The 71,137-nt window shown below is 47.4% G+C and overlaps 1 protein-coding gene and 1 long non-coding RNA gene across 8 annotated transcripts; one reads left to right on the forward strand and one right to left on the reverse strand.

The window, feature by feature from the left end:
- Positions 1-2,585: 2,585 nt before the first annotated feature.
- Positions 2,586-4,118, reverse strand: LOC129668360 (uncharacterized). Its single transcript, XR_008718903.1, has 3 exons — positions 4,021-4,118; positions 3,168-3,238; positions 2,586-2,889 (listed from the first exon to the last, which is right to left on the reverse strand). It is a non-coding gene; the product is annotated as an uncharacterized LOC129668360 (long non-coding RNA).
- A 2,324-nt stretch (positions 4,119-6,442) lies between these two features.
- St3gal5 (ST3 beta-galactoside alpha-2,3-sialyltransferase 5) lies at positions 6,443-55,796 on the forward strand. 7 transcript variants are annotated; one of them, XM_055596332.1, is made up of 7 exons: positions 6,450-6,592; positions 33,598-33,721; positions 36,086-36,197; positions 43,868-44,211; positions 48,105-48,291; positions 49,907-50,065; positions 54,633-55,796. In XM_055596332.1, the coding sequence occupies exons 1-7, from the start codon at positions 6,514-6,516 to the stop codon at positions 54,879-54,881; spliced, it is 1,254 nt and encodes a 417-aa protein (XP_055452307.1). In that variant the 5' UTR covers positions 6,450-6,513; the 3' UTR covers positions 54,882-55,796. The 7 variants fall into 7 exon arrangements, with proteins under 7 accessions (XP_055452311.1, XP_055452307.1, XP_055452306.1 ...); XM_055596331.1 differs by lacking the exon at positions 6,450-6,592 and adding an exon at positions 6,760-6,782; XM_055596334.1 differs by lacking the exon at positions 6,450-6,592 and adding an exon at positions 6,789-6,969.
- Positions 55,797-71,137: the final 15,341 nt, after the last annotated feature.

Consider the following 71,137-nt stretch of genomic DNA (forward strand, 5'->3'; position numbering starts at 1 on the left):
AGAGAAAGGGAGTTTGTTTTCTGGGCCATCTGCATCACAGAGAAGCTCTTCTTTCTTTTCTGCTAACTATGTGGAGAGTCCACTTGTCCTGTCCTGAGCCCAAGCTGCCCTCAGTCTGGGGCTTTTGAAAAAGTGGTACTATATATTTGATTTGTTCCTCTGAGTCAAAGCAATTTTGATTTTATGTAAAAAAAATTTTTAAAAAAATACAGAAAAGCCAAAGAAAAATGTTAAAATGTTATATGCTGGTTATGGTGGTGCAGACCCTGTAATCCTAGCACCCAGGGTGCTTGAGGCAGGAGTATTGCCAAGAGTTTGAGGAACCTTCTGTCCCTTCTTTCCCTCTCCCTGGGCTCCACAGTGAGTTCCAGTCAGGGTTACATACAGAGACAGCGTTGCCGTCAGACTTATTTGCCACCGTGTCCACCCCATTTCTTTTTCAGGTCTCTTTCCTCCCACATTCTGCCCCTCACCTTCCCAGTTCATTCCAGAGCTGACTTGTATCACATAAATGATGGTAGAATGAAGGAATTCTAGGAGAATGAGTTGAGGTCCTGGGCACTTGTTTAGTTAAAAATATGCACAAACAAATACACACAGACTATCCCTTGGGGAACTTGAGGGTAGATAGTTCAATCCACAGAGGAACCCATAGCCTCATATAACTAGAATGTAGGGAGGCAGGGAGGGTTCCAGGACTGGCTTAATCTAATAAGTCAAAAATGCCAAAAAGGAAATGTTTTCTTTCTAATCTTTGTACTCTGTGTTCTACAGCATTATTTTCTTCTTCAGGTCTACTTTTCTTATAGTCCAGATGGCTATTTTTTTCTACTTCCTCTGAGGCTACTCCCTGCTAGCAGGAAATGGAAGCATTTCTGTAGATTTCCCTTAGGTCATTCTGGTCCTGTGGCCTGTGGTAGGACTCCTTTCTATTTCTAGAAATTACGGAGACTACCAAAAAATTTCTAAATATAGACTTTACCTCATGTTTGTTGCCCAATTAGAAATTAAAAGTGGCCTGGAGGTGGTGGACATGCCTTTTGTCTTAGCACTTGGGAGGCAGAGGCAGATGGATCTCTGAGTTCCAGGCCAGCCTGGTTTGCTGAGCATAATCCACAACAGCCAGGGCTATAGAAACCCCGTCTCAAAAACCAAAACAAACAAAAACAAAAACTCAAAAAGTGAAAAACAAAGAAAGAAAAAGAAATTAAAACTGAAGGTATTTTAAAATATTTATGACATCAGGTGTGATTAAATACAACTTTAAGTTAGCCTTCAGGATGCAGAGACACGCAGAGCTCTGTGAGTTTAAGGCTACCCTGGTTTACATGGATGTTCTAGGCCAGCCAGGATGAGACCCTGTTTAAACACAAATCTAAAACAACAACACCTTCCTTCCAAAACCAAAATAATGTTCAATACTTTGTTTAAAATAATAAACATAGGCCTGGGGTATTGCTCAGTGGCAAGTGCTTGTCTAATCAGATAGGGTCCTGGATTTCCAGCATGGGAAAAATAGTTAAAACTAGATTAAATAGGGACTGAGGACGTGGCTCAGTGGAAAAGAGTACTTGCTGAGTAACTATAAAGACCTGAGTTCAAACCCCCAACGCCCACATGAAAGCTGTGCAATGCCACCACTGTTGTGGTGGGAGAAGGGCTGACCCCAGGAGCTTACTGGACAGCCTGGCTACAGATTCACTGAGAAATGCTATCTCGGGGCAATAAAGTGGAGAGCGACAGAAACACCCTGTGTCCCATTCTGACCTTTATATATACGCAGAGAATTGCATGTGCTGAAGAATGTATACATACAAGATTCCAACACACACACAGAACACATACACACACAGAAAGAGAGGGAGAGAAAACACATACACAAACACAGAAAACACTCGCACACACATGCCCTCAGAGAACACATACATGCAGAGATTAAATAAAAGAAGGCCATCGTGTGATAACAGTTATAAAATATACTAACAACAAAACACTTCTTTTTTTTCTTTTCTTTCCTTCTTTTTGACCCAGCATTCATTTCTTTTTAAAACAATACTATTATTAATTTTTTGAGCCATGGTGGTATGCGCCTTTAATCCCAGCACTTGGGAGGCAGGACAGGCAGATTTCTCTGAGTTCAAGGCCAGCCTGGTTTACAGCGTGAGTACCAGAACAGCCAATGCTACACAGTGAAACCCTGTTTCAAAAAACCAAAAATAATTTTTTTGAGAATGTTATACAATGGATCATATTCATCCTCCCTGTTCTTCCAGATCTACCTCCACAGTACTACTCACTTTTTTTTGTTTTGTTTTGTTTTCTGTAAAACATTTTTTGCAAATCTAATTTTAGGTGTTCCTTAGTCAAATACACCTGCTCCTATCTTTAATGTCTTGCATATTGTTGATCTTCATAAAAAAATTGAACCTCATGCTGATGTGTAACTAGAGCATTTTAGTACCATTTTAAGATAGTTAATGAATATTCTCTGATACATATCTAAAAAATGCATACACTACAATACTGCATGAAATATTTGCTTTAAAAAAAGATTTATTGTGTGTAGTGCGTGCTACTCTGTGCAAGCCTGTGCAGGTGCCCCGAGACTGGTGGAGCAGGTCAGATCCCCTGGAGCTGAAGGAGTTACCGGGTAGGAGCTGTAAGCTGTCCAGCTGGAGTTCTGGGAACCCTAAAGTTCCTCAGCAAGAACAGGGCATCCTCTTAACGTCGGAGCCATCTCGCCAGGCCACGAGGTAGTTTCTTATGGATGTGTTGCAAGATGGAATCCGAAACCATGAGCTTGTCATATTGTTCAGCCCATTGTCTTCGTGACGCACTGAGCAAACACAGGTCTTTGAAGGTTGAAGGTCATGATACATCACCCAGTTGCTGTGTTCATTAATAGTACTGTTAAGCTCAGCAGAAAAAAAAAAGAATCCTTACATGCTAAAACAACAACAACAAAACCCCATTACACTCATAGGGATTCACTTTTTATTGACAACACATGGTTAATGATTTTCCTTAAAGATATAGCATTACTTAGCTTATTTTCAAGAAAGTAACTTTCAATTACTTTAGCCAGAGTGCCGTTGTCAGCTGCCTTTCTCAGGAATGAGTGGTGCTCAGGGGAGGTAGGGGGTGGCTCAGGCAGGAAGAGTACTTACTGTGAAGTTCACTAGTAATTGCTGGGCACCTGACGGGGAGACTGCTGGGATTTGGTGGCCGGAGGATTTACCTGACAAACAGCAAAATTCCAATTTGTTTAGGAGATCCTGCCTAAAACAGGTAAGATGGGAGTGAGAGCTTCTGTGGGCACACTTGTGGGTCTGTATACATGCCCACAACAAACACACTATTAAAGGAATTTTTAAAAATGTTTTTTTCTGGCTGGAGACATAGCTCAGCAAACAGCTGGCCAGGCTGGCCTCGAACTCACAGAGATCTGCTTGCCTCTGCCTCCTGAGTGCTGGGCTTAAAGGCGTGTGCCACCACACCCAGCTTATACTCAAGGATCTTTAAAACAAAAAGGATTTTATTTTGTTTGTCTGAGTGTTTTGTCTGAATGTGTGTCTGAGTACCACATGCATATAGTGCCCAAGAGGCCAGAAGAGGGTTCTGGATCCCTAGACCTGGAGTCACATGGCCACAGCCCCACAAGCCCCTCTTGATAATTTGGTGCTGTGATTTGTTTTGTTGTAGCAGGGTCTTATGTCCTCACACTGGTTGTGTAGCTGAAGATGACCTTGAACTTCTGATCCTTTTGCCTCTACTTCAGAATGCTGGGGTTCCATTCATGTACCATCCCCCTCAACTGGCTATGTTATCTTGATTAGTGATGGGCAGTTTTGTTTACCTTTTGTATCATGAGGTTATTACATGATAGTTTTGATTCTCTAGACACTCAGGAGGCCACAGACCAACTATCTCTCTCTCTCTCTTATTCTCTCTCTCTATATGAATATATATGAATAAATAAAAGATAACTCACTTATAGAACCAACAGTGAGACAAACTTACCTAAACTGGATATTGCCACACACAAGGGGAGAGCGGGAGGCTGTCATAACACCCATAATTCCTCTCCTCAGATTAACTAAAGTAGTAAGCATATGGTAAAAGTGAGTTTAGGAGGCTGTGGCAGCTGTCTTTGATTTGTTAATAGTCCTCCTGTGCGCTGTCCGAAGTCTGGAAGGGTCGGTCTCTGATGCCAGCCAGTAACCCTTTGAGATCTAGTTAGTGGCTGATTCTACTGTGTTATCTGCGGACTTTGGGAGACTTTGTTATCTTCCTTCACTAAGCGTGAACCAGGTGAGTGAGCTCATGAATGCTTAACCAGATGTCCAGTGAGGCTAAGAGGCAGAGTCCAATCTTATCTTTTGTTGCACCCAATTTATACCTATCTTTGCAGGTCAAGGTTTGCCCAGCTCCCAGGGCAGTCGTTATTGCTAGGAGGGTGGGGCTCCATGCAGGGAGATGTGAGAGAGACCAAAGATGTCAGGAGCATCTGATCACACAGGCAGGCCCCAGAAGGGGGTGCAGTGCTCCACATTCTCTTTGCAGCTGTTGCCACTCCTTGCCAGCTGCTCTGTCTGACCAGCCTCGGCCAATCCACTGGCTTTTAGGCTGCCATATGTCAAGCTTTCTTCCATTTTTCTTCCCTTTCTAGAATATTCCCAGTGTCCTCACTTTAAAATCATCCAGATTTACTTTTTTGGATAGCCATGAAAGTAGAATCCACCTGCCCTATTCTTGCCTATGTTTTTACTCCTGGCATTGACTACACAGAAGGCACCCCTCATACCCCCAGGCTTCCTTCCCTACTCTCCACCCTGGGGAAAGAACAAAGATGTGTCAGTTGCTCTGAGCCGAGCTATTGAAAAAAAAAAAAAAAAAGCCTCCAGTCTAGGATGTTCCTCTCAAAAATGAGAGGGTGTTTTTTGTTTGTTTGTTTGTTTGTTTGTTTTTGTGAAAGATATACACCATGCTCAGTGGATCCGGGAGAAAGGAGTTCTAACCCCTTCCTGCTTGTGCAGCCTGACCAGCTGTGGTAAAACCCTGGCCCAACTCTCCCTGTAAAGCTTCAATTTTCTCAGCTGACACAAAGGCGTAAGATCTATCATGGGACCCTGAGCAGCCTCAAAAAGGAGTTTGATATGCAGTAACCAAGAAAGTCAGAGCTGTATCTTGGAAACGCCTCCTGACTTCAGACGCCCCTTTGTGGTTAAATGTTCTTGAGGCTGAAGGCGAGCGGTTCCAGTACAGCAGAGACTAAGGCACCAGGGCATTTCCCAACACACATGTGCACTTACCAAGGGTCCCCATCCTCAGAACTTGGCTTCATTATAATGCCATTTACTTTGTGGTTTGGATTCCCTTCTTGTCGGCTTTTTTAGAGGATCATGGGAAGAAATACCCTAAAAGGGAGATCCAGTCCAGTTTTTGGCATCTTTAACGGCCCCAATTTGAGATTTACTGTTTTTTTTTTTGTTTTTTGTTTTTTTTAATTGCATGACGTTTCCTTTTCAGAATAAGGTGGGGGAGGCGAGGGGGTCAGTAGTTTTCAGACAAATGGATTTGAGTGCTCCAAGCCCAGGTTCTGATCCAGCTTCTGCCCCCGAATGCCCCCAATTGACTTAAAAGCTGTTCACCCCCACCCCATCCCAGACTTCATTTCCCCCTTCTGTTAAAAGAAGTTGGTTGGCTTGAGTAACTAGCACTGTGACATCCATCTAGCCCAGTGGTCCTCAACCTTCCTAACGCTGTGACCCTTTAATACAGTTCCTCATGTTGTGCTGACTCCCAACCATAAGAATATTTTCATTGCTACTTTATAACTGTAATTTTGCTACATTTCATAATGTAAATATCTGTGTCTTCCAGTGGTCTTAGACTACTGTGAAAGGGTAGTTTCACCCCAGGTTGAGAACCGCTGGTCTAGCCTGTTCTTGGGTTTGCCTCGTGGGACTCAGGAACCCAGGACCAGTAACTGAAGACCAGTGAGCTGCTGGTGAATAAAGCACGTGAATAAAGCTGGTGAATAAAGCACGTCAAGCCCCTTCATTCCCTGGCTGTGCGATTCCTAACTGGATGCTCATTCAAAAGCCCCCAACCGGTCCAGAGCTTCTTTGCTTCCCCGGAGCGCCTTCCACCACCTAATCAGGCGCGAGCTTGGAGAGAGCTGGGGAGGGCCCGAGGCGCGGGGCACCCACGTCCCAGGCCGCCTCGCGCCCGCGCCGCTTACCGGCTGGAGACGCCCCGCTCCCCATCGCACTAGTGGACGGAGGGGGCTGCCCGCTCGGAGGCGGGGCCTCTGTGCGGCTCCGCGCGTCCTGATTGGCCTCCCGCGTCCTCGTGACGCGCGACCCCGCCTCCGCCCCCACCCCGCCCCCTCCTCCGCAGTGGCGCGGGGGAGCGGACAGTCCCGGGGCTGAATGGGCGCGATCGCTGCGCGGGGGGAGGGCTGGGGCGCGGGGCCCGGGGCTGGCGGCTGGCCAGCGCTCGTTCCCTAGCATGCGCACGGAGGCTGCGGGCGGCGCGGAGCGGAGGCCGCAGAAGCCGCGAAGGCAAGCAGCGGCACCTGCCTGCCGAGGTACGTGGCGCAGCCCCTGTCGGCGTAGCGGACCCCGGGGAACCCAGGCACTGGCCTTTGCCCACGCACATGCCAGGCCGAGCGGCTCTTCCCCAGCGTGCGACGCCAGGCGCGCCCGCGAGGGGACGCGGGCGGATGGTCGCGGCCCGGGGCCCCCTGCGGCCGGCGCAGGTGTGGACGCGCGTGGCTGGTGAGGACGAGTGGCAGGTCCAGCCGGGGTAGCCTTCTTCCATGCCTCTCAGTTCTGGGTTTTTAATTCATTGCTGGAACCTTCTGAGCCGACAGAGCTGAACTGACTCCGTGTCGCCCGTGACTGTCTTGGGAACCTTCTGCAGGGTCACTGGAGGCTTGCGAACCCTCCCGGTGCATCCATGTAGGTAGGCGTGCGGTGTGAGAGTGGGTAGATTTCTGCCGCTAGAAATTTGCTGCTGACCTTCCCCGCCCCCTCTCTGCGGCCAGTCCTGCGGAGGAGACTCGTTGGGGGGACTGTTTTGGTTCCTTGGAAATTTTCAGCTGTGGCCTGATGAGGGGTTGCGTTCTTTGTGCACTTGTTTGTTTTTCTTTTTGTTTTGCGGGGGTGGGGGTTAGAGAACATTTGGTAGAACCCCAGTGAATCGAAGCGAGCTCCAGTCACCACCCGACACCAGTTGGATGACCTTGGCAGACACTGATCCTCCTGTGGTGGGCTCGCTCTCCTGGTCTGTAGTGGAAAGCTTAATCTGCTGATGGCTGAGGTCTCTTTCAGGCCAACGGGTTTGCGGTTGTAACTAACCATATAAAAGAGAAATCTGCAAAATCACTAGCTGACTTTGAAATGAAAATTTTATACCTCTGTCTTAATTCAATCTTAGTTCATATATATGGCCTTTGCAAAATTAAAAGGAGGAAAAAGCAGGTGTGTGTATTGTGCTTTTTATGGTACTGATGGGCTGCAGGTTCCTTCAGCCAGGGGCTGTGCTGGCTTTTAGACTCACAAAGGAAGGAGACTCACACTCATCTCTGCCCTCTGGTGTCTAGCCAAGCCTTCCCTTGGTTTATGACTGTAAATACTCTTCTATCTGCAGGCAGACAGGCATGCTGGAGCTGGGAAGAGCGATCTTTGTTGAATGAAAGGACCGGAAAGGACAGATTTTGGTTTCATTTGTGTAATTCCACATCCTGGCAGCTCAGAGCTGTGTCTTTCTAGCTGCAGAGCTGGGAATCATCTGACTTCCGAGTGTGTGGACAAGAGAGTTAATAGGACCTTACAGAGCACTGTAACCAGACCGGCGGGTGTCTTGACCTCATGTCTGCTGTGTGGTTGATGCCATTTCTGTACGTGGCAGGTGGAAATTCTTAGGGTTTGATAGTGTTTTCCTTGAGACTTGAAAAGAAATGAAGGCGATGATTGGCAGTATTGATGCCTTTTTTTTTTTTTTTTTTTTTTTTTTTTTGCTTGTTGGTTGATTGGTTTGGTTTGAGTTTTGACATGGGATATCACGTAACTCAAGCTGGCCTTGTATTCACTGTGTGGCTGAAGCTGGCTTTGAACACTGATCCACTGGAACAGTGATCCACTGATCCACTGGAACAGTGCCAACATGCCTGTCTTAACAGAGTAGGATGAGAAGGCGTGATGAGGCTTCTGGAAGATGGGGTGCTGGGGGCGGGCAGGAAATTCTAAAAGCACATGTTTATGATGACTCTGAAAGGTCATTCAGTTTGACGTACCCTGATAATTGCCCCACGTCATTAAGGGGTTAAGTGTTGAACGGGTGGGGACTACCTACGAACACCTGTGAACACCTGTGCTTGATTGCCACCTCCGCTTCTGCTTCCACATGGGGCCACCACAGCATCGGTGAATTGACAGCTACCCCTTGAGTCATTAATGCTGTGCTGGGTAGTTTTTAATGTCAACTTGATACAAGTTGGAGTCATTTGGGAAAAGAGAACATCAATTTAAAGATGAACGCTTCTACCAGATCGCCCTGCAGGCAAGCTTTTGAGACATTTTCTTAATCAGTGACCGATGGGGGGAGGGCCCTGCTCATTGTAGGTTGTATAAGAAAGCAGGCTGAAGCTGGGAGTGGGGGTGCAGGCCTTTAATCCCAGCTCTGGGGAGGCAGAAGCAGGTGGATCTCTGTGTTCGAGGCTGCCTGGTCTACAAAGTGTGCCTAGGACAGCCAGGGCAGAGAAACCCCATCTTGAAAAGCAGGGTGAGCAAGCTATGGAGACCAGCCGGCTAGCAGTGGTCCACCTCGGCCTCTGTGTCAGCTCCTGCCTTCAGGTTACTGCTGTGTTTCGGTTCCTGCCCTGATTTCCCCCAGTGATGGACATGGGTGTGAAACTGTAAGCTGAAATCAAACTCTCTCTTCCCAGCTGCTTTTTGGTCATGGTATTACAGCAATAGAAACACTAACCAAGAGATGTGGGAAGTAGAAAGATGGTCCCCGTCCACACCCATCCAGCTCCAGAGGAAGGTTTTATTCTGCGCTGTCTGTGCAGCCAGGAGGATGGTCGCCCCCTCTAACAACGTGCTCCATGGTGCTGGTCTAGCGGGGAAGGTTTGGCAGAGAAACAACTCTGAATACAAACCATAACTGCTGAGGATGCTCCAAGGATCGGTGTGGGCAGTGTGAGTTAGCAGAGGCCTCCCCTGGAGGGGTGGAGATTCACAGCCCCCTGTGGAGGAAGCCAAAAAACCTCCACATTTAGAAATGTGTGTACATTCAGGGAAAATTGAGGTACCTAAAGCGTATTACCAAACAGATTTCCTATTACACATGTGCCACACTCAGGTCAAGGAACAGAACACACCAGAACCTTTGTCTCCAGTCACTGCCTTTGCACTAACCCTGGCCTGACTCGCTTCTCCTACACTGTGCATAAATGGAAACCCACGCTGTGTGTCTTCTTTTGTAAGCACTAAGTGATAGAGGCCTCCCCAGGCCCCTGTAGTTGGAGCATGGTCACTGTTGTTGCCAATGGTGGTCGTCGGGTGTGGTTAGTGCAGCTTATCTGTGGTCAGCTGTGGACTGAACGATGAGGCAGCTTCCAGTGTTTGTCTGCCCCAGACAGTGCTGCTGTAACTGCCCTAGTGCCTAGTTTTGGTAAAGTGTGCATGCATTTCTGGGATTTTGTACTGAGCAGTAGGCTTACTGGGTTATGGGCTTATTATGGGTTTGTTATTCACTTTGGGGAGCCCTAGGCAAGGCTGTTTTATTCTAGTCTTAGAATTAACTAATGAGGACGACAGTTTCCAGATGATGGTGCTTGCGTTGCTTTTACAGTAGTGTAAGTGTTTGCCTGCCCCCTGCTCTGTATGGCCTCAGGATGAGCGGGCCTGCAGGCTCTAGGCTGCCCTTGGGTCTGAGCACAAGGCAGACTGAGCTAAGTCAAGCTCTGAGCTTCAAGATCCTCTTGAAGTTAAGAGTGCCTCTAGTCAAACTGCTCAGTTTGATCTTAGTCTCCACCCATCTTACTGCAAACAAACCTCCACCTAGCCATGATGCTTCTATTTGACTTACCTGTATGAAAGGCCTTTTCCTTACCTGAGTCTTTGAGCCAAACAAAGCATTTTTACACTTCATTTACAGCAGGGAAAATACCCAGGAGTAAATTTTTGGATCATGAACCAACTCCTAAACCTGTGCATTCTCTTTTTCTTCTTCTGACTTAATAACACCTGGGATTGTGATAGTTTAGTATCGTATGATTGGGTTTGGTAGGCTCAACAAACAGCACTGAAAAGGTCTTCTTTAGGAAGAGCACTTTTTTAAAACATTGAAGCCACTTTTAAAATTATTTATGTATTTACTTATGTTTTTAGTTTAGTTTTTGTTTGTTTGTTTTCAGGTAAGGGCTCATAAAATCCAGTCTGACCTTGAATTTTGGCTCCTGCCTTCCCTGTTAAGTGCTCAGATTACAGCCATGTGCTACCAAACTTGGTTAGATTGTTGTAAGACTGTCATTTTCATAATGGCAGGCAAGTGTGTGTGTGTGTGTGTGTGTGTGTGTGTGTGTGTGTACAAATACATACATACATACACATTTATGTGTATAAAACCAAGCAGAGACAGAGTTTCTGTTGGACACAGAGAATGTCTCCTTCCTGGCTGTCTTTTCTCCACTTCAACCTCTGCTATTTCGTCCTCTTCTATCTTGTTATTCACCCCTTTTGTGTTTCCCCTCTCTTTATCTAGACTGGCAGGCAGCAGTTGGAGAGGACAGAGTGGCCTCTGGTCTTCCCTCTCTGTTAGCCACTTTCTGTAATCGTGATCTGCATCAGCTGGGGTGTATCTGCTGCACGGCTGCCACTTTACCTTCCTCCTGTCTCCTGCTCTCCACTGGAGCTAACCTGAGCCATAAATGTCATTTAAAATTTCTAGCAGCCTACCTGTAAAGGTGAAAAGAAACTGGCAGGAACTAGAGAGACGGCCTAGTAGAATGAGAGCTTGCTGCTCTTACAGAGAACTGGTCTTCTATTTCCAGCACCCACGTCAGGCAGCCCAGCCCTGCCTGTAGCTCCAGCTGCGGGTGATGAAGTGCCCACTTCCTGTCCCTATGGACACATGCGCTCACATGCCCATGCCCACATGTGCTCACATGCCCATGCCCACGCCCACATACGATGTGAAGAGTAAAAATAAGGGGCTGGCGAGTGGCCCAGTGGGTGGAGGCCTTTGCTGCCAAGGCTGAGTTTGAGCCTCAGGACCCACATGCTGGAAGAAGAGAACTCACAAAAAGCTCTCCACGTGTGTGACCTCTGCTTGCACACCATGGCACATGCGCCCCACACATATATTCATCCACACACAGAGACACACACTCACAATAAAAATAAAATAAAAACAACAACAATAATAATAACAATAATCTTTTAAAAGTTAAAAATAAACAGGTGGATTCAAGTTTTCATTTCTTCCATCAAGTTTAGAAGGTACAGACTTCAGAACTCCCATGCACCTAGTGCCACAGTGGCCAACCAGAAGTGATACAGTTATGAATACTTGATAGTCTGTTAGTCATACTGAGTCTTCAAAGCCTGCTCCCCAGTCCCTGTACTGTGAAACATGAGAAATGGCTTTCTCATTCTGTTCTCACTCATTGTAGAACTGTTGTGTAGATCAGATTACTTGATTTCGCCGTAGCCCCCCGAGTTCGGTACGGTTATCCCTGCCATTTTGTAAAGGAGGTTATTGAACTGAAAAAAGACTTAAGACGTTCCAGAGGGCAGGGCTAGGATTCAGACCCAGGCTTGGAGGTGGTAGATGAGGCCATTGTTTCCATGTCTTTGCAGCCAATAATGTATTCCCATACGGTCAGAACTGCTGCCATTGCTCTGAGGTGGCCGAGGTGGTTCTGTCTAGTTTAGGCCCCTTCCCCGGGCTGCGTCATTGTTTCCCTGGGGCTCAGTGGCCTTCTCTCTCGGCTTGCCTCATGAGGGGATGTCTCTATCTCTAGTCCAGGCTTAAGAGAGGTTTCTGCAACGTCCACTTCCACCTAGAAAATCCCACGTATTCCTCTGGGATAATTTCAGCACCCATGGTAGGGGCAGGTCATTTCTCTGTCAGCCTCGGAGCACTGTCCCTCTGGGCTGGACCCTTCAGACACAGTGCCCTCAGACGTCCCCCACCAGTGGTGACATCTGCCACCCCACCTCGCTGCAGCTCATATTCAGACAGCGACAGAGAAGCATTCCTTCTTGAGGGGAGCATTTTTAAAGGGTCTGTGCCCCACCCCACCCCCGGAAAAAACAAACTTTTGTCACACTTCCCCCTAGTGTCCAGCACACAGTGCAGGAGCGAAGACCTGGAGATAGCTGCACTGGTGGCAGATGTGCTGGTCTGTGTCTGTGCTTTCATTCGTTCGTTCGTTCATTCATTCATTCATTCATTCATTCATTTTTAAGGTGGGCTTGTAAGACCTTTGAAGGAAAGGCTGGGTTGTGCTGCTTCTTGCCGTATGTCCATATATGTGCTCAGTGTATGACTGAAACCTGTTATGTCTTTTTGGGAGTCTGCCCAAATGCTGGCTTAAAATCTTTTGCCAAACAAGATTGGGCCCCTTACCATTTCATAATTCCTTCCCTGAGGGACTATGGGTAATTAAAGGCTGCTGGAGAAGGGGTGTCATTTTCCTCAGTGGCATAGCTACTGGTAAGCTGACTTTGTTGGGGCAAGAAACACTGATCACACCTAGTGGACCACACACAGAACAGGACATGCAGGCTCGAGGGACATTCATCAAGAAGGGCTTCAGTGGGAGGGGGAGGAAAACAGGCATTAAAATGACTAAAACTCCTTACATAAATGTATGAAACTGTCAACATTAAGTGTCTGAGTTGGGATTTCTATTGCTGTAAAGACACTATTATAAACTCTTAAAAAGGAAAACATTTACCTGGGGCTGGCTCACAGTTTCAGAGGTCTAGTCCATTATTGCCACGGTGGGAAGCATGGCAGCATGCAGGCAGGCATGGTGGTGTGTAGCCAAACACGGTGCCAGAGAAGGAGCCAAGAGCACTACATCTGGATTGGCAGGCAGCAGGGCCTGGCATGAGCATCTGACACCTCAAAGCTCACTCCAGGGATATACAACTTCCAACAAGGCCACACCTACTTCAGCAAGGCCACACCTACTTCAACAAGGCCACACCCACTCCAACAAGGCCACACCTCCAATAATGCCACTCCCTATGAGTCTGTGGGGGGCATTTTCATTCAAGTCACCACAATAGGAAAGTTTTGTACAAAACAAAACAAACAAACAAAAACATGAAAGAAAAAGAAACAAAAAAAGAAAATTCTGTAAAAAAAAAAAAAAAAGTAATTTTTTTGTTGAAGTTAAAAGGATTCTTGCCATGCATGGTGGTACATGCCTTTAATCCCAGTACTCTGGAGACAGAAGCAAGCAGATCTCTGTGAGTTTGAGACCAGCCTGGTCTATGTAGTGATTTTCAGAATAGCCATTGCTATGTACAGAGACATGCCTCAAAAAACAAAAGATAAAATATGTAAATGAAAAAAGGGTGCATTATTGGGTGTGAATTGATGTGCATTGCTCATTCCTCTCACAGACTTCAACATGTGTTGCTGGCTTCAGAAGAAGGAGCATGCTTGGCTTGTTCTGAGTTGAGCAGGCCTGAGTGGATTCCTCCTTTTGTCAGAAATTTAGGACCTAATATCCAAAGGCAGCCTATGTAATACATTCACTTCTCTCCTTTGCTTCTGGAATGGTTCTAGTTGTTGGCCATCTTTGGAACAATTGATGAAATCCCAGTCCTTTGTTACGGGCCTTCATCCTCAGTGGAATTTAGATAAAAAAAAAAAAAAAAGCTAATGGAGACAGCTTAACCTTGTTCAGAGGCTGACGAAATATAAATAAGAGCGTTAGCATGGGCACCATGGGCTGTAGGAAAGGGTCTTTCCAATCTTATTTCCACTGTCAAACATTCTCTGAAGTTTCTAACTTTGTAAAAATAGGAGTTCAAGGCTGGGGAGATGGCTCAGTGGGGAAGAGAGCTTGCTGTGCAACTGTAGGGCCTGAGTTCAGAAACTGAGCACACATAAAAACTGCAGACTAGCTGCAGTCTGGTTACCTCAGTGTTGTGGTTGGGTCCTGGCAGGAGGCTGGCTAACAAACTGGAAAGCATAAGACAGACAACATTAGAATAATAGAGCAATAGACACCTCTGTCTTCCTCTGGCCTCTTGAGAGCCTGTATGTGTGTGCCTGCACGCGTGTGCAGAACAGGACAATAGTACTTTTTCAAGAACGAAAACTATTTCCTGGGTAAAGCAAATTAGAATCCTAACCACCATCATGCCAGAGGAGGAGACAGAATCACAGTTGAACCCCTCAGCGTTGCTCATTAAAACAAACAAACAAACCAACAAACCAACAAAGAGAAAACAAACACATGCATTGGTGTGACTGGATGTCAGCAATCTGGATCCCTCGTCTCTTCTTGCTTCTGGGTTTCTCAGGAAGTCTCTAATAGACACGGATCAACTAGTACAGTCTCGGGGCCTAGCTAGGGGCCTATAGTTTTCTTTCTTTTATAGATTTTTAAATTCTGTATTTTGTGTACGAGTGTTTGACTGCATGTATGTATGTGTACCATGGGCATGCCTGGTCCTCACGGAAGCCAGAAGAGGACCTCAGATCTTCAGTTACCGATTGTCATGGTTTGCCGTGTGGGTGCGACCAGAGTCCTCTAAGAGAGCAACAAGCGCTGTTAACCACTGAGTCGTCTTTCCAGTTTCTATCTAGTTTCCTTACTAGACAAGAGTGAGCCTGAATTGAGGCTTCTTGAAGTAAACCTGGAGGAGCCCAGGTGCTAATTCACCTTCGCCAGCCCTGGTCTGACAAGTCTTATTTCTGAGGTGTGAGTGCAGCCTCACCTGACAGACAATTTATCCTTTTCTCTACCAGTGGCTAGAAACAAGCAGATTTGTTGAAAAAACGGGTCATTTCTAGATGTGGTGGTGCTGAGAATTGTCTCCACACGCTCATATATTTGGATGATTTCTTAGTTCCCAGAGGGTAGAACTGTTTAGGAAGGACTGGGAGACATGGCGTTGCTAGAGGGGGTGAATCACCAGGGGTAGGCCCATGCCAGGCCCAGTTTCTCTCTCTGCTTTCAACTTGAGGATCAGGATGTAAGCTCCCAGCTACTGCTCCAGCACTGGGCCTGCCTGCTGGCTGCCATGCTTCCTGTGTGATAGTCATGGTCTCACCTTCTGAAACTGTAAGCAGGTAAATGCTTTTTAACATTAAGGTGTCGTGCTCTATTGCCTCTTCACAGCAATAGAAAAGTAACCAAGGAACTAGGTATCTCCCATCAAGCCGCCAGTTAATTCACAAAGAGAAGAGAGCGGCTGACTTATACCACCTTGACATAACCAACTTCACATGCGATGTCACCAGTGCCAGGCCAGGCCAGCACCAAGTGCCTCCTGACACTGCTGAGCAGAAAATACAGCCTCCCGCCGTGCAGCTTTGGCCCCAGTGCAGGACTGCAGACTGATTGTGAAGAAGCATCAGTCTCAACTGGCCAGAATTCTGCAAAACGCGTGGCCTGTACTTTAAAAAGTCAAGGTCAGTAGAGATACCAGAACTCCTTCAGATTAAAGAAAGCCAAAGATACATGACATTGGGCCTCACGTGTGACCCTGGACTGTGTCCTGGCAACGGGAAAAAACATTTTTTGTTGTTGTTGCTGTTTTTGTTCAAAAGTCATCACCTGGACCTACTGGAGGAATCCTCTTGAGGCCTTATATTAGATTCTAGTTTTGAATCAGTGTTCATGCCCTCACATTGATCATTATACTGTGCTTGTGTAAGAAATGACTTTGTTTCTAGGAAAACAATATTCAGGGTGTCACAGTGCCTCCACCTTGCTCCCAGGTGTTTAACTAAATTTTGCAAGTCATACACTAACAGAATGGCAACACATACGTTAACCATGGGGTGGGATATCTGGGTGAAGGGTAGATGAGAGTTCTTTTATTGTCCTTGCAGCCTCTCTCTAAGAACAAAACTGTTTCAGAAAGCAACATGGACATCTCCACAGCCTCCAAGTCGCAGTGCTGTGACCTGGTGACAGCAGAGGCTGCGACATGGCTGCATCTTCTGTGGGCATTCCTGCTCATTTCCTGTATTGTTGAATGTTCCTCAGCAACTGTCCCTCCTGACCTCTGCAAAGGCCAGAATCAAGACCTAGTCTCTGCTGGCTTCAGAGTTCTTCCTGCTCTGCCCAACATTGCTGCTGTTGTAAGAGGCTTCCTGGCTTGTGGCTGTCCTCAGGAGCATGTGCTCAACCAGCCCTGAGTACCCCTCTTCCCATGTCCGGATTTAAACTAGACCTACCACAGTACTGCCAGAGACGTTTCCCATGCAAACCTTGAAGTGTAGTTAAACCCAAATACACATCTGTACACTGTAAAATGCTGTGGTCCAGCCCTCAATAGCAGATCAGCTACAAGCCCTAGCATCTGCCTATTAAAGATGGATATGCTCGCTTTGTGGCATACACTTGTAATCCCAGAACTCAGGAGCCTGAGCAGGAGAATCCCAAATTTGAGGTCAGTCTAGACTACTAGGGAAGATTACTGTCTCAAAACAAGACCTACAAAGCAAAAAAGTAGCCACCCTCAAATGCCTTGAGAGAACCCTTGAGTTGTACATCATACTAGAAATCACACACTTCTGAAAGTAGAATTTTTTATTAATTTTTGAGAACTTCATAATGCATACAGTGTACTTTGATAATGCCCCCAATTCCTCCCCCTGTTGGGGGTTGGCCTGGTGCTATGTATTCTGATGGTAGTTACTGGCCCCCAAGATCTGGTCTTGCCAAGAAGAGCACATTCTCATGTACACCTGTCCCTGTTGTGTAAACCTTGCCCCACCTAATTTAAAAGTTCGTTGGCTAATAAAAATTTGGCTAATAGAAACTTGGGATTTGGCAGAAGAGAGGGAAGCAGAGTTTGAGGTTCTGAGCCCTGAGGTCAAGGGGAAGAGGAGAGAGAGGTGCAGGAGGGAAGAATGGAAGGGTTCCAGACAACATAATAACACAAATACTTGGGACCTTGGATAGGAAGAAGATAGATTGATAGTGGGAAAATAGATTAGTTATGTTTACTTCTGTGCTTAGCTTTGAATGTATTGGAGTCACAATGTGTGGTTATATGGGGAAATTATTTATTAATAGATAAATAAGGATTTACTAAGTATATGACTGAATATTAATTATTAATACTCATCAACATCCCCAAAGCTTCTCCCATCCTTCCCCCTCCAGACTGATTTCAGTTTATGTTGTCCCCACCCCCAACCTTTTAAAATCCACTTTAAGGAACCTTGTGTATTTCCAGCTGGGTTCCTCTGTGGGAAGGTAGTGGTGGGGCCCAGATCTTGGATTCAAAGGAGAATCTCCATGTTGCGGCTTGTAACAATTTGTGGGTGGGTTGGCGCATGCCTCTCTCTGTAGTGTTCCTCTCAAACTGCAGAGCGCCAGTGGGCAGGGGAAGGAAGACTGTGATTGGCATTTTTGTTCCTCTTTTCTACCTTTCCTTCCCAGGGTTCACTTGCCAGAACCTTTCCCTTCCCTACCTTCAGGGCTGTCTGCCCTCAAGCCCAGCCCATAGTAAACATTGGTGCGATACCTCTCTCTCTCTCTCTCTCTCTCTCTCTCTCTGTGTGTGTTTGAACTTTAAAAAATCTCCCCAACTCTTTCCTTTTTGGGGGTCTTTAATCTAATTTCTGTTTATTCTTGTTTTCTTTCTTTCCCTCCAGATGCCAACATTTTAGCTCCTATCCAGCCAGCCAAGCTGTCTGCTGTTCTTTGGAAAGTTAGATGAGTGAGGATTCCAATGGCTCAGGAAGTTAGAAAATCATAGAAAATTTTTGCCGAACCCTGTTTTTGGCAGATTAGTAAACTGAACTTCAGCCGTAACTTGGCCCACATCAAACTGACAAATAGTTGAGCACTTTAACTCTTCCCTGTTTTCTTAGGAAGGTGGTGGCATCAACAGATACGGTTGCTTTTTGTCCCAGGCATACCCCCACTGGCATGTGGGATAGTCACTGATCTGTTTGCCTACCCCACCGGCAACTGACATTTAAGGGGTTTTATTTGTACAGTCTGGACACTTAAACATCCAGTGAGCTGAGAGTAATAGCACACGCCCTTACTCCCAGCACTTGGGAGGCAGAGGCACTAGATCTCTAAATTGAGAGGCTAGCCTGGTCTACATTGTGAGTTCCAGGACAGCCAAGGCTACACAGAGAAACCCTGTCTTGAAAAACAAAAAAATGCCTACTGGGTGGTGGTGGCACATACTTTTAATCCCAGCATTTGGGAGGCAGAGGCTAGCAGATCTTTGAGTTGCGGCCAGACTGGTCTACGGCACAAGTTCCAGCGCTACACAGACAAATCCTGTCTCAAAAAAACAAAAACAAGACCAAAAAAACCCAAAATAGCAAAAATAAATAACAAATAGGAAAGAGACATTCAGTGGTGGTTTTATTTGGACGATTACAGGTGACTTTGGGTGCACTTTCAGTGTGATCCAGTTGCAAGCTGGTGGTCAGTGCATTCAGTCAGTCCCTTCAACCAACCAATGCTTGGTAAGTGCCTTTCTCACACTGGCGGGCTTAGGATCCTGAGTTAAAACAGTGAACAAACTGGACAGAACCCTCACTCAGGAATTTCCTATGTTAGTGTGGGGAGTAGGCAAATAGACTGATGTTTCTCAGTGGCAGTCTCTCCACTGCAGGGAAGCCAAGCAGTAGAGCAGATGAGCAGGTTGTGGGCTGAAAAGCTGTTTATCAAGGGCCTTTGGTAAACATGAGAAGGCAGGAAAGCCAGGCCCCGAGGGAGTAACTGCTCCTAGGCAAAATCCTGGAGAGGCACTGTCTGTGCTGTTAGTTCCCTTTTTGTTTTGGAGAATAAATGTTTTTAGAGACTATTTCAAGCATTCAGAATTCATAATATTTTAAAGTTGTAAAGAGCAAGGAGTTGAGTGATGGTCATGATGACACCCTGACCTCAGGGGAATCTCTACTGGTGTGGATTTAAAGACTTCCCCCAGGATCAGGAAGGGTTAATCAGCCTGAACAAGTAGGGCACTGATTTCCAGAACAATGGTTTTGTTCTTCATTGAAGACAGACCGTTACATCTTGGCTCAGTTTGTAGAATCTTGGCAGCCTTCAGGCTGAAACCTGTTCCCCCCATGAGTTTATTTCTGCTGAAAAGCTTGCTGAAAAGGAGGATTTCTTTTTAAAGAGCTGTACCCATACTATATGAGGGAACTTGCTTGAAAATGGGCAACCTTATCTAATCCTGCCAGGTGGTAGGTTCTGGGCATGAAGTGTAGGAATTTTTGTGCTTTATTGCCTCATGGTTCTTGTTTAAGGTCAGGTTGCAAAGCCCTGGCTGAGATAAAAGGGAGGGGAGGCTATGTGTACAGATTCAGCTCAGAAATTGTTAGGTGAAACCTCAGCCACACTTCCTGTGGTTTTGGTACCATGGGGGAAACTTTGTACTTGTGTAGGTCAGATGAGGACCTGCCCACCCTGTGGGGAAAGGTGTGTGGAGTGAGATAGGTGAAGAGCCCAATGTAAGTCATTTGGATCTGGGGGGCGTGCTTCCCCCTCAGCCATACACTGCTGTTGGCCTGTTTGTTTAGCCTACCTCTGTGCACACTGACTGCCATGTTGATAAACCAAGACCTCTTGAAATTGTGCTGCTTTCTGGTCTCAACACAGATTAGATGCTGAAATGCAGGTGTTGTTAGTTTCAGTTCTTGGTTTCAGCCTTGCATTTAAGTCTAATTACCCTTCATGACTTTCAAATGAGGCAGTTAATATGTGTGATAACTATCCCAACAATGCCAGGGGGCTTCTATCTCCAGGGACATATGGCATCATCTAGGGACACTTAGAGATTATTATTTTTTTTATTTATTGAAACAGTGTGTTGTAGGTGACGATTAATATTTTCTATTGTTTATCTTTTATTAATACTGCTATTAGTTCTAAACCGCTGTATAACCAAATCACCACACAGAGACTAGGATTTATTTAATTAACCTAGAACACAATGCTGGGCAATAGTTACTCCATCCTAAACCTCCAAGCGCTCATAGTCTCCTAACATTTAGATTTCTCACATATATATATACTTGCTTTGAGTGATATATTAGGTCCAGTCCATTTCTCCACATCGTTCTAAGATCTCTCTCCTGCCTCTGTTCTCCCAGCCTCTTCCCCTTTCTATCCTCCGCCTTCCATCTTCCTGTCCTCTGGCTCCTCCCTCTCTTCCTGCTTCCTTTTCCTTGCTCAACATTGTGGCTAGCTGTTTTATTTTGGCATGTTTACACAAAGTTGAGGCAGGTGATGCTTAGAATAAATATCACAATGCAATGTCTGGATTGAAACCAGAGAGTTGGGGAGAGAAATCAGCATTTGAATGAACAAGAGTAAGGTGTATACATTCCACAAGAACATTATACCAACAACAGTGTGTTTATGTGTGCACATGAATGCCATGGCAGGAGTTTGGAGGTCAAAGGACAACTTTCGGGGAGCCTGTTCTTTCACCATGTGGGCCTGGGGATCGAACACAGGACTTCAAGCTTAGAAGTAAGTGTCTTTACCTAATGAACCTTCCTGCTGGCCCAAGAGATATTTTAAAATAAGATTAGTTATTGATTATTTATTTTATGTGTATGTGTGTTTGCCCATGTGAGTTTGTGTGTGTCATGTTTGTGCAGGTGCCCATGGAGGCCTGAGCACATTGGATCACCTGGAACTGGAATTACAGGTGGTTGTGAGTTGCCTCCTATGTGTGCTGGGAACCAAACCCAGGTCCTCTGAAAGAGTGGTAAGACTCTTATCAGTGGAGACTTCTCTCTAGTCCCACAGAGGCATTTTTGATTGACACAGAAGGAGCAGAAGGAGGGATGGTTTGGAGATCTGGCTGAACGTCCAATGGTAAATGAAGCCTGCGAAAGACCAATTGAATACCTTGTCTCTGTCTTCACAGGCGAGACTTCTGAGTAAGCTGTGTGTGTTACACTGCTAAAGCTAGCCTGTGGTTAGCTGTCTAGATTGTGCTGGGGATGGAATTCACTTGGGCAAGGAAGGGTAGATCAGCGTCTGGAATGAGAAGAAAGTTATGGGTAAGGCACAGGGCTGCTGTGCCCAAGTGAGGCTCCGTGAGGTTTACCACATGTTTTACCACACGTAAACAGAGGAAAGTCACTCAGTAAAACTAAGTAATGGACCTGTCATCTCACGGTTACTTTTCTGTGATTAGAGCAGCTGAAGGACACTTCTAACAAGAGTCCCTCATTCATTTTTATCTACTTTTAAAAACTGTTCGTTTTGATTTGGGTTTTTGAGACAGATTCAGGCTGGCCTTGGGCGCAGTGTAGTATAGCCTAGGCCGGCAGCATCATACTTGCAGCAATCCTTCTGTCCCAGCCTCCCCAGTGCTGGGGTTACAGGCGTGTGCCGCCACATGCAGCTAGTGTTACTAACTAGCGTTCTGTCCCACATGGCACATTAGATAGCTGTGTTTGTTCATTCTTTGTCCTTTCATCTGCGTTGTTTCTTTTCCCTGACCTAGCCCATAGTAATTGCTGTTGAATTCTCTGTGTCTGTATTTTTTAGTGTGTGTGTGTGTGTGTGTGTGTGTGTGTGTGTGTGTGTTTTAGTTGTACATGTAAGTAAGCTCATGTAGGACTTGGGTTTCTTTGTCCAGTTTATTTCACTCAGCATGGTGTTCCCCTTGGGCCTCCATGTTGAAGCAGACAGGAAGCATCTTTGTCCATCATTGCCTCAAGCTGCCTCTCTCTTTGGGGTGAGGATACAAGAGTTTAATTTGGAACTTACTGTCACCTGTTGCAGCCCGGCCCCTGCTTGCTAAAGGAGTGCTGCCGATCGTCCTGCCTGGCCACGGACAGCCTTAGACTGCTCTGCTCAGTGCAGACACCACTGCCGGACGGCCAGCTGTCCAGACGGCCTGACAGCTGTCCTTGAGATAATGTTACTCTCTTGGCCAGTTGGTTTCCAGAGTAGGGAGTCAGCACTGTTTTGTCTCTGTGTCCTTGCCTTGTGTGTTGGCAGGACCAGTGAAACTGACAAATTACCCTTTCATGTAGAGACATCAGGGGTGCTATGGTGGCCCTTCCTCCTGGGTTAAGCAATGCAAAGAACATTTTGTCCAGAACTAGTATTCAGCTTAGATGATGAGAGTTCCAGAGTTATCTAAACCTGACAAAGCTACAGATTTTCTCTTTCACTTTCTTTTGTTTGTGACAGATTCTCACATTGTACCCCAAGTAGGTAACTCATGGTAATTCTCCTGCCTCTGCCTCCTGATTGCTGGGATTGCAAGTATGAGCTACCACACCTTGCATAGATTTTTTTTCTTTCTTAATATCTCCCCCCCCACACACACACACAACTTCCTCAAGGTAGGTTTTTTCCCAAGTAAAGTCTAAGCATTGCTCTTCCACACTGGGATTTTATCAGTGTAGGATCTTTTATCTCCCTCATCCAAATAGCCTTAGATCCTTATCTCTTCTAGACTTCCCTGTTTCCTTCCTTACTGCAGAAACCCAAGCCAGCAGCATATGAAAAGCCCCAGCCAGCTCTGCTAGGGAGGCCCTAGCAGCTCTGTCGTTAGGGTCACTATTGCTGTGATGAAACACCATGACCATGCTTCCTGTCTGCTTCAACATGGAGGCCCAAGGGGAACACCATGCTGAGTGAAATAAACTGGACAAAGAAACCCAAGTCCTACATGAGCTTACTTACATGTACAACTAAAACACACACACACACACACACACACACACACACACACACACACACTAAAAAATACAGACACAGAGAATTTATTTCACTAACATTTTCACATCACCGTTCATCATTGTATTAGTCAAGGTTCTCTAGAGTAACAGAATTTACAGACTAAATTCCTCCCTTCTATGCATAAATATGTACATACATATAGGGGATTTATTAGACTGACTTACAGGTTGCGGTCCAGCTAGTCGACAGTGGCTGTCTATGAACAGAAGGTCCAGAAATCCAGTAGTTGTTCAGTCAGTGAGGCTGAATGTCTCGGCTGGTCTTCAGTATACAGAAATAGGCCCTAATGCTGGTGAAGAAATGGACTTGCTAGCAAGATGTGACCAAGCAGGCAAAGAGCAAAACCTTCCTTCTTCCATGTCCTTATATAGGCCTCCTGCAGATGGCCTCACCAGATTAGAGGCTGGTCTTCCTACCTCAAAAGATCAAAAGTGGATCTTCCCACTTCAAGTTAAGCAAAAATTCCTCACTGGTGTGCCCCATCTGGGAGTTTTAGTTAATTCCAGATATAGTTAAGTTGATAACCAAGATTATCATCACAGTCATCAAAGCAAGTCAGGAGAGGAATTCACCAGGCAGGAGTCTGGAGGCAGGAGCTGAGGCTGAGGTCAGGGAGGAGTGCTGCTTAATGACTTGCTCCCCATGGGCTGCTCAGCCTGCTTTATTATAGAACCCAGGACCACCAGCCCAGGGATGGCGCCACCCACAATGAGCTGGGCCCTTCCCCATCAATCACTAATTAAGAAAATGTCCTACAGGCTTGCCTACAGTCCAGTCTTATGTAGGCATTTCTCAGTGAGGCTCCCTCCTCTCAGATGACTAGCTTTTGTCAAGTTACATGAAACTAGCCAGCACAGACCCCCAATGTAATGAGCCTGTGAGACAGCAGAACTGTCAGGAGCAAAATTAAGAGACATTTTTGGTGATAGTGACTGGGCAACGCCCTTAAGGCATCGAGAGCTTGTAAGACAGCAGAGCTGTCAGGGTCAGATTAGAAGATATTCTTAGTGACAGTAACTAAGTAGCACCCTTAAGGCATTAAGGAGTGAAATTAAATAATATCAGCTGATGAGCAGCTGGTGTGTGTGTGAAAGAGTAGAAGGCTAAATGATGTTTTAGAATAAAGTATAGAAATTAAAGTAACGCCCTTAAGGCACTAACTAATGAAATTAGGTAATGCCAGCCAATTAGCAGCTGGTGCGTGTGAACGAGTGATAAGCCAAAGCTATGCCCTAAGACATGTATAAAAACTGGAGCCTGTGCCCACTCGGGCACAGCAGGTCAGACTCTGGTGAGTACGCCGAGAGACAGCCAATACTCAGCCTATTCCCAAACGGCTGTTTGAAAAGCCCAGACCACCTTAACACACCGGCCCTGAAAGGACCACCTTATCAGACCAGCCCTGGAAGGCGGCTCCAGAGCAACCGCAGCTTCCTCTGCATCTGAGGCCTGGCTGGAGCAGAGAAGCTCCGAGGCCTATCAAGTCATCAGAAGATGCATCTGAGGTCCGGCTGGAATTTCGAAGTTCCGGGACCTAGAAGACAGCCGAAGCCAGAGGCAAAAGTGTCCAAGCCCGTACCTGTGGCCAGGTTGTATTCCCCATAAGATGTGTAATGTGCCATGCAATTCTTAGGTATCTGTGTGATTGGTGTGATTAAAGCAGCTTTCAAAAATCATTCTGGCGTTGGCTTTTATCAATACCTTGCCACCCTTTGTGGCCTCGGTTAAAGTCCTCCGGCATAATCAAGCGCTCCTGACCCCCAAACTACCTTCTTCCTGCCTGCACTGCATGCACTCCAGCACCATTCTTTGCTGGCTGTTCTGCAGCGTTTGCTCTTACCTCCACAGTAGCGAGGGCTCTGGGCTGAGCTCATTAGCTTCATGTGCCCGGTTCACAGGCCAACCCCGCCCCCTCACTGCCGCTGGAACTGTGCGTTTGCACAGTTGTCCCTAGGAACTTTAAGGTGCACACTCAGGGCTGGTTTTTTCTCTGCGGGAAGCAGGTAAAGCAGCATGGCCCACTTGTCACTATGACTGGTGACAAGCTTGATTTCCAGAACCCACATGGAAGGAGAGAACTGAGTCCTTCCTTCAAGCTGTCCCATGATGTAATTTTTTAAAACATATAAAGTTTTAGTACATGATTTATAAATATATTTTATAAGTGATTATATATATATATGTATACACACACACACACACACACATCTCGTGGCCACATACCTTTAATCCTAGCACTTAGGCGGATGAAGCAGGTAGGTAGATCTCTCTGAGTACAAGACTGCCTGGTTTTTAGTGAGTTTCAGAACTACATTTTAGTGAGTTTCAGGGCTACCTTGAAAGACCTTGTCTCAAAAAATGCAAAACAAACTATATGTACATAATTGGAATTACATAGCGTGTGATATTTAGGTTTCCTGTAACCTGAATGATAAAATAAGATATAAATAGTAATAAATTATAGCAATGTGGTATTAGTATCAGTAGTAATTTTCTTGTACGTCATTGGTTCAGAAAGCTTCACTGTTAGTCATTCGTTTTCCATCCTGTAGAAATAGAGCCCCTGCTCCCTCTTGTCTCCAACTGCCTTTTGTGATATATGTATATACATATAACATAGTTGGCCTGGTAAAGATTGGCTAAATTAAAAAAAAAAAAGATTTACTTACTTCTTCAATGTATGTGGGTACTTTGTCTTCTTATACATCTGCACACCAGAAGATGGCATCAGACAGTTGTGAGCTGCCATGTGAGTGTTGGGAATTGGACTCAGGACCTTCAGAAGAGCAGTGCTCTTAATCACTGAGCCATCTCTCCAGCCCGGCCAAATTTTCTTTAAGGTAAAATATTCTACATAGGGACTAGGAGTGCCCCCCTTCTTTAAAGAGTAATTTTTACCCCCCACTTCTTTTTTCCTCCCCCACAGGCGTGCGCATGTGCATGTGTGTCTGCATGACTGCATGCAGTTACCTGAGGAGGTCAGGAGACAGTGTCAGAGCCCCTGGAGCTGAAGATGCAGGCAGTTGGGAGCCCTCTGACTTAGGTGGTGGGGACCGAACTGGGGTCCTGTAAGAGCAACAGTGTTCTTTGTTATCTTCCTTCACCAGAGCTTTAACAAGGGTTTTCTTATTAAACATATAGGCTCTAAAAAAATCCATTACACTTGTGTACAAACTGAAAAATGCCTTCAAAGATCAGCCTTTTCTAAGTGAAGTGCTTAGTGAAACTATAAAGTAGAGGCTGTGGCCCCATAGCCTGAGGAAGGATAGGGTTAAATTGATATGCCCTGGGGAGCCAAGTACTTAGGAGAAAGAGTAGGAAACCAGGAGGGAGCCTAGCCTAGAGACTAGCCTAGGAACAATAGGCTAGTCCTGAGGAAACTGTGTTCAAGTGAGGGACACAGACAAATTATATTTTTTAAAAAAAGTCTGACTAGCATGTCCCACAGAGCAGAAGGACAGTGTCTGTATGGGCAGGTGCATAGAGGCAGTTCCTGCCGGCAGGTGGGAGCGTAACTCTAGTGCCTGTAATTCTAGCTCAAGTATTTCCACATTATATATGCTAATTGAACGGACTGCTAGCCGTTGAATTGTTCATGTCATAATTATGTTTCTGTTACTGTGATAAAATGCTCTTGATAAAAGCAACTAAGGGGAAAATTTATTGTATTGTATTACACTTACTCCTCCAGGGGTGGGGCCTGCATGCCATGGCCCACGTTAGAAGTTGCCGGTGGGCAACTTTGGGGAGTCAGCATTCTCCTTCTACCATGTGAGTCCTTGGGATTGGACCCAGGTCATCGTGCTTGACCTCAAGAGCCGTTACCCGCCATCTCATCAGCCCAGAAGGGGTTCATTAGTGCCCACAGTTCCAGGCTACAGCCTGTCCTTGCAGGGAAGTCACAGTGACTGGGGCTGGGGACCCTAGACCGCAGTGTATCCATAGGCAGGCAGAGAAGCACACAAGTCCATGCATGCTTGTGCTCAGCTGCATTCTGCTCTCCTGGTGATCCAGGGACCCTGGCCTAGCGAACGGTGCCATCACCACGGCGTCTTTCCACGTCAGTTACCATAATCCAGTTAATCCCCGCAGACATGCCCACATGCCAGCATGATCTAATCTCATCAGTGTGACTTGAAGACACTTCGCTTTTAAGGTACCCTTACCCACAAAGTCTCATGTTAATATAGCAAACTTGCCAGCTTGAACGATCCCTGTGTCTTTAAAAATTCCAGCATTTTAAGAAATATAAAGTCTCTTCATTGTGACTTCTATAAAGAAAAAAAAAAATCAAGCTATATGTTGCTACAAAACAAACATTTTCATTTCAAAATGGAAGGATGGCACAAAACAGTCCCACCAAAACAAAATTGAAATCCACCAGGAAAAACACCAAACCTTGCAGGAACATGTCGGTCATCTAGAGCTCCTGGTGAAATCTGCCAAGCTCCAGTGGGCTTGGAGATGCCTGCCACTCCAGCTCTACTACCTCAGCACATGGGTTCTTCCTGAGGCTGGCTAATTCCATGTCTGTAGCTCTCCTCGACTAACGTTCCACGGTCCTGACAGCCTCAGTGTCCTTAGGGCTCTGAAACTAAGGCTTCACAGCCTCACGCGATGATGTTTCTGACGTGTCCTGGCCTCACTGGAGGAACGCCTCAGGCCCGCCCTAGAGTGCCTAGCCTCAGTTGCTTTCCATGTCTCCCTCAGTCTTGGATCCTTTTATCCTTTCAACCCCGGTACCATGTGGAGGATGGTTTGACATTGCCAAGTTTTGATATCAGCTTGAGGTGTGTGGGCAGGCCCCCGTTGGACCTCAGATGTACCAGATGTGTTGACCCTGAGAAACACTTCAATATGGTCTCAACCTCTGCAGTAGTGCTGATCTGTCGGCGACAGCCAGAACAGTTGGGTGCCAATTATCACAGGACTGCCTGCACTGGCAGCTGCCCAGGTCTTGACACAGACTTTTACTAATACAGGAAAGCTTGGCCACCTTGTTCTCAATGGCTCCTATAACTTAAATTAGCCCCTTCATACTAATCTATGTTCTGCCGCGTGGCTCCTCAGTACCAGAACATGTTTCTACCTCCTTGTCTGGTGCCTGATTCTGGGTCCCACCAGAGACCTTCTCTTTCCGGAGTCCCACCTGTTCTCTCCTGCTTAAATATTGGCTGTCAGTTCTTTACTGAACCAATCCGAAGGTGTTGGAGGGAGTGTTACAAAATACAATGCAGCTGTAAGAATAACAATACCAGGGGCTGGAGAGATGGCTCAGTGGTTAAGAACACTGCCTGCTCTTCCAAAGGACCTGGGTTCAATTCCCAGCACCCACATGGCAGCTCACAACTGTCTGTAATTCCAAGGGATCTGACACCTTCACACTAATGCACATAAAATAAAGTTAAATAAATAAAAATGTTAAAAAAAATACCAATACCAAATACCAATACCAAAGTCTGGCCTGTACTCAGCTTTCTGCTGGCACAGAGCTCAGCTTTTGAATAATACCAGGATAGGTTTACACAGTGCACAAGAGCTTATCTCAACACAGAAGACCACCTTTCTGCCTTGAAAGTTCTGCCAAAAACTTAGACTGTTATCTTTAAATTTAACTTCTCTCGAAGATTCTCAGGCCATGGGATAAGTAAAGCCAGATTCTTGGGTGAAATGTCACACCTATGGCCCCTGCCTCTGTCCCTTCCATAAGCTCCTGAGCCAGGCCTTCACTGTCTTCGTATTTATTGGTGCCTGTGTCAGCCAAACTCCACTGGAATAGCTCCTAAGCTGCTGCCAGCCTTTGTTGCCCGCCTCTGCTCACCGGCTGAACATACTGTAGTGTTTGAAACTTGCCAGGGTCTCTGCTGTAACATCTCCTTTAAGGCTTCAGCATTAGCTTCAGCAAAGTTTCCTAATAAGGTCTTTGGCACTGTTTTTTGAATGTACATGGTAGAATGATACACTGAGGTATTAAATATTCTAAGTCTAGAATTGGTATCTCTCCGGTTATAACCCTCCAGTTGAAAGACTGGATTATCTACAGTAGCGGGGAAATGAAAAAGAAAAATTGAAATAACCCGAGGGTCAGTTTACTTATGTTTGAGACAGGGTGTTACTGTGTAGGTCAGGCTGGCCTTGGTCTCACAGTCCTACTCCCTCAGATTCCTGAGTGCTGGGATTAACATTCGAGGTCAGTTTAAGATAAAAAGGTTTTCAGCAAATGTCCTTGTTGTGTACTTGAGCCTCTTTTGGGTATATGCCTAGGAGTGGTATGGCTGGATCTTGAGGAAGTGCTATTCCTAATTGTCTGAGAAAGCGCCAGATTGCTTTCCAGAGTGGTTGTACAAGTTTACATTTCCACCAGCAGTGGAGGAGGGTTCCCCTTTCTCCACAACCTCTCCAGCATGTGTTGGCTCTTGAGTTTTTTATTTTAGCCATTCTGATGTCTGTAAGATGAAATCTCAGGGTTGTTTTGATTTGCATTTCCCTTATGACTAAGGACGTTGAACATTTCTTTAAGTGTTTCTCTGCCATTCAATATTCCTCTATTGAGAATTCTCTGTTTAGCTCTATACTCCATTTTTTAATTGGATTACTCGATTTGTTGCTGTTTAACTTCTTGAGTTCTTTATATATACTGGATATTAGTCCTCTGTCAGATATAGGGTTGGTGAGAATTCTTTCCCAATCTGTAGGCAGTCGTTTTGTTCTGACAACAGTGTCCTTTGCTTTACAGAAGCTTTTTAGTTTCATGAGGTCCCATTTATTGATTGTTGCTCTTAGAGCCTGTACTGTTGGTGTTCTGTTCAGAAAGTTGTGTCCTGTGCCAATGAGTTCAAGGCTCTTCCTCACTTTTCCTTCTAAGCGGTTTATTGTGTCTGGTTTTATATTGAGGTCTTTGATCCACTTGGACTTTAGTTTTGTGCAGGGTGATAAGTATGGATCTAGTTGCATTATTCTACATGTAGACATCCAGTTAGACCAGCACCATTTGTTGAAGATTCTGTCTCTTTTTTCCATTGAATGGTTTGGCATCTTTGTCAAAAATCAGGTGTCCCTAAGTGTGTGGATATATGTCAGGATCTTCTATTTGATTCCATTGATCCACCAGTCTGTTTCTATGCCAGTACGATGCAGTTTTTAGTATTGTTGCTCTATAGTACAGCTTTTGCTCAACCATGTTTGTAGCAGCCTTATTTGTAATAGCCAGAAGCTGGAAACAACCCAGATGCCCCTCAACTGAAGAATGGATACAGAAATTGTGGTACATCTACACAATGGAATATTACTCAGCAATAAAAAACAAGGAAATCATGAAATTTGCAGGTAAATGGTGGTATCTGGAAAAGATCATCCTGAGCGAGCTATCCCAGAAGCAGAAAGATGCACACGGTATATACTCACTCATATAGACATATAGTATAGGCTAAACCTACTAAATTCTGTACATTTAAAGAAACTAATCAAGGGGAGGACTCTTGCTAAAATGCTCAACCCCTATCCAGAAAGGCAAAGAGGATGGACATCAGAAGAAGGAGAAAAGAGGGAACAAGTCAGGAGCCTGACACAGAGGACCTCTGAAAATCTCTGCCCTGCACTATCAACACAGATGCTGAGACTTAAGGGCAACCTTTGGGCAGAGTGCAGGGAATCTTAGGAAAGAAGTGGGAAATAGTAAGGTCCAGAGAGGACAGGAACTCCACAAGGAGAGCAACAGAACCAAAAAATCTGAGCATAGGGGTCTTTCCTGAGACATACTCCAACCAAGGACTATTCATGGAGATAACCTAAGACCCCTGCACAGATGTAGCCCATGGCAGTTCAGTATCCAAGTGGGTTCCATTGTAATAGGAACAGAGACTGTCTCTGACATGAACTGATTGGCCTGCTCTTTAATTACCTCCCCCTGAGGGGGAAGCAGCATTACCAGGCCACAGAAGAAGACAATGCAGCCATTCCTGATGAGACCTAATTGACTAGGATCAGAAGGAAGGAAAAGAAGACCTCCCCTATCAGTGGACTTGGGGAGGGGCATGCAGGCAGAGGGTGGAAGAAGGGAGGGATTGGGACGGGAGGAGGGAGGGAACCACAAGGGGGATACAAAGTGAATAAAGTGTAATTAATAAATAATTTTAAAAATTAAAAATAAATAAATAATAAAAGGTCTTTCAGCTGGGCTCAGCAGTGGCAGCGAACGCCTGTAGTTCTAGCACTCAGGGAGGCAGAGGCAGGCAGATACCTGTGAGTTCGAGGCCAGCCTATTCTAAAGTGAGTCTAGGATAGTCAAGGCCACAAAGAGAAACTGTGTCTCAAAAAAACCAAAACAAACCAGGAAAAAAAAAATAGAAAGGTTTTTTCCTCAAAGAAAACAACAAAAGTCTAGTCAGGTGTGGTGGTGCAGCCTTCAGTCCCAGTGTTAGGGAGGGTGAGGCCATAGGGCTACCAGTTCAAGGTGGGCCTGAGCTTCCCAGTGAGATCCTGTCTGCAAAGGGAAGTAAACCAAGTCATAAGATACAACTTGAGGGCTAGGATGTGTGTAGCTCAGTAGACATGCACGTGAAGCCCTGGGTTCAGTCCCCAGGGAGATGGGTGTTGGGGTGGGGTGGGAGACAGAATGGACAGACTGAGTATATTTAGCCTTTCAGTCAGAAACACTAAATATGGTAAACATATTACTAAATATGTAAATTTATCATAATAGCAACTGGTGCCCATACAAGATAGGCTATTGCTTTATTGGTACCTAACATTCTGACCTTGTTCTGATTTTACTGTTACTGTAATAAGCACCATGACCAAGAGCATCTTAGGGAGGAAAGGTCTGCTTAGTCTTGCTGCCCATCACAATTGGAAGCCAGGACAGGAGATCAAGGCAGGAACCAGGCAGCAGGAACTGAGGCAGAGGCCACAGAAGAATGCTGCTTACCGGCTTGCTCCCTGTGGCTTTCTCAGCAGCCTAGGGATCGCACAATCACAGTGGCAGGGCCTCTTACATCAGTTGAGAATTAAGAAAATGTTTCTCAGACATGTCCAGTCCCTGAGGGGCAGTTCTTCAGTTAATGTTTCTCTTCCCAGATGACTAAGTTTGTGTCCTGTTGACAGCTGAAAGTAATTGTGACACACCCCAAAGAGAATGCGGAACAGCCAGTCATTGCTCAGGAAGCATGGAAACAGTTATGTGGATTTTTTATAGACACAGAACAAACGATGCTCATGAGTTAAGGGATTTACCAACCGCTGGTAGGTGGGGGCATCTCTCCTGCAGGTTCAGGTGCTGTCTGATGACAGTATTAGCTTTTTGTGAGTTCATATGTTCCAGGGTTTTGCCTGGTAGTTGAAAGTTGATCTGCATCTGACATGCTACATCAGGCGTGGAACATGGGCACTGAGTGGCTACGGAGGCTGATTAAGATAGCCCAAGATTATTTGGATTCTAGACCAGCAGCATTACAGCTCTCCTAGGTTTTAAAGTTCAAACCCCACAACTGGTTTAGAGTCTTCAATGCAGCTGTGTGACCTTTTCCTTGGGAACTTCAGGATATAGCACTGAACTAACAGTTGTCTGAATAGCTGTCTTCTTTCTTTTTCAACCTGAAGCCCAGGAGGGATAGCAGGAACTCCAACATGTGAGGTGTATAATCCCACTGGTCGAGAAGATGACCACTCCCAGAAATTTTTGAGCCAAATTTGAAGCAAGCTTTAATTAAATACTGGCTGAGATGATGGACTCTGGCCCGGACCGTTCTGGGGTTCACAGAAAATGGCTGCGAGTCACATTTTGTAGTAGCTTATATAGGCAGAACCCATAAGGCCACATATTTTCCAGCAGACCCAGTCAAGGGAAGGGATAGATCCTGAAGTACTTCCTGACTACATCTTTTTCGCCTCCACTGTGTGATCAGGCGTATCAGGCGGCGCAGTGGAATCAACCAAGCTTGTTTAGGGAAGTGAAAACCCCGGGGCTTTTTATTCTGTATGAACAACAGCCTCGAACACTTCAGAAAGTGTCCAGGCACTTCAAAACCAGGTCATCAGAATTGCTGGCAATTACATACTTCACCATCTTGCCAGCCCCCACCCCATATTAAGTTTTAAATTTTGGAGTAGTTTTAGATTCATGTGTGACAATCTGTAGATTCTCTACACCTTTCCCCCACCATGGCATCATGCAAAACTACAGAGCTGTGTCTCAACAGTCAGGGCAGCAGGAAATGTCAAGATCCAGAACATTTCTGTCACTTCAGGGTCCCCCACGGTGCCATACCCCGAGACAGCGTATGTAGCTCTTGCACTCACCATCCTCCTGCCTCAGCCTCTCCAGAGCTGGGATTATAGGTGTGTCCCAGCACACCTTCTCCTCCCAGTAATTCCTTTCATCTATTGCTGTGCTCTCTGCTTCTGTGGTTTTGTTGTCTGAAGAGTGTTAGGTCTCATACAGCGTGTGACCCTTTAACATTCATCTCAACATCACTCCCTCTAGTTTGGCTAGTTTGGCGCAAGTTGTTGTATCAGTGGTTGTAGCCATAGCTTCTATTACCAAGTAGTACTCCAAGCACGGCAGTATCAATTTAAAGTCTCTTAAAGTATCATGCACCTAACACTTCTCCCTTCCCCCATTTCCTCTCTCTTCCCAGCAATGCCAAGTGAGTTCACCTCTGTAAAGCTGAGAAGTGATTGCTCAAGGAACTCCCTGCAATGGTACACCCGAACCCAGCACAAGATGAGAAGACCCAGCTCGTTACTAAAACACATCCGAAAGTAAGCACAAGCCCCAGGCCCTAAGAATACCTCCAGGTCAACAGCATAAGGTTAGAAGTGTTCAGTGAGGTTCGCACCTGAAGTTAGAGGCGAACGCTGGGTCCAAGGAGCAGGTAAAGCGAAGACTCAGTACATAGACGAATGAGTTTATGCACCGCTTGTATTTGATAGATGGGTTTGATGGGAGCACCATTGCCAGTCTCTGAGCTTGGGTGCCTGAGAGTAACTTAGTGTACCATTGCCTAACAAAAGGTGTGCTTAGCTATTGTGCGATTATGTAAACTGACAAATTAACGTCTCCAGAAGACTCCTGAATGCCACTAAATATTGAACACTGGAGACGACAGGTGTTTAAGCCAGGGGACTCTTACGTCCCAGCACTTAGGAAAATTAGCAAAGGAAGAACTTGGGCAGGCTTCTTTGGTACCAACTTGAAACTTTTTCCTTCCTTCCTTCCTTCCTTCCTTCCTTCCTTCCTTCCTTCCTTCCTTCCTTCCTTCTCTTTCTTCCTTCTTTTCTTTTCTTTCTTCCTTCCTTTTCTTCCTTCTTTTTTCTCATTCTTTTTAAATTAAATTACATACTGTGGGGGTTATTCACCTGCATTGAGATTGCAAGCACAAAGAAAGAAAAAAAGGAAATACATTATTTTTCTCAAAAGATGACTCTTTACCTTTGTTTTCAGAAGAGCATATTGGAGCGCTTCCTGCAGTGCCTGGGTTTGATTTTGATCGTGTGTGTGGTGGTTCATAACCACCTGTAACTCCAATTCCAGGGGATCTCACACCTTCATGTAACCTCCTTGGGGACTGAGCACACATGTGGTGAATGTACACACATGCAGGCAAATATTCACACACTAAAATACAAGTAAACAGGTCTTAAGGATGTTATTTAAAGCAGTGGCTCTTAAATTGTGGCTTAGACCCTTCGACATTTCCTTTATCAGTGTTGCTGGAGACTTACTGAAAAGAAGTCTTGGCAGGGCCTTGTGGTGTACAGTTTTAATCCCAGTGCATGCAAAGCAGAGGCAGGAGGATCTTTGTGAGCTAGAGATCAGCCTGGTCTGCCTAGATAAGAAGCCACAAGACAGCCAGAACTAATTAGGAAGGCCCTGTCTCATAAAAACAAAACCAAACAAACAAAACTAAACACTCGAGCCAAAACTAAACACTCTCTTTCCTCCAGGGACTGCGTGTCTGTCCATCTGTCTGTGTGCATGGTATGATGCTAAGCAAGTGTGAATTATGAGAGCTGTAGAGACAGTCTTCGATGTGCTTGGGGTAACTGCTGGTGTTCTCTAATCACGCATTCCTTGGTAGGATTCTCTAGAAATACAAGTAGGTTAGTAGGTTTTTTCTTTTAATGTTTTGTCTGCAAGAATGGCTGCACCACGTGTGTCAGTGCCAGAGGCCAGAGAGGATCCCCTAGGCCTGGAGTTACAGATGGTGCTTAGCCCCGTGGGAGATTGTTTCTTTAAAATCCGTGAGAACCTTGTGCATTAGAACTGTATCTAGTCTACTGTAATTAAATATAAAAAAGAAAAAGAAAAAAAAAAGCAATTTCGCTGGAGTGGCATATGGTGATTCCAAACATGCAAAAGGAAATCAGATTCTTAACTAGAGAACTGTGTGTTAAGAGCTTTCATCATCTTTTTTGTTTGTACAGTTGCAGTGTTCTTTCTAACAAGACAAATGGAATAATTTTTCTCCTAAAGAATAAAATCAGCTGTCAATTTAATTAAAAAAAAAAAAAACTGCATCTAGGTTTTCCACCTCCCCCTTCACCTGGACTGTTTCTTTGTTAAAAGCCTGACAGTATTTAAAGATGCAGAAAAAGATTCTGTAGTTCTACTGCTACTACAGTTCCATCATCGACATTGTGATTTAGATTTTACTATCTGGATTTTCTGCCCTTGCAAAAAGAGGCATTGGGCATGGTGATTCTATATTTACTTATAAAAAAGAGACTCATAAGTGACTAATTTATCTCATCAGGAAATGATACCTTCCTTTTACTGTACGGTAACCAGAGATCGATGGTTCTCAACCCTCCTAATGCTGCATCTCTTTAATACAGTTCTTCAGGTTACATGTGGTGACTCCCAACCATAAAATTATTTCGCTGCTATTTCATAGCTGTAATTTTGTGACAGTTATGAGTTGTGATGTAATGTCTGCACTGCAGAATTTCTGATCTGTGATCCCTGTGAAAGGGCTGAACAGCTCTCCAAAAGAGTCGTGAGCCACCGGTTGAGAGCCGCTGCCTTAGATCTACTTTTATTTCATTTGACTTAGGACTGCCTTAGTTTATGTTTCTCTCTGGGTGTCGCAGACTGCGTTACTCCACCTGATTCCGCCCATCCAGGTGTGCATTGCTTGGGTTTGGATTGTGGCTCCTGTACATCCTCAAGGTAAACTACACTGTCGAAGAATGTGACATGAAAGGAATGTACGAGGTGAAGCCTGACCACAAAGAGGTGAGCTGCTGCATGTGGTTTAAGGTCACATGTGTCCACACACACACCTTGGCTGCAAGCCCATCTCTGCTGTATGACAGAGAAATACCAGTGAAAACCTCAAGAAGCATTCTACTTTCATAGCTGTGGTCTGTGACAAAGTGCTCTCGCCAAAAGCACCCTAGGGGAGGGAGGCTTTCTTTCAGTTCAAGTAACTGCAGTCCATCATTGAGGGAAGTCAAGGCCGAATGCTAAGGTATGCCATTCCATTCAGATTTACCCTGTAACCAGAGAACTCGCTCACACCCAAGGCAGTGTGTCAGAAAGCATGCAGGAGCACTGCCTGCTGGCTGGCACAGGCTAGTACTCAGCTAACTTCCTATGTAGCCCAGGACCACCTGCGCAGGGAATGGAACTGTTCACGGTGGACAGGCCCCTAAACCGCCAGTAACAGTCAAGACATGCTCATGGGCCAGTCTGACCTGGGCAGTCCCTCAGGTGAGACTCCCTTCTCAGGTGACCCTAGGCTGAGTCCTGTTGACAGTTCAAGCTAGGACAAAGGAAAACTCAGTCTTAGCACTCCAAAACCAGACACCCTCCTTCTCCACCCACCACCTAGCCTTTCCATCCTGCAGAATTAGTGTCCATTTACTAGTGGACTCTACTGGACACATGTTGAGGCACCTTCCATGGAGTTCATTCATCATGATGATTCTGTTGATGTGATGTGTCATTCCTGGGCTTCGGTTTTTGTGGGATCTCTGGAAACACCACAACCAGCAGAGGAAAGATCCATGTGAGAAAGAAGGAAATCTGGTTCAGCACGACTCCATAGCCGGTGTTGGTTCAAACGTCTCGACTCTGACACCGGGCAGTTTACTTTAGGCACATTTAAATATAGTCCAGTTTGGGAAAAAGTTTCCTCATGTGCACAAGGAGGCATGATTACATTGAAACTCTTCCCAAAGTACGTGTCACGTCTTCCATGAAGATAAAGACAGGCTGCATGTGTTATCCTAAGGGTCATGGGGAGGTTCTGGTGTCGTCTTGCTCACACAACTGGTACAGAGGTCATCTAGGCTATTAGCACCCCCCCCCATCCTGGTTGAAAGAGCTTGGGGGAGCCCCTGACCATACAGATAGCTCAAGGATCGCCTAGGCTACTAGCAACCTCCATTTCCAGCCTTCCGGGAGGGAAAGAGGTGATGCATTTCTTCCACTGAAGAGACAACATTGCATGTTCAACAATCCTGGTGTTCCAGGTGCTTATCTGTGAGTACAAAGACAGGTTTTAGTCTGAAAGATTTTTTACATAGTATTGCATTCAGTTTTTCTTTCAGTTTTTGTTGATGTTTCTAAGTTGTTTGATAGGTGAAGTAGTGAGTAGTTAGGTTTGTAGTGTTCAGCCCAGGGTAAAAAAAGTGGTGATTGAATCCAGGGTGGTGAGGCGGCAGTGAGCTCCAGGAGGAACAGACTGTTACACGGACTGTGGCTCACTCTGTCGTTCTTCCTTATCAGCCCAGCCTCTTGTCTATCTACAGACAGTGGCCTGTGGGTATGACCTGCTCACCGACATCTAACCCAAGTAGCCAGTGTAGCTACCCTTGTTCTGTGCTTGGTATGTGTCAGGGGTCATGCTGCAGCTGAAACATGCTCTCAGCTCAGAGAGTCCTCAAGATCGCCTGGGATGTAGCATGTCATCCTCCCTGTCACAGCTGAGGTGACTGGGGATTGGAGATGAAGCAATCAAGCCAGGGTCCTGACCAGTCTGTAGTCCCAACACTTAGGAGACAGAGGCAGGAAGATTGCTGCCAGTTCAAGGCCTGTCTCACCTAACTGAACCAAACCAAACCCAATGGTACTGGAATACACTAGGCCCAAGTTTTCTCAACTGGGAAGTATCAGGAATGGTGAATGTCTGTTCTTTTCTAGATGCTTCCTTCCTTGCTGGATTTGGATTCATTCATTCCTCTTTTAGTCTGTATTCTTCAGATGCTTCCGTTTTTGTGGTCGAGCTAAGGAAGCCACTTGGCCTCAGCGGCTTAGTCACAGGCTTTTGCCTTCCTGCATGCCTCCCTCCTCAGATGCTTCCTGTCTCCTCTTGTTTCGTGAGGATTCCACATCTGCCTGGAGCCTCCTCTGCAGATTGGTCTGGCCTTGCAGACATCCCTGAAGCCCGTTCAGTTCCAAGGCCTTTCACAGCACTCCTGCACCAGGGTTTTTTACTTCCTGTTGTTTTCTGTCTCCTGGAAAAGGCCTAAGATAATGGGTTTAATATGGGTTACTGAGTCACTCTGGATTCTTCTTCCTTGATCTTTGCCAAGCTTCCCCACTTTCTCATGCATCTTATTTTCCTGTTCTTTGAATCACATGTACCATGACTGCCTGCCTGCCTGCCAGATGATGGCTCTGGAGTCTGTGAGGAGGTGCTCGGTGCTTGGGCACAGATCGGATGAGTTTCCATAGCGCCTCATATGGAGCCCACCTGGCAGACATAGAGACCTGGCTGCCCGTGAGCATTATCTCCCCCAAAACTACAGGAATAGACTGGGGTTGGTCTCCTTGTCCTTTTAGAGGTCAGACAACTGCCTTCATGTGGATTTATGTGTGCCCATGCCACCATGCCTGGTTTTCTCCCTGAGTCCTCAACTCGTGCAGCAAGTTCTTTGACACTCAGCCATCACCCGGCTCCTGCTCTGATTGTGATAGCTGTTACTCTTTTTTTTTAATTTAAAAAAATTACGTATCTAGGTTATTGTTTTTGTTGTTCTGATTTTGGGTTTTGGAGATAGAGTTTCTCTGTGTAGCCCTGGAACTCGCTCTGTAGACCAGGCTGACCTCGAACTCTACCCTCTGCCTTCCAAGTGCTGGGATTAAAGGCGTGCCCTACCACACCCAGCTAGAAGTTTGCCTGCATGTCTGTCTGTATATCCTAAGTATGCAGTACCCACAGAGGCCAGAAAAGGACATTGGATCGCCTAGAATTGTAGTTACAGATGGTTGTGAGCCTCCAGATGAATGCTGGACATCTAACCCAGGTCCTCTGGAAGAACGGCTTAATGGCTCAGTGTAACGACTGAGCCATGATGACGGGAGCTATTGCTCTTTAACTTTCTTCAGTGACTTTAGATAAAAAGACCAAAAACAGACTGAGGACTGCATCTCTGAGGCATCAGAGAAAAGGTGGGAACACTTACACGGCCTGAAAGATCTGCTTTAGGGCAAATGGTAGGACGGCCTAGGTGGCTTCAATGACAGGCATATTGGACTGGCTACATTCTGCAGGGGAAGGGCTTGAGGTCTCCTTCCGTTCGTCACCCCTCTCGTGCTGCTTCATGTGAGTATATTCCCAGTGTGTCTGAACTGTGCAGTATTTGCAAGTAGGTTGAGTTCACACAGTTCCTGAGAGTCTTGGGAAGGCCTGCATGCCAAGGTGGCTGTTAGGGGTTCTGTGTTCTGGTCTGTTGTCTCTTTTGTCTCTGCCTCGGGTATGCCCTATCACTGGACAGTAGGATTTCTAAGCACTGAGCCTGCAGTGTCACCTCCCCCAGAAGTCTCATTACCTTCAGGAGCACGTGGCGACGCCTCCATCCCCGTGTGACCGCATGGCCCATCACCGGCTTCCCCTTGCGGCATCCCAGCGTGGCCTCCGTTGGCGCACTGGGTACAGCTGCTCCCTTGTTCCCTCTCAGCCTCTCTCTCTAACCACTTTATTGAGATACAATTCACACATCATAAAACTCACCGCGTATGGCATGAGCCTTCTACATATTTACAGATCTGTGCTGCGTGGTGATGTGTGTACAGAGCCTTTTCATCATCCCCTAAAGAAACTGCAGGACTGTTAGCTCGATCCCTGGTCCAGGCAACCACGAATCCCTTTCTGCTCTAGGGCTGTTTTCTGTTTGATGTAAATACAGCCCACTGCCTTTTGTTGCTGGCTTTTTGCACTTAGCATAATGTGTTCATCTTTCCAATTGAAAACTAACATAGTAACTGGACACAGGAGCTGGACATAGTAGCCCATGGTGGTAATCCCAGCACTCAAGAGGCTGGAGCTGGGATTGGAGCCAGTGTGGCTGTGTAGTAAGACCCTGGTTCTAAAACTAAGCAACAGCAAAATCCTCAAATTTCAAATAATACAGGAAAGAATAAGCGAAAGTTTGCTATAGTTTTCCACTGGGGAAGAGAGTAGGGGACTGTTTTGTGTACTTAACCCTTGAAAGCCGTGGTGAAGCTGGAGGCAAGTTCTGTTTGCCTTTGTTCGACAACGTGAGACATTTTTAAAGGCAGGTCACGCGGCTCGGGCTCATTGTGAACCCTTTAAAAACATGTCTTTATTTGTGTGTGTGGACTCATACTTGCCACCGCACACACGTACAGGCCATAGGACAACTTACAAGAGGTCTTCTCCCCTTCTACCATGGGGTTCTAGGGACCGAACTCGGGGTGTCCCGTGTGGAGCACATTAACCTGCTCGGCCCGCTCCCTGCTCCTACCCTCCTGGAAACACAAAGCAGCAGCAACATCAAAACCATTCTAACCCTTTCAGATAGCCCCACTTTTCAGAAAGGTCTTGGTAAGATGGCCCCCTTCTGGTGTGTGCAGCGTGTCATGGAGGGCTTGGGGTGGGGCACAGCAGAAAAGAGATGGGAAGTGGGACAGACAGGAAGTCCCAAGCCGCAGCAGCCAGGCATCCATCTGTTATTTGTCGTGCACAATGGACTTGGACTGCAGATGTGCCACACACCTGGCCTACGTGAGTGTGGGTTTCAATGACTGTACGTGTGTTGTCTCAGCAGAGTGAGCCCTGTTAGCTTCGGTGGCTGTGTCCAGCATCTGGAAGCATGAATGGCACCCTTGCCCAGCCCTGCCAATATTCCCGGTTGCACTGGGCCCAAATGCCATTCATTCTGCAGGGGAGGGAGAGCAGCTGCCCAGTTGTGGAGCGTATGTTGTGTTTGTTTGTTTTTAGTGTCCATTAACATGCCAGTTGTTAACAAGACCAGTAGAAGCCTCTGAAAGGAGGCTTGAACACACTGAAAGTGTGGCTCCCATGGCTTTGAAGAACCAGAGCCTTCATCTCCATCCCTAGTTTTGACACAGTGTCATGGTTCTCTGCATCCCAGGGCCGCCTAGATGGTGCCTTCCAGTCAGCCACCCCACCCCCTTTCTTTTCAGCTGCCGTGTTCAGGAACCACTACCTCCTCCAAGTACCCCAGCTCCTAAAGTGAGCTGTTCCATTTTTTATGTTTGTTTGTTTGTTTGTTTAAGCTTCGAAGCCCATGCAGGGAAAAGAGGAGAGAGAGACAGCGAAGTACATTGTAATTAGAAAAGTTATCCCACATGATTGCTGACACCTTCAGAGCTCAGCCCGAGTTTAAACAAGTGGAAACAAGATTGGAGAGGATGGGCGGGGGTTCTGACATCAGCAGTGCCATTGAGCTGTGCCTGCCTGTGCCCTCCAGTTTCCTGGCCAGGCTGTGGCAGGCACCGAAGGGGAGGGCGACAGCTGGGTCTTGGACTCTGCTCTCAGTGTGAGAGAGTAAACTTGAAGCCTGAAACTGAGTGCTTTTCCAAGACGGGGTAGAATGAAATCTCACTCCTCTCCAAAGGAGACTTGTACAGAAAAGATCTGGCAGCAGAAAGAGCCGGGCACACACTTCCCACTTGCTTACAACCCCCTTCCTGTCCGGTAGTGAGAAGCTTCCCGGGTCTCCTTTGACACTTTGCAGATGTTCCTTTGCGTCCTAGGTGACCTGGGAAACCATGCGCTGGGCAGGTATCCTTGGGGTGAATTGGGCCTTTGGAACTCCGAAAATGTCTGTCTTTGACCACCAGGCCTGGAGTCTATAGGGTATATGAAGACCGTAGCAGGAGTCTTTCTGTTTGCTTCACCTCCCCAACTTTGGCATTAAGGATGGATGGAGCCTCATGTGCTTAGTGTTTATGAGGACACAGAGTCATGAGAGATTCCTTGCTTGGCTTTCCAACTGATTGCTCAGGGAAAATGCTAGTCTGGAATGTCATTTCTTTCCTGTAGGTGTAGAAGCTGCTGTTTCAGGCCTTGGCAGTGGGCAGCCCAGCTCAGCCATTCCTTCTGCTGCATGTGCCGCCTTGAAACCACAAAGGATGCTCGCTAGTACTGACCTTATTTTAGAGTGCCACAATGGGTGTGAGTCTGTGAGACAGTCAGTCCCCCATTCCAAAATGACGCCAATCCCCAAAATGTACATGCTATGCCCTTTACAGACACTAAGTAACTTTTCAAGGCTGTACTTTCAAGCCCTTTTCAAAGGCTTTCTACTGAAATGAGGGAAGTGTGTTCCCTTTAAACACATATTCTACAAAAATTAGATAATGGGTGGTGAGGTGGAGCCATGTGTGGAAAGCACCTCCTGCCAGGACTGACAACCGGTCCACCCCTTAATCCCAGGTCAGAGAAGGAGAAAGCTGATTCCCATAAACTGACCCCAGACACCCGCACACACATCCTTGCACACGAAGGCACATGCATCCACACCCACACACTTGCACACAGAATGAAGTGTAATAAGAAATGGAGTAAAAATAGTAATAAGACTGAGGAAAAACAGCTGAGGTAATGTTTAAAACTACAGCAGTAGGAATCTTTATGGTACACTAACAGGTTTAGAGACCAGTTCCTCGGAAATAGAGGACCTCATGCCACACATTTGCATGTGTGCACAGGAGGAAGCTGCCTGGGAGCCGGCATGTGAGCAGGCAGGCTGTTGAACAGAAGAATGGAAAGCAAGAAGACACAGGAGCCACGTGTGGGCAGTCTCCTGACGTGGCCTTCAGCAGCTGGTCTTTGCTGATAGGAGCCATCAGCTCTAGGGAAATGCACATGAACCAGCAGGTTCCCTGTGCTCAGGACACTTGTTCCCTGATAACGCTGAAGGGCATTTGTCTTCCAGACCAAAGCCAATTACCCTACTGATAAACAAGACTGCTTCTTAGCCTGCTGGGTGGAAATTATGAAGCTCTCCGTTATTGAAGTAAAAGACAAAACCCACATAACTCAGTTTACCGTTGTAACCGTTTGGGGTATTGAGAACCAAACCAGAACTTTGCAGCTTGCCAGGCAAACATACCACTAAGCTCATAGACCTCTAGAGCTTCCTCTTTATTGTGTGTGTGCACGCATGGGTGGGCCACAGAGTATAGAGGTCAGGCGACCACCTTTGGGAGTCGGCCCTCACCTTCCATCCTGTGGGTCCTAGAGATTAAACTCAGACACCAGGCTTGGCAACTGGCACCTTTACTTAGCCATCTTGCTGGACCTCCAGAACCTTTCAATTTGCAAAGCCCAAACCCCATGCCTGTTAGACACACTCGTTGCCTCTCCTCCTCGGTGCCTGGCCCCACCGTTCTCCTTGGCGTCTGTGAATCTGCTCACTTTGTACACTGCAGTAAAGTGCAGTCATCTTAGTGCCCATCTTCTTAAGACAGGTTTGTCTCATTGGCATAACTAACACCCCTGGAGAGTTTCTCTTCCTGTCAGGGAACCCCCGGGTCCTTCCTGCTCCTGAGCAAAAAATTAGCCCTAAAAGTTCTGTGTTGCCAAATGATGATCAACAAGGGAGTGACTCCAGCCATCATAGGAGTGTCAGACGGTGCTGTTTCTGATGTTGGAGAGGTTTTAACGCCTACGTTGCTCTCCCCTCCAGAGAGCTCAGAGACATGCTTGGCAAGTCGTACAGAAGAAATGCCGGCCCAGGTTCGCGAAGATGAGCATGGCTCAGTTATTTGAGCACAGGTACAACATGGACTTGGAGCCTTTTGTGCAGAAGGTCCCCAGGGCCAGCGAAGCCGAGCTCAAGTATGACCCTCCTTTTGGATTCCGGGAGTTCTCCAGTAAAGTCCAGACCCTCTTGGATATGCTGCCTGAGCATGACTTCCCTGAGCACCTGAGAGCCAAGGACTGCAAGCGCTGCGTGGTTATCGGGAACGGGGGCATCCTGCGTGGACTAGAGCTGGGCCACGCCCTCAACCAGTTCGACGTGGTAATAAGGTACCTACTCAAAACCAGCCTCTCTGCTCTAGAACCGGGTCCTGTACTCCTGCACTAAGAACAGTGGCAGCTCTTCAGCAGCCCTGGGTCAACTCTTGGGGTGTTGACATAAAACCACAAACGGTCAGGTTCCCAAACTACGCAGCGGTTATCCTAGCTTCAGTGTGCTGTGGCTGGAGTCACTTGCCAGGCCTTTCAGAAGAGGGAGGTTTGGAAGGATGGGGGAGGAGGGTCTTGCTAAACAGTACTGTTAGGTGATGTGGGCTGGGAGGTCGCTGGGAACACCTGGCTTTGGGAGTGGAGTTTGGGGTAGTGAGACCTGGGGTCAGCTCTGAGAGGGCAGCTAGACCTCAATTCAAGCAGTAGGCAGCCATCCTGGGCTTTGACTTGCCTAACTCTTTAAATGGGGCTTTGTTTGCTAACTGGATTTTTGTTTGCTTGTTTTGTGGGTCTTTTGTTGGTTTTTTGGTTGGTTGGTTGGTTGGTTGGTTGGTTGGTTGGTTGGTTGGTTGGATTTTTGGATTTTTTGTTTGTTTGGTTTATGAGATAGGTCTCTCTTCATAGCTCTGACTGTCCTGGAACTCACTACGTAGACCAGGTTGGCCTGGGACTCCCGAGTGCTAGGATTAAAGGCATGTGCCACTGGCATGGTACTTAAAAGTTATTCCTGTAGATTAGGGGATAGATGAATGGTAGAATGCTTGCTTACAGGCACAAGGCCCTCCATTTAGTGGGAGTGCAGGAGAGAAAAAAAGGTTTTCCAATTAGAAACGTAAAATATACCCTTTCTTAGGAAGAAAACATCAGCGACCCCTAGCACGAGTACCCAGCACTGCTGATTTGTTGTGCTGCTTTTCATGGGCAGCTCTGGACATGGGCGTCTGTGTTTCTATCTGTCTCTAAAGATTGGTTTTGGTTTTCATTTGTGTGTCTGTGTGTATGCGCACACATGCATGCGAGTGGCCATGGAGACCAGAAGAGAGCACCACAGTCTCCTGAGTGAAGTTACCGGCCGTTGGATGCTGCCCAGCGGGGCTGCCAGGAACTAAACTGTGGTCCTCTGGACGAGCAGCCAGCATTGTCCACCCGGGCCACCTCTCCAGCCCTGCATTTTGTATCTTTGTGAAGTGTTTTGAACTTATATTTTATGAATAGTTTCTGAGGTCATTAGTATCTTAGAATGCTTGTAGAAGAAGATAATTTTTTTGGTGACTCTTTTGCCATACTTTAGGATATTTCACTTTTTATTATGAAACTACTTGTGTATTTTATGCTCGTGTCTTTCTGCCAGTTCTGATTAGGTCCTTAGACAAGTTGAATTGGTGTCTTCAAGGCCTGGGGTCTGTTTTTCCAACCCTGGGTACACGGCAGTAAATTAGCCACAAGAGCTAGGTCCTAGTTCAGTCTGTGTAGCCTGCGGTGGTCCATGGGCAGATGGAAGACAGGAGAATGTAGCAGAGCCTAGAGGTAAGGGTGTGACGGATATGGTTGGGAGTGACACACAGAGAGTGGAAGCATTTCAGAAGACAATCTGGAGGTCATATTGAAAAGTAATTGACCGCCCCTTTTAATGGTTTGAAAACTAATGTCAAGTGATAGCAAGATTTCTAGTCCAGGGGTCTAAGGCCTTAGCTGAAGTGCTATCAGACACCCAGAAGTGGAAAGAACTGGTTATCGGGGCACCTGACGAAATGCACTCCAGCCATTTTGATCCCCAAAGTGAACATCATGTTCACATGGGACGTCTGTTAATTGGTCAGCCATTCCATGACGCCTCAGTTTCCTCATCTGTAGCCCAGAAGCAGAAGGGTTCGTCCTCTGTGGAGACAGGATGCATGAATGGGTATAAAGTACTAAGCAGTGAGTGGTAGGCTTCTCAGTGCTGCAGCTACTTCAGGAGCGCATAGAAGGCAGAGGGCCGGCACAGGGCATGCTGGGTCAAAGGCCTCTTAGGAAAGACTGGGTGTTCAGAGGGACAAGGAAAAAGCTAGGAAGAAGCAGAAGGGAGCCGCAGGCTACTGAGAGCCAAGCCAAGTGGGCTGGGTCTTGCAGGGGTCCGTGCGTGTGACCGCTGTCATCCATTCGTGCTTCTTGTTGCCCAGCAGTGTTAAGTGCTTTCTTCTCAGAAATGACGTCATGAGTAGCTGGTGCCACAGAAGACACAGGTGTCGGTGCCTAACTGCTGAAGTACAAGGTCTTGAGGCTTCTAAACCTTGCACCTGGCCCCATTTGAGCAGATGAAGTAATGCCTGTGTGTCAGTAGCACTGTGCAAGACAGGGCCAGGAACCCCGGCCCATCCTAGCCAGCAGTGCACGGTTAGGCCGAGGGGAAGAAGGCAGACCTGACGCAGACAGTGCAGGCTTCCAGCTCCAGGACGGGTGGCTAGAGGAGGCTGCACACCAAGCTGCCTTAGAAGGACAGTGTTCTTTCTTCTCTGACAGGAGTCGGGTGGGATGGCGGAGTGAGGGACCCTCGCTGGTGTGGGGACAGGACTAGGACAGCTGGGAGGGGCAGAAATGGGGCTCGATGTCCTTTTAGGAGGAGGAAGATTGGTTAAGAAGGATCTTCGTTTTCACAGTCTTGTGGAGATAGTGAGGATAGCTCCCATCTGCCTTCTCCCAGCTCCCTGGTTGCCCACATTTCGTGTGTTGGCTGACTTCCCCTGTATCTATGCAGATGTTCCTAAGCTCACAGAGAGGCTCCTGCCTGCACTCCCAGCAAACATTTCCATCGAAAATGCATCTCAGGGCAAGGATGGTAGCTCGATGCAGAAGTTCCCTGCTTCAGGACTGGAGTTTGGGTCCCCAGTGTCTGAGCACATGCCACAGGCATAACAGCCCAGCTGTAAATATCATGCTATGATCCCTACTGGGTCATAAAGCAAAGTGAAGGATGCCAGTCATTTCCCCTCGTGATCCACGTGTCTGCTACCCTGTGGCATCATAAAAAAGTATGTCCACAGCCCAGGAAACACCCAAAATCCAAAGTTCAAAATTGGGTTTTTATCAAATGCACATTGCTTTGAACCTTCGTGGAGGTGAAAGATTTTACATTGGCCGCTCGAAAGTCAGAGGCATCTGTACCAGTCCCCTCTGCTGACCTCTTTGTGAACGTTGCAAGTTACAAGCCCTAAGAACTTGGGTGTGACTTTCCTGAGAACAGGGACACGATACTCAGGATCAGAAAGCTATTATATACAGTTAATAAATTGTATCCATACATTAATGCTTACAGACCTAATCTACAGACTTTACTCACATGTAACTGTTTATATAAATAATGCCTTTTGTTTTCACATCAGAAGAAAGAAAGCAATCTGGCTAGTGGCGTGCTTTGGCATTTAGTTGTCCTCTTTGGTAGCTTAATTTAATAACCATGGGATTAGGTGTTTAAGACCTGGAAGAGGAAGTAGCCGTGAGGTAGAAAGGTTAGACACAACTGTGTGGCAGATGCTTTGATGAGGTTTCAGAAGACCATTAACTAGCTGGGCACAGTGGCACACCCCTGTAACCCCAAGTACTCAGGAAACTTTAGAACTCAGGCAACAACTCTTAATTATGTGAGTAAACAGGAGATTTTCAAAGAAATCCTACGCAGGAAAGCCCCAGATGTTATATGATTGGGCTAGCTTCAGCTGGCAGAACGGCTGAGGTTGACCGTCTAGGCTTTTCTGCTGGTGTTCTGCCGTGGATGGCAGCCTGCATTCAGCCGGAACCTGGAGGACAGTGCTGTGGAGCACACCGAGGCCTCTGGGAGGGAAGCCTACTCCAACAGTGTCCCGATTCATGGAGGACATGGCATAGGATGTTGGGGTGTGCATGGTGTGACAGGATGGTTGATGGCTTCCTTTGTCAGTTGTTCCTTTTTTTTTTTTTTTTTTTAATTTGATGAGGTTAAACAGTGCTCCGGTCGAGGGTTATTCTCAGCACGTTGGAAATAAAACCACTATAAGAATGACTTACCCAGAGGGCGCACCGCTGTCGGATGCTGAATACTACGCCAATGACTTGTTCGTCACCGTTCTATTTAAGAGTGTTGATTTCAAGTGGCTTCAAGCAATGCTAAGAAACGAATCCCTGGTAAGAACCGAAATTCTTCTGGCAGTCAGACATTGGTAAAAAGTGAGGGCACCTGGGATTACAATTATGGGCTTTTCTTTTTAGACACAGTAGAATGCATACTTTTGTGTTGTCTTCCAAATTATATTCTCCCTCTTTGTAGAAAACCCCTCAGGACTCCAGCTGCAAAATGCTTTCAGAACCTGGTTATGAATTGGCACATGGAACTGAAACTGCAGCTCAGTTTGTAGAGTGCTTGCCTGGCATACAAAAGGCCTGGGTTGAATTCCTAGCACCACTAGAACCGGGTAGAGGGGTGCACACCTATAACCTCAGCACTGTCGAGGTGCAGGCAGGAGGCTAAGCTCTGGGTCGCCCTCAGCTCCATGGAGTTGAGGCCAGCCTGGGAGACCTGAGGCCCTGCCTTAGAAAGAAGCAAATCAGATGCCCCGAACAAGGAGGCTTTTCTTAGGTGGTCACTGCTACAAGGACGTGTCCACTTTAGGGCCACACTGCTATCCTGAGGCCGGACACCTCGTCCTCCAGAATGGACCTGCGTGGCGTTTCACTCACGAAGCGAGCTTTGCCTGGGTGCATGTAAACTAGCTGGGACTGTGTGTGCTCGCCCCAGAGCTGCCTCTCCCTGGAGTAAACTCAGGGCCTTCAGGAAGGCAGAGGCCCCAGCATGCCCGGTACTCAGAGACGTGACTGTGGCCCCAGAGCTCGGTCTCAAACCACAGAAATCTTAATACAAGGGCAGGCTCGGTGGGGGCAGAGGCCACGGCCACCGAGTTCAGTCCCGGCGAGCTGCACGGCAGAGGGGAGGCCCAGACACCGTCCTCTGCCAACACACAGGGGCTGGGCAACACGCACTCATGAACACTCACACACTCATACAGTCTCACACACTCATACACTCACCTATATACACATACTCTCACATACATATACACACACTCCTACTCACACACTCATACACATATATGCACACTCATAACTCACACACACTCATATACTCATACCACACTCACACACTCATAACTCACACACACTCATATACTCACACCACACTCACACACTCATAGTCACACACACTCTCACACATATACTCACATGCACTCACACACATACACTCACACACACACTCACAGTCATACGCACACGCGCGCACACACTCTGGTTGAAACGCACGTGTGTTAGGTTAGTGGGCCCGCCCCAGAGCCTGGGTCTGCAGATCGTTTGGATTTTCTGGACTCTCTGCTGGGGAAGGAAGTGACCTCCAGCAGGTGCTAAGCGATTTTACGTGACTGGGAAGTGGCGTGGGTGGAAGTGGGTGTGAGGACTGTCACAGGCCCTCGGCACGGCACTGTGGCTCCCTCCCGTCGCTGCTCTTCTCTGGGACCACGGTGGTTGGCCATCCCCGGGAGTTTCTTCCTCCAGCACGCAGGCTGGCTCCTGCCCTGCCCTCAGGCCTGAGCCACCTTCCCAGGTGGCCGGTTTCGGGGTGGCACTGCTGGGCTTATGTGCTGGGAGTCCATGCATTTGCTGAGTGTGCTCAGGTCAGCCGGGGGCAGCTGGACCGTCTCCTCCGCCTCTCTGACAGCGTCCCTAATGGCTGCTCTCGTTCTTTCCTCAGCCGTTTTGGGTACGGCTCTTCTTCTGGAAGCGGGTGGCAGAGAAGATCCCACTCCAGCCGAAGCACTTCAGGATCCTGAACCCAGTTATCATCAAAGAAACCGCCTTCGACATCCTTCAGTATGCCGAGCCTCGCGCGAGGCTCTGGGGCCAAGACCAGGTATTTTTGTCACTACTCATCGGACTGCTCTCTGTGGACAGGAAGGGACGTGTTCACGTTTTGAGGGGCACATCTGTACCCCTAGAGCAGCGGCTCGCAGCCTGTAGGTGCAACCCCTTTAGAGGCCAAACGGCCCTTCCGCAGGGGTCGAGTATCAGGTATCCTGCATATCAGATACTCATAGTGTGATTCGTAACAGTAACAAAGCTGGAGTTCTGAAGTAGCACTGAAATAATCTTACCGTCGGGAGTCAGCACAACCCGAGGAACTGTATTAGAGGGTCATAGCCTTAGGAAGGTTGAGGACCGCTGCCCTGTAGAAGGGAAACCTACTCATTGACCAGAGAAGTCCATGTGTGTTCATTCTTACACTTCTCGAGGTGAATTCGCCTTCCTCCTGGGGGTCCCTTACCCTGGCCTGTATAGCGACACCTGGTTACTGAGGTGTTAGTTGAGGCATCTTTGCCCCACGGCCATACTACAGGCACTCTGTTCATCTGAAAAGGTTCTGTCTACTTTATATCTGCGAGACACTAAGAATTGGAACTTAGCAGCACTTCGCAGATGATGGTAAATGAAGTTTGCCCTCTAAGCCAGTACTTTGGAGTCTGACCCCATCTCAGACATTCAGACTTAATGGTCAGTGTTGTGATCCTCATGTGGGGATTTTCAAAATTACCCAGATGGTGTGCTTTGCATCCTGATGTGAAAACCTTATTGTTCGAGGTTGTCCATTGAGTAAGTTGTTAACCTGCAGTTGACATGTGCCACTGGAAGGTGGTGGCATGGAGAATGCTTTTATTACCTTTGGGGGGGTTGGGTTTGGGGTTGTTTGTTTGTTTTGTGACAAGGTTTTGCTGTATAGCACTGTCTGTCATGGAACTTGCTTTGTAGATCAGGTGAGTGTCAAACTCATGTAGTTCTACCTGCTTCTGCCTCTAGGGCTGGGACTAAAGGCAGGTGCCACTACACCTGGCTTGGAAATCCTTCTTAAACAAGATTTAGCACATGTATGACCAAATAACAATGCTCAAAATACAAAGAATTCTTCCTAGAGCTAAAACAAAAAGAAGATAGATAAGCAGGCAGGCAGGCAGGCAGGCAGGCAGGCTGGCAGGCTGGCAGGCTGGCAGGCAGGCAGGCAGGCAGGCTGGCAGGCAGGCAGGCAGACAGGCAGGGTGGAGCAGGAGACACGGCTCAGCACTCACCGACAGTTCAGAGCACTGGCTGCACTTCAGAGGCTCTGAGCTCTGTTCCCGGCACCCACAGAGCAGGTCATCACTGTCTGTAACTCCAGGTTCAGGGGCCCCAGTGTCTCCTCTGGACTCAGAGGGCATGGGTATAATACACTTGTATACATGAAGGCAAAACATTCATACAGGCAATACATTTGACAAAAGAAGAAAATAAAATAAACAAAAATGCGTAATAAACTATTTAGTCCCCAGTAATTAAAAGCATTTAGAGCCACAGCGGCTCTCACTTTCTTGTGGTTTAGTTTGTTTTTGCAATAGGATCTCACCAAGTGACACTGGTTGGCCAAGAACTCACTATGCAGAGCTGACTGGCCTTAACATTCCCTCCATTCTCCTGCCTCTGCCTCTGGTGCAGGAATTACACGCAGGCACCACACCTGCCCGGTGTTTTGCTCACCTTCTTAGCAGAGTTTAAAGGCTTGGCAAGCTCTTCGTCTGCAGTATGTATGTAGAATAAATTAGCCTTTTCCCTGTACTAGTGGCACGCTTTAACTTAAAATACAGATGGTCAGGGATAGAGAGGTGGCAGTTCCGAGCATGCATTGTTCTTTCAGAGGACCTGATTTCAGTTCCCAGCCCCCGCATCAGGTGGCTCCCAGCTGTCTGGAACTCCAGTTCCAGAGCATCTGATACCTTCCTCTGGCCTCCTTGGGTACACACACACACACACACACACACACACACACACACACACACACACCACACACCACACACCATACATACACATTACATTCAGACACACATACACACAAATAATAAAGATAAAATCTTTTTAACTTATAAAGTAAGAATTATCTTGGTCAGGTGTTGTGACATAACCATCATCCCTGTGCTCAGGAAGTGAAGGCAGATTCAAGGCCAGACTCAACTTCAGAGTGCAACTTTGCCTCAAACAGGATGAATTTCCTTTTACCCAGCAATGTTAGACTAACACCTTTATTATTTAAAAAAAAAAAAAATAGAGGAATCTTCACTATCAGGCAGTTAAAAATGTTCACCATGGCATCAGTAGCAAAATGCTGAATGAAACATAGCCTAAATATTTATCATAAGAAGGCGTTTTTAGGAGCTGGGGACGTGGTTCAGTTGATAGAGTGCTGTCCACATTAACCGGTCCCTGGATTTGATCCCCGAAACTGCACAAGCCAGGCATGTCTGCACTTGCAGCACCCAGGAGGCAGTGGCAGGTGTGCCGAGAATTTAAGGGCTTCCTTCCTCTACTTCGTGGCAAGTTCAAGGCCAGCCTGGGTCAGCTCTGAAAATCCTCGTGTCAGAGGCTCCTCGTGCACACGCTTCCGTCAGGTGCAGAAGTTTTGTGGGCCACTGGTCTTAGGGCTGTTTTGTAGATGATACAGTTTAAGGAGGTTCTAGTCCTTTTTAAAAAATTACATTTATTTATTTGTTTCTGTTTTTGTTTGTGTGTTCGTGGAGGTCAGAGGACAACTTGCAGCTGTAGTTCTCGCCTTCCACCTTATTGGTCCTGGGGATTGAACTCGGGTCATCAGGCTTGGCTGCAGACACCTTTGCCTGCTAAGCCATCTTGGCCTCCTGCAGTTCTCTCTCAGCTCTCCCCGTCACTGCTCCCACGAACAGTTGATCTGACCCACAGTGGCACAGGCACAGGATGTGGATTCCCTGTGTGCTGCTTGTCCTGTGTGTCACTTGCTGGAGGGCACAAGACAGCACCACAGCCACCGCACGGAGGCGTCCTTGGCAGCCATCCCCTTAGCCTCTGTGTACGTGCAGACTGGCTGTGGCAGGGGTCTTAGGCAGTCAGGTTGGCTTTGCGAAGTGAGTGCCCATGGAGCAGGAAGCAGCCGAGAATGAATGACAAGCTCCTGGAGCATTCCCCATCCAGAACCTTTGAGCTCTGGGTGACTCTCATCCTTTTTACAGAAAAGGGGTGTTTATGGAAGCTACAGCCTTCACTAAAATGAGAGAAACATCTGTAGGTCAAAAGCTGCCCAGAAACAAATTCAGATTGAACATCCTGAATGTGAAAATCAAAAACTCTCTGATAGCTACCATGATGTCATCAGTGGAAAATTCCGCACTTCAGCTCATGTGATAGGTCATAATGAAAGTGTGAACATGCTAAAAATACCATATGAAATTGTAGTGTAGGGCATATGTGATATACAAGAGAGTATCAGTGCATGGGGTCTTATTCCCAAGATGTCCTACTGAGCATACACAAGTACTGCAGAAATTCCTAAAACTTGGACCCTCGGATTCCAGATGCAGGAAATAGCCTGCATCAGGACCAGTGCCACCCCTCAGGGAGGGCTGTCAGCCACAGGCTTTCTGGACTTGTCTTACGGTGCTGTTTTTACCCAAAACTTAACGAAGATCCAGAGAGCTTTGTGCCAGGGTTGCACATCCCAGGAGCCATGGCAAGATGCCAGGCAGACAGAGGGTGTGGCGTGTCAGCAGTGGGAAGCTAAAATGGGCCTCTAAGGCCAAAGTTAATTGAATCTGTTTTGAAAGGAGTAAATGTAGCCAGGCAGAGTGACTCACGCCTGTAACCCAGCCCTCACGGAGTGGAAGCCAGCTTGGGTTACATGGCAAGACTCTGTCTCAAAATAAAAAACAAAACCAAAAGGGATGGTGTGTCACCTGCTGGGTAACATACAAGTTCAGTCCCAGCCCCACGTGGTGGAAGGAGACAGCAAACTTCTGAACGTTGTCCACTGTCCTCCAAGCACACACAGTGACACACGCACACATATATCTTAAAAGTACAAAAATACAGTCAAGTTAGCTAATTGAAATTTAAAGATCAAAGCATGTTCACGCCCTTAATTCAGGTCTGCCTTAGCTGCTGGGCGTGTGAAAGTGGCCTGAGGGGCTGGGAGAGATGAGCTCACAACCACAAACATGAGAATGGTCTGAGACCAGCCAGTGGCACTTACCAGCCGTAAGTGGGACGCTGTCAGCAAGTAGGGAGAGGTGCCCACAGGGGTGGGCTCCAGAAACAGGGCCTGGGGAGGACCAGTGAGGGTCCTCCCTGAAGTGAAGTGGACAGACCCTTATCACAAACATCTAGACCGAGCAGGTTTTATTTAGGAATGTACACATGTATACACACACACACACACACACACACACACGTGCGCAGTAACAGTGAAAAAAGAAGCCATGAATTTGCAGGATTGCTGGGAGAGGTATGTAGGATGACTTGGAGGGAAGAAACAGAAGGGGGAAATGTAACTATATTATAATCTCAAAAATGAAAGAAGTAAAAGAAAGAAAAAGGGAGTATTTTTTTAAAGAACTTAGTAAATTGACTAACTGTGTCTGTGCTCTTTGCAGAACGTGCCCACGATGGGTGTCGTTGCTGTTGTCCTGGCCACACACCTGTGTGATGAAGTCAGCCTGGTAGGCTTCGGCTATGACCTCAGCCGACCCAGGAGCCCTCTGCACTACTATGACAGTCAGTGCATGGGCGCCATGAACTTGCAGGCCATGCACAATGTCGCCACAGAGACCAGGCTCCTCCACAGGCTGATCCTGGAGGGCGTGGTCACGGACCTCAGCGGGGGCATCCATTGTGCCTTCTGAGCCCAGCAAACCTCACGGAGAGAAGCGGCGGGAGCCGGGATGAGCCAACAGCCTCCACGTGCATTTCGCCCCGAGGCTGCTTTGACGTGCAGCTGGAGTTTTTAATCTTAATTTAAAAAAAGGAACAACAAAAGTTTAGCCCTTCCCCCTTTGTCCTATTTATTTGAATTCAGTGTTGGGTTTTGCACATTTTTATAAGTTAATTCTCAGACTGGGATTGGAAAGACTTTTCAAAGAGAATTGTATGGAATGATACTTTATTGTATTTTAAGGAAGTAATTTAATTTGCAAAAACTGTACTCTTGTATTCTGCAAGTGAGTAGCCGGTGAGGAGGTGGGCGGGGCCGCTGCCCCTGTGGGGATGGCCTGGGTTCTGCTGCTCTCCGTGGTGGAGCTGCTGGCAGAGAAACTCGCAGCCTCCCGAGTGAAGGGCTTACCCATCGCCACTGGAAGGCGCAGGAAGTTGGGGCCACAGCCGCCGTCTGCCAGGAGCCTCCCGGGACTCACCCAGGGCAGCTGTCGCAGCGCTGCTGGCGGGCGAGCTGCTTCATGCTGCACTACAGCCCAGCTGCAGGAGCACGTCTTCCCGCACCCGCAGGGCACTTGTAAACTTCCGGAGAAGTGTTTTTTCCTGCCCTTCCAGAGCACTTATGTGTTACTTACAGTGCCGCGACGTTTGTTAGAGGTGGGGTGCATCAAAATTATGACAAAGCCTTTGCCATCCAGAGCCATGAGGAGTGATCCCTCTCCAGGGATGGTCTCGTTTCTGAAGCACTGGAGTGAAATCCTCCCATTGCCATAACTTAATAAAAAGATTTTCAAATGGCTGACAGTGTATACCAAGCAATGTCAAAAAAAAAAAAAAAGTGGAAGAAATAAAAGCTTCTGAGGAGGCCTGTGGCCTCCTTGTTGTGATTGTTTCTTTATTCCTTCACTGTGGGAAATCTCCTCCTCCACGAAGTGGAGACCTCACCGTGGATGCTGCATAGTGAGGGGCAGTCAGGGGGCCTCACTCCTGGCTATTGATCCAAGTCCAGGCCCCTCTGAGAGGTGGTGGGTGCCTACTATTCAACACTGACAAAATTCCAGGTCCAAGGGAACTTACTAAAAGAAAGCATTTAATTCGGGGCTCAGGGTTCCGGAGGGTGAGTCCATAGCCACCATGACAAGGAGCGTGGCATGGGCAGGCATGGCAGCGGGCAGGCAGGCATGGCACGGGCGGGCAGGCATGGCAGCGGGCGGGCAGGCATGTTGCTGGAGCAGCTGCTGAGACCTCATGGCTCACAAGCAGGAGGCAGACAGAGCTAACTGGGAGTGCGGGCTTTTGAAACCTCAAAGCTTACCCCAAGTGACACACCTCCAACAAGGCCACAGCTCCTAATCCTTCCCAAACGGTTCCACCAGTGGGGACCAAGCATTCAAACCTGAGTGCATGGGGACCGTTCCCATTCAAACCCTCACGGAAGTTCTCAGTCGCCCTCGCCCTGCGCTCCAGCTCGTCTCTCGGTGGCCTAGTCTTTGTCTCAGAAGGTTAATGCAGCCATTTCCCATCACCTGCTGTGCCTTGGTTCTGCAGTTCCTCCCTGCCCGGGGCTGTCTGGTGCCTCTCCGGTCACTCCACTGCCCTGCAGCCCCAGGGAAACCTGTTCCCAGTGGACAGGAAGTGGTTGGCAACACAAAACCCCACCTCCGGGGCTGAAGTCCAGCAGAGCAAAATAGTGTTTCTCTGATCGGTTGTCTCTCTTAAACTCTGGAAGGCAACTTCCCTGTCCATCAGAAGACACTGGTAAGTACCTCTGCCAGTGAAATGAGCCAATTCAAGCCAGATTAGAGTAAATAAAGGCCGGTTTGTTGGGAGGCAGCCCTCGGTGGGTTCTCTGACCTCACAGGAGAACATCAGTGAAGTTGCAAGAGTCAGGGACAGAAAGAGAACGTGCCTGTTCACAGTGAGAAGAGAGGAAATGCGGAGATGAGGGGCAGAACCAAAATGTCTGGACTTTGTGGTGGGGGGTCTCTGGGGAGGGGAGCCCATCCTCTGGGCTGGAGATTTCAGGGTGGAGGGTAGGTGTGCCAGCCATGCCCTCTAACAGGCAAGGACTGAGGGATGCTGGGACAACCCAGAGGCCGGGTCTGCTTTGGTATATAAAACAGGCACCTCAGCCACTTGTCCCAGGCCTGAATCCCAACAGCTGCTCTCTCCAGGAGGTGCCCTCGTCCTCATACACTCTTCCACAATGTGCGCTGAGCCTTGCCCAGTGGGGATTGCTATAAGCGCTTTCATCTGCTGCAAAGAAACTTAGAGATGAGAGCTGCATTTAAGTACGGGTGCGAGGGTAAGTATTGAGAATACAGTTGGAAGATACACAGACTTAGCCAACTGGCAGTAGCAGGTCCTCTAGGGGTTTATGACCTCCCCAGCCATGGCTTTTTGGCTAGGCTTCTGGTAGCAAGCTTGACTTCTTTTCTGTTGGTGGGCCTTGAGCTGTTGGTCACCTCCACTGAGTAAGCGCCGCTTTCACCACCGGCCATCTTGCTAGGCTGGTCATCTTACAGTGGAGAGGACTGTGGTACCTTTTCTCCCTCAAAGCTATAGCACAAAGGAAATAGCACTTTCCTTCCAGGAGGAGGCTTCTGGGTCGGTACCCACTTGCTTCACCCATGCCCTGTGACACTCAAGCCTGCACCTGCTAATACAGTAGTTACCTTGCTCATCACTGCGACAAAATGCCAGCGGAAGCAGCCTAAGGTGAGTGAGGGTCACCTTAGCTCTCAGTTTACGGGTGCAGCCCGCCCTGGCAGGGAAGGTGTGGCAGCTGGAGCAGCTGTCTAGTGATGGGAGTTTGCAGGGCCAACAGATCAGGAAGGACAGAGGACTGGAAGCAGGGCCTGACCTCAGTAGCCTCGTCCACCAGCTAGGCCTTACTTCACAAAAGTTCCATGATCCCCAAGTGATGCCACCAGCCAGGGACCAGGGACCATGTGTTCACTCAGATGAGCCTTGAAGGAGATTTTTTTAAATCCCAAGGGTTAACAGCTTCCATTAGCTTGCAGACCTCATCCTGTTACCACCTATTTTGCCTCTATAAACAATATAGTTTCTGCTCCTCTTTCACTTCTCCTTCCTCACAGACAGTGAGCAGATGCTGCAGTAAACAGCAAGGCTTGGTGGGGACCAGTAGGAGTTCATGGGAAAGCATCCTCAAGAACATCTAATCAGCATTGTGCATGCGTCCGTGCATGGGTGTGTGTTGCACGGCTATACATGAGTGCGTGTGGAGGTCAGAAGCCAGCTGCAGGAAGTGTTTCCTTGCTATCCACCTTTTAATTTTGAGTCTTGCCAAGGAGGGCAGACTGGCAGGCCAATGAGCTCCTGGGATTTGTCCATCGGATTTAATTACGCCTCAAACACTGTGACCGAGGCAACTTACAGAAGAAAGAGTTCACTGGCGGTAAGAATCTGCAATGCGGCAGCAGAGGCAGCAGGTGCCAGGCCGGCAGCGGGGGAAGCCGCTGGGGACTCACATCAGGAAACAGAGAGCTGGGCCCACCCTCCGTGACACACTTCTTCCAGCAAGGCAACCCCTCCTCAACCTCCCTGAACAGCACCACCAACTGGGACCAGGTATTCAGATGCCCCAGGCTCTGGGGACATCCCTGTCCCCACTGCCCGTCACTGCCCCCTCAGCACTGGGATCACAAGTGTGCACCATCACACATGGCTTCCTGCACATGTGTTCCGGGGGGCGCGCTCAAGTCCTCATGTCTGTGCAGTTAAGAACTTCACCAATGAGCCCCCAACGCTCCAGCATTTCAGAGTGGAAATGCCCTGCCCCGGCCCCGCCTCCACACCTGTTTGTCAAGGAGCAGACCTTCTCCGGGGTATTGTAAGGCTGACCGCCAGTGTCAGGAGTCTCGGGCAAGTTAGAGAGCATTCCAGGCACATAGCCGTGCCCTTCTTACACATGTGGAATTGCCGGAGTCTAAGCAGGGTGGGAGGGCGAGCTGTGTTCTGCGTGTTCAAATGCTCCTGAAACTGTGAGCTCTGGGAACGTTGAGTGGATTTCACTCATTCTGTTTTCACCTGCAGAGCCTCATCCTTACAGGGAAGAGTTAGGTCTGGCCTTCGAACAATGCTGTGAGGATGGGGTGAGGATGGGGTGACTGTGTACTTAGAGAAAGCTCAGCCAGCGCCTTACAGAATCCTGTCACGTGTGCTAGTCTTCTTGCTTGCTTCGTCGTAGTTCCTCTTGCTTCACACACAAAAAAGCCAAGTCTGTTTCCACAGATTGTGGTGTGGGGACTGTTAAAGCCCTTTGTTTTAGCAGCAAGCATAAAGCCCTTTGGCCCCTTTCTAGATATCAAAGGGATTGTAAATTTGCCCTTTTACTGTCTCGAGGAAACATTTTAGACCAGCACTGTAGCAAAGTAAATCATCCAAACGTGTGATGTGTTTGTGTAGGTGTGAGTGGATGTGCACTTAGGTGCATTGGGGAGTGTGAACACGCACAAGCACCCTTCCTCTGGAGGGTGAGACATTGTGGTCCGACCTTCTGACTGTTCCCCCTACCAAGGTCATTTTATAGAGCATGGATTTGTGTTCGTGGAGCACCAGACTGCTCTGGCTGGAGATGACCCTGACCCTGACGCTGACCCAGGACTCTGTGGAAGACTAAGTAAAACCAGGAAGGAGAGGTATTCGTTGAGCACATACAGATGTTTCAGATGTTTCAGCCAGCTTCTCCACAGGGAAATCGCAGGCTTAACAGCTGACCTGCATTGTCTGAATAAGAGTTTTGCTAATTCCCAATGTTACTAAACGGGCTGAGCCCGGTGTGGTGGTACCCACATTAAATCTCAGCACTCGGGAGGCAGAGGCAGGCGGATCTCTGGGAGTTCGAGGCCACCCTGGTCTATAAAGCATACATAGTCCAAGACTGCCAGGGCTGCACAGAGACACCTGTCTCAAAAGAACAAAAAAGAGAAAGAAACTGCAAATCTATTGAGCAAAGAAGAAACTCATGTGCCGATATGATATGTAGACTAAGAAATGTTCTTTTAGTTTTCTTACGATCATATTTGGGGCTGGAGATGTCACTCAGTTGTGCTTACCCAGCATACCTGAAGCCCTGAGTTCAAACCCCAGTATGAACTGGGCACGGTGGCACAGGCCTCTAACCCGCACTTGAGGTAGAGGTTAAGCAGTGATCCTCACCCTTCCTAATGCTGCGACCCTTTAATATAAACAGTTCCTCATGTTGTGGTGGCCCCAACCATACAATTATTTTTATTTGCTACTTCATAACTGTGACTTTGCTACTGTTATGAACCAAAATTAAATATCAGATATGCAGGATATCTGATATGCGACCCCTGTGAAAGGGTTTCTTGACCCCCAAAGGGGTTGAGACCCACAGATTGGGAAACCCTGTGCTAGAGGATCAGGAATTTAGGTCATCTTTAACTTCATAGCAAGTAAGACCAGCTCAAGATATATGAAACCCTGTCTCTAAATAAATCAATTAATTTTTCAAGTGGATTATGAAGGAAGACAAGTTTAGAGCTTTTCTTCTGCTGGTTTGGATGGGAAAAGTCCCGTAGGCCCGTGTGTTTGAGCACGTGGTTCTCAGTTGGGGTTCCTGTGCAGAGAGGTTGCAGAGCCTTTAGGAGGTGCCCCCTTGCTGGGGGAAGGACATCACTCGGGGGGCACCGTGTGTTGATGAGCAGTGATCAGCTCCTGGCAACGTGCTGTGCCTCCCACATTATCCACCCCAGCCCTCTGGAGCCAGAAGCCAAATGAACTCTCTTTCTTAACTTGCTTTTGGTCGTCTTCTTCACTGTTCTATTGCTGTGAAGAGACACCATGACCACGGCAGCTCATATATATATAAATTAATTGGAGCTGGCTTACAGATCAAAGGTTTAGCCCATTGTCATCATGAGGAACACGGTGGCCGGCGCCGTGCTGGAGTAGTTGAGAGCCGCATCCTGATCCAGTCAGAGAGAACTGGGCCTGGGTGGGATTTTGAAACCTGAAAGCCCACCCCCCAGTGAGACACTTCTTCCAACAAGGCCACGCCTCCGAATCTATTCAATTTATAAGCCTGTGGGGGGCCTTCTCATTCAAACCTCCACAGTCTGCTTCATCACAGCAGCAGCAAAGTAATTAACACAGAGTCGTTCTCGGGCTGAGCTGCCGTACAAACCTCTGTATGTGCGGCAGCTCTCACCTCTGTGTGGCTGCGAACGCAGGGAACGGGAATCTCTGGAAAGCATGACGAAGCTGACTTCTTGATAGGCACCTTACGGCAGCGATACGAACAGCTGTGCCGTGGTCCCACCCCACCTTCCAGAAGCTGGACCACAGCCCCCAGCCCACCTTCAGGGATTCATTCCAAGACTCCTTGGATAGTACTGAACGTTTGCTGAATTTGTTCCTGGACCCAATACCCATGGCAAAGCTGACTTATAAACTCAGCCACAATAGAGGAGTTAGGTGAGGCTGGAGAGGTGGCTCAGCAGTTACAAGCAAGATTCCTGTTACAGCTGCCTGTGCCACCAGTTGTAGGGGATCTTCTGCCCCCTTTAGGCCTCCACAGGAACTGCATGCACATGATGCACTTAACAAACTGGCAGGCAAACCCCCATAAGCATAAAACACAAACAACTACATTATTCTTAAAAAGATTAGCAATAATTAATAATAAAACAGAGCAATTATGGTAATGCAATACAAAATTACTTAAAATGTATGAATTATTTATCTTCTGGAATTTTCTACTTAATACTTTCTTTCTGTAGCCATCCACGAGACATTGAAACCACAGAAAATGGAATTCTGTGCGGAGAGAGCTACTGTAACACTAAAAATTGGGGTGTTCAAAACATATTGCTACTTAGTTGTGTTACCTGGGTTACATTTGGCTTATTGAAGAAATTAAGTTCCAATAAAAGTTGGCATTAAATAGAACCATATTTATCACGCTGCATAAAACTCAAGTCCAGGTGGATCAAAGACCTTGACATAAAACTAGAGGCTCTAAATCTATTAGAAGACAAAGTAGGGAAATGTCTGGAACTCATTGGCACAGGAGACAACTTCCTGAACAGAACACCAACAGAACAGGCTCTATGAGCAACAATTAATAAATGGGATCTCATAAAACTGAAAAGCTTCTGTAAGTGAAAGGACACTGTCAATAGAACAAAACAACAGCCTACAGACTAGGAAAAGATCTTCACCAACCCTACATCAGACAGAGGGCTATATCTAAAATATTAAGAAATATCAACAAATCAAATAATCCAATTAAAAAGTGAGAAACAGAGCTAAACCAAGAATTCACAACAGAGGACTCTTGACTTAGAAGCACTTAAAGAAATGTTCTATGTCCTTAGCCATCAGAGAATGCAAATCAAAATGACTCTGAGATTCCATCTTACACCAGTCAGAATGGCTAAGATCAGAAACTCAAGTGACAGCAATGCTGGAGAGGGTGTGGAGAAGGGGACCCTCCTCCACTGCTGGTGAGAGTGCAAACTTGTACAACCTCTCTGGAAAGCAATCTGGTGCTTTCTCAGAAAATTGGGAGTAGTTTTACCTCAAGACCCAGTATACCACTCCTGGGCATACACCCAAAAGATGCTCCATTATACAACAAGGACATTTGCTCAACTGTATTCATAGCAGCTTTACTGGTAATAGCCAGAAGCTGGAAACAACCCAGATGTCCCTCAATTGAAGAATGGATAAAGAAATTGTAGTGCATTTACACAGTGGAATACTACTCAGCTATTAAAAACAAAGAAATCATAAAATTCACAAGCAAATGGATAGAACTGGAAAAGATCATTGTAAATGAGGTAACCCAGACCCAGAAAGACACACAGGATATGTGCTCACTTATAAGTGGATATTAGACCTATAGTACAGGATAACCATAGTACAATCTGCAGACCCAAAGAAGCTAAGTAACAAGGAGGGGAAGGGAGAGAGCTGGAGTGTCTCTCAGAAGGGGAAATAGAATAGACAGCAGAGGTGGATGAAGAGAGGGAACTGGGCAGGAGATGGAATGGGGAGGGAAACAAGGGTCAGGAACAGATGTGGGGGCGGGAGGTGAGAGGGCTGGGAACAAGAAGGGAAACTGAGGGAGGATGGAGGCCTGTGACAGGGCAGGCTCCTGGGAGGATAAGGGTGTGACTCTGGCTGAGACTCCTAACAGGGATGGGGGGGCATGGAGACTGAAGTGAGCACCTCCCAGCCAGGCAGGACTAGTGGAAGGAGGGGAACAACAGCCCACCCACAGAACCTTTGATCCAAAAATTACCCTGCCTATAAGCAGTGCAGGGATAAAGAGGGAACAAAGATGGAGGGAATGTCCAACCTGAGACCCACCCCACAGTAGAGAGCCAGCCCCTAAGATTATTAATGATGCTATAGTATGCCTGCCGACAGGAGCCTAACTTGACTGCCGTGGAGACAGATGCTGGAACTTGCAGCCAAGCATGGGGTGGAGCTCCAGGGTCCTGTGGAAGTGCTGGGGAAAGATGGAAGGACCTGGGGGGGGACAGGAACCTCACAAGAAGACCAGCAGAGACAACTAACTCAGTCCCATGGGGGCTTTCAGAGACAAGACATCAACTAAGGCGCAAGCCCGGTCTGGACCTGGGCCCCCTGCACACACCTGGCTGATGGGCAGCTTGATCTTCATGTAGGTCGCCTGGCAAATGGAGGGGCGTGCTGTTTCTAGCACGGACTCTATTGCCTGCTCTTGGATCACTTCCCCCTGGCAGGGCTGCCTGGCCTGGCCTCGGAGAATGAGGATATGCTCAGTCCTGATGTGACTCAGTGTGCTTGCTCTGACTTGATGTGACTTGGGAAGGTTTCTGGGGGGGGTGGGGAGAGAAAGAGGAAGGGGATGGGGAAACGGGGAAGGGGAGAACTGGGAGCCAAGGAGGGAGGGGCACCCTTGGAATGTAAAGTAAATAAACTGAAATTTAAAAAAAAAAAAAGGAAAAAAGTTGGCATTAATGACAAATCCATTTAAAATATCAACTTACTGAGAGGGAAGGTCGCATTCTAAATGAACAAAGAGTAATATGAACAGAATGATAGCTGAAATAGCTGTGTTCAGAGAGAGACTGTCAAGGCTGAATAAGAACAGGGGGCCAAGTTGGGCAGTGGGAGCACGCGCCTTTAATACCAGCACTTGGAAGGCAGAGACAGGTGGATCTCTGTGGATCTTTTGAGGCTAGCCTGGGGCTACAGAGTGAGTTCCAGGACAGCCAGGGCTACATAGAACAAACCAAAAGAACAGTAGGCCAAAGAAAAGGTAGCTGCACACTGACAGTTACTCAGATCAGAAGATCCCACCAGGGCCAGCAAGGCGGCTGAGCTAGTCCTGGTGATTGCCACCAAGCCTGAGGACCTGAGTTTGATTCTCAGGTCTCACATGGCAAAAGGACAGCATCTCCTCCTGCAAGCTGTCCTCTGACTTCCACGGGCATGCTGTGGTGTGCTTGCATATGCAAACAAATGTAAGAAAGGCATTTTATTAGGTTGACATCTGGAGTGGGAAGAAAGTGAGTGTTAGCTGTAAGAAACTGAGAACCCCAGTGTCCATTTGTATCTAAACCATACAATCTTTGCTAATTTTTTATCCCCTCTAAGGCACCCATAATAAGCCCCTGCCAATCAAACGCATTCGGGACATGGTCTCATGTAGCCCAGGCTGTCCTCAGACTTGCTATGCAGCCAAGGATGATCTTGAACTTCTGAGCCTCCTTCATCCACCTCCCAAATGCTAGGATTACAGGTGTGATCCTTTTACATAAAACCCCTGGTTTATGAGTTTCTGGAAATCAAAGCCATGGTTTCATGAATGTTTGACATGCATTCTACCATCTGAGTAAAGTACATATGTATTTGACTTCACATCTTTGATGGGCTTTAAAGATGGACCAGGGATGATCTAAGATGGTACATGATGAATAACTCAATCCTAGACTCCTAGCTCAGAGGGTCTTTTATGCTATAAACTTCTTTTTCATTTGTAATTGTGCTGGCAGTGTAAATAATGTCTTAGGAGAGAGCATCAGAAGCTGAATACATTTTAGGGAAACATTACTGCTTAAGTTTGCAAAGCAGGGTGTGCTCCCCGCGCCTCAGAGCCTACCAGCTCTTGCAGGCTTGGACCTCCTTGGGGTGGGATGCTGTGGCCTGGGGTGGTCAGGCTACCTTATCACAGCAGCAGAAATGGACCCAGGACAAATCGTCCTGGGCTGGAAGCCGTTTCTTATTCCAGGCAGCCGTAGCGAGCTCCTTAAGCAGCTTTAGAAACCAAAGCATGTAGCTCAGTTGTATCACACATCTGTCTGCTGGGGGAGGGGGGAAGCATCCCTTGTTTACTCACTAAAGCTTGATGGTATGTGTGTAGTACAGACTTGGTCGTTCTTAATTAGGCACTTGTCTCTTTAAAGTATTGAGGGGCAAAAGAGCTTTTCTGCTCCTCAAGTGTGCTGCTCAATAAGAGAAGAAAGTGAGGTTCAACACTGCGCACATGAACTCTCCTAGTCTGTTTGCTCTGCTGTAACAAAGCGCCTTGGACTGGGAAGCCTACAAACAAAAGAAGTCTGTGTTTGCTCAAGGCTGAAGACAAGGAGATTCCTGGTTCTTAGATGAGGTTATAGTGAGCTTTACGTCAGCTTGGCACATCCTACAATCACCTGGGAAGAGGCTTGGTGAGACTGTCTACATGCGTGGCCTTTGGTATATCTATGTGGGGGAGGGTGTTTGGGATTTTTTTGTTTGTTTGTTTGTGTGTGTGTGTGTGTGTGTGTGTGTGTGTGTGTGTCTGTGTGTCTGTGTGTGTGTGTTAGGGGAGGGTAAGTGAACCTGAGTGGAAACGCTCACAAAGTCCAGAGGAGGGGTTGGATCCCCTGGAGCTGCAGTTACAAATGGTTGGAAACAGCTCAACATTGGTGCTGGGAACGGAACTCCAGTCTCTGGGAGAGCAAGACGTGTTCCTAACGTCTCCCTTTCCTGCTAAGCTGCTCTTGGTCAGGATCCTTGTTTACAGCGACAGAAATGGAACTAGGACAATATTGCTGCAACTATTCAAATATTGCTTCCCCTAACACCTTCTGGCCCTACCCCCAACATCATTACTCTCATGTTGGAGATTATTTCAATGCAGTATGGAGGTGCAGTCCATACCTTATCTTTCACCAGTTCACAGGCACATGCCTGCATGCACACACACACACACACACACACACACACACATGCACGCACGCACGCACGCAACGATAGCCAAAATTAAAGGCCAAAATCCTACAAGAGTTTGGACTCTTGCAGAAGATAATTTTGTTGATAGATTAGTCTATCAGCTTTTCCTTCCCCACTTCTGCCTGTGGCCAGTGTGTGTCCCTTGTCCTCCGTCGGAGAATGCTGTGTGCTCTGTGATCTCAGGATGTCAACTATGGGAGGTCAGAAGGGTCAGAACCTCAGCCCTCCTTTCGACCCCCTGCTCTGCTGATCTGGAGCTATTCATCACAGGGAGGCTGACAGAGATGGAAAAAGCATCTGGCTGACTTCCGGCTTCACAGACCAGCATTTCCTCCTGCGCACAGACGCCGGCCATGGCTTGTCTGGAAGGTGCAGGCAGGCTTCCCATTCATGAGCAGATCAGACGTCACAGGGTCGCCTTCGGACGACACCATACTCATTCGTGTGTCACTTTGTTGTTTCTAGATTTATCTCCAGAGTCACTGTCGGTGGCCTTGTCCATCTCAGTCTGAAGCAACTCCAAACTCTTTGCAGAACTCTCCCCCGTTTCTGATCTCCCCAGGCCCCTTGCTCACTGCCCATACTGTAGTTTGGCTCAGCCCCGCACAACCAGGAAGGGTGTCTCCTCTTCAGGAAGAGGCATGGCTTGAATGAAGAGCACAGCCAGAGTCCCAGCTTCCTGCGGAGGCAGAGAGCTGTCCTTTCTGTTGTTGCTGCTGTCCAGTCTTGAATACTGCTGAAATGTGACACATTTTAAGTATTCTTTACTTCAGTGTGAGAAAGAAAAAAAAAAAAAAAAAACCAAAAAACGACAACAACATCACTTGTTTGGATTTATTTATTTATTTTTGGTGTCTCTGTGAATAAGAAAATAATATGTAATGTCTTTAGTGGAACAGCTTTATGTCCCAGTAGCCCAAATGCTGTCCCACCATGCACTGGAAAGTCAAAAACTTCTATCAACACACATGGATGGAACTGATTGTGAGCAAAGAGAGAAAACATATTTTTGAAGTGTTAGTTCTAGTAGCCACGATGGAAAAAGAAAGTCAGCGTATCCAAGGAATTGCCGTGCCAGGAGCTTGCGGGACCTCCAGCACTTCATCGTCTGGCCTAAGCGTCCAGTTTCCCCACTGACGTTGCTCTGGCAGAGGCAGAATAGAGGCCCCGTGTGATCTGCCCATGAAAACGCAGCCCCACGTTTTCCAAAGCTGGGAACCGAAACTGAAATGATGATGGCTTGATTGTCACACACACTAAGTGTAGCAGATTCTGGACCACAGGCCTGCCACTGAGTGGAGCCCTCTGTGCTCACTGCTATGGCTCTGTCTGACCCTCCTTTCAGGCCTTTCCATTGCTAATGTGCAAACAAAACACGTGGGGTTCAACCCGCAGTTCCAGACAGACGCTCACGGCTGTGTTAGTGCTCAGTAGGGCTTTCTCAGACACCGCCCCGGACTTCGACCCGTCCCTGTCCAACTGACCGCCGTCAGTACCCACAGCCCTCTGAGAGCCAATTCCCTATGGCAGGCTGCGAAAACACAGGCTCCGCCCCACTGTACCAGAGTTTCCATCTAGCAGGGAGAATGTAATTAAGAAAGGTAGTGTAATGAGGGCATTGACGTCAGGGTTCCTCCAGGAAAATTCCATGCTGAGGTGAAGAAGGGCCACCGCAGGGGCTCCGACTTTAGGAGAGAAACTACCTGCGTATGCATTGCATACCTCCTTCCTTATTTCTTCTTCTTCTTCTTCACTCTCTCTCTCTCTCTCACACACACACATATACACACTACCACACATCTCATAAAGTTGCACTAAGAACATTAAGTCAGATTGGTATGTGTGTGTTCCCATTTGTCTGCGCACACGTGTGTGTTGCTAGTACATGTGTGTGCATGCTTGTGTGTGCCGGAGGTTGGTATCCCGTCTTCCTTGATCTCTCTCTACCTTAACCATCAAGGCAGCATCTCCCAGCTGACCCCGGAACTCAGCAATACTGTTCAGTCTAGCTTGCTCTGGGGACCCCAGCCTGCCTTCCGAGCTCTGGGATTGCCTGTCTGGCACTTACGTGAGTTCTAGAAGTCTGAACTCCCGGCCTCACGCTTGCACAGCAAGCACGTTGCCAGCTTTCCCCTCATCCCCTGTTTTTGTCTCTTAATGTAAGCTTTTTGGTTCAGGCCTATGGCTACAGGCAACAGTGGCAGCAGAGATCAAAGCTATGGGAAGTTGTTAGCCATGGGACAGAGTTCCATGTCCGTCAAGTCTAGGCTGGGGAGGCAGAGGCCGGAAATAGGTGTAGGTAGAGTGAGCTTGCTGAGAGCGGAAGTCAGGTGTCAGGACCCATTTTGTCAACTCACAGCAGGATGTACTTTAGCTTAATAGCATGGCATGCCTCACTTTTCCTACCAAACCAGAACAGCAGATGGAGACTCAGACATGACTTTGGTGAGGGCTGAACCTCTGCAGGCCAACCTGAAGTCAATGTCAGAATAAAGGGCAGTTGGACTCCCAGGGCAATATTAATGGGGGAGTCCCTTGACTCATACTTAAAAACCAACAATGTGACTAGACAGAAGAAGCTGTGGGGACCTGGGTGTTAAGTGTGATGGGGAGGACTTTGGAGGGGGACATGAGGAATCTGACTTCCCCATGGGCCGCACTGAAAACTGATTACGCTGGTGGTCGGGGCCTCAGCATCCTTCAGGCTGCCTTCTGACCCGGGACTCTGCTAGCCATTTATCTAGCTCCTTTGAGAGCCAAGAACATCAACACTGCATGTGCACGTGCCCCTCTGGAATTTCTCCACTGTCATGAAGCCTCAGCAGGTCTGGGTTCACCTTGACTTCGATTGACTTTTGAAAAGGAAACAGCGGCGTGGCCATTATTAGTGGGCCGGTACACAGCGCCACCTGGTGTCAGGAAGCCATATGTACCATTCTTAGCAGTGAGCTTAGTTTTTCCCAGGGGTCCAGTGCTCTCCAGCAGCTGGTGCACAGAACCTTCCTGCTCTATTTGAGCCCTTTCTGTCTGACCACTTAGCTACAAGCTCCTCTTCATCATCTCATGTCTTTATCCCCGGTCTTTCTTTCTCTGTCATCTCTTTCTGGAAGAACATCCGCTCCCATGGGTCAAACCACACACTGGGGGGGGGGGGGGGGGGGGGGGGGGGCGAGACAGCGTCTTCAACAGATGGTTCTGGTCAAACTGGTTGCATGCCTGTAGATGAACTTATATAGATCCATACTTATCACCATACACAAAACTCAACTCCATATGAATCAAAGCCCTCGACATAAAACCAGAAACACTGAACCTGACAGAAGAAAAAGTGGGGAAGAGCCTTGAACTCATTGACACAGGAAAAGAATTTCTGAACAGAACACCCTTAGCACCGGCACCAAAAACAGCAGTTCACAAAAGGGACTTAGCGAAAAGCTTCTGTGTGGCAGAGGACACTATCAGCTGCAATGGGAGTCGCCGCTTGATTGAGTTTTCGATAGTCAGCTGTCATGCCCCACGATCCCTCTGTCTTCTGCACTGGCCAGACAGGAGAGAGAAGGGAGACGAGGGCTGTGAAAGATGTAGCACCCCGAGTCTTTCAAGTCCTTGATGGCGGTAGTTATTTTCCACAATTCCTCCAGGGATATGACACTGTTTTGAGTCACTACTTTCCCTGGCAGAGGCGACAGTAAGATGTTGTGGGTATGAACATGGTTTTGTTTTGGTCCCAGGTGTGCGGTGTGGGACTGATTCAGACTGTCCACAGCAGCAGATATTTGCCTCATGCGGGCTCTGAGAGGAGCTCTGTGCCAGCTGCAGATAGGTTAAATCTGAGGACTCTGGAGAGAGAATAAAGGCCAGAGGCCAGAGAGGGAAGCTCAGAGAAAGAACAAGGCTGCTCCTGCTTCCCCCTTGCTGCCCCTGTTGCTGTTGTGAGACAAGTTGGGGATCTTCTGAAATGAGGACTGGACTGGCTCCAAGGAACCTGATGACCCTGACCAGCAGGAAGCAGCTTAGAGAACTGCGCCCCCTTTCCTGCCCACTAACCCTTTTCTCTCCTACCTGGTACTGGGGTACTGGAAGGGATTGGGGTGAAGTAGGAAGAAAAAGATATTTAAAAAGCAAATAAAAAAGGAGTTTTTTAAAAAGTATGCCAACAGTAAAAGCTTCCATTTAGCCTTCCCAACCCTTGCTCCATAATCGGGGAACCAACTTCTAAGTATGCCTGTCCCAATTCTGGGACTTGGGAGATAACCACAGGATGAGATAGGAACCCACTGGACCTACTGTGAGTCAGACTTCAGCCAGAACTCCCTTAATCACCTGACCTCCATAGCTCCCACTTTAACTGGAGAGCCATAGTGTTTCTTGGATCGTCAAGAATCAGCATTAATTCAAAACCAGTATCCAATAGATCCCAGAAAGCCTGATTGTCCCCTCTCCTCTAGCATACAGTAACCCTTGTAAATGCCCATGGGCTCCTCTGGAGAGAGGCTAACAGCAGAGTTTTAGGTATTTTATCAAGGCCCTTTCTCAGGAACCTGGCTGTCCCTTCATTCAAGGGTTCTGGGTCTACAAACTGGCTCAGGTCTGGATATTGATTCACTGACCGAGATTGTCTTTTACCACAATCCAATGTGGCCTTTCTTTCCTTTGTTTGAGACTTTTTCTGTGTGTACAGAGCACACTAAAATTCAGTAGCTTCTTATTTATTCTCATGCCTGGAAACACCGTGACTGACTAGCTCGTACCAGCAGTCACGCGCCGTGAAAATTCACTTTGCCTGTGCTGAACATTACAGGCGAGGCCATTGCAGACATTGCTTCTTCTGCGCTGCCCATTCGCTGGTGAGGATCACTTTCCCTCTGGCGAGTGAGTCAGTGCTGCCACCCGGACCCTGCTAGCTTGGGGCCCCATAAACCATTGCATTTAATTCACCCAACTGCACAGCAACATCTCCAAGCTTGAGGCC

This window comes from Psammomys obesus, unplaced genomic scaffold, assembly GCF_907164565.1.
Source record: "Psammomys obesus unplaced genomic scaffold, mPsaObe1.curated_primary_1811, whole genome shotgun sequence".
Taxonomy (NCBI): domain Eukaryota; kingdom Metazoa; phylum Chordata; class Mammalia; order Rodentia; family Muridae; genus Psammomys; species Psammomys obesus.

Excerpts from the sequence above, each read along its gene's own strand:
- St3gal5 (XM_055596332.1), top strand. The coding sequence starts at position 6,514 with ATGCGCACGGAGGCTGCGGGCGGCGCGGAGCGGAGGCCGCAGAAGCCG. Across the intron at positions 6,593-33,597 it reads AGCGGCACCTGCCTGCCGAG|CAATGCCAAGTGAGTTCACC; the intron begins GTACGTGGCGCA and ends CTCTCTTCCCAG. Across the intron at positions 36,198-43,867 it reads TGAAGCCTGACCACAAAGAG|AGAGCTCAGAGACATGCTTG; the intron begins GTGAGCTGCTGC and ends TCTCCCCTCCAG.